The 72,089-nt window shown below is 35.4% G+C and overlaps 1 protein-coding gene across 1 annotated transcript; it reads left to right on the forward strand.

Moving 5' to 3' along the window:
- Positions 1-33,003: 33,003 nt before the first annotated feature.
- LOC120766919 (dopamine receptor 2) lies at positions 33,004-43,770 on the forward strand. The gene is made up of 3 exons (XM_040092664.1): positions 33,004-34,915; positions 38,407-38,488; positions 43,446-43,770. The coding sequence occupies exons 1-3, from the start codon at positions 33,144-33,146 to the stop codon at positions 43,533-43,535; spliced, it is 1,944 nt and encodes a 647-aa protein (XP_039948598.1). The 5' UTR covers positions 33,004-33,143; the 3' UTR covers positions 43,536-43,770.
- The last annotated feature ends 28,319 nt before the right edge of the window (positions 43,771-72,089 follow it).

Here is a 72,089-nt window from a genome sequence, read left to right on the forward strand (position 1 = left end):
TTCTTCTCAAACCAGTATTTTTCAAGTAAATTCCTCCATTTTTTCATATCCTTATCGTAGTATCGACGATATACACATATACACACTGCAACTGCGCAACGGGGCGTATAATTGCATCGCAAAGTTGATGCCTTGTCACTATTGTCTGATTATATGCGATTTCACACGCATACACACACACTTATAAGCAGCTGTGGAGCAGCGGAGTGACAGATGCATCCACAATCGTAAGCAGCCGAGTGCAGAGTTGCGTGCAAGCATGCAAAATTGATCGCCATCTTACACACTCGCAGCGAACTAAGGCGCAAATTATGCATCTCCACTGCCTTAAATTGGCATTTGGTTGCTTCGGTGCGGTGGCAGTGCATCAGCAGCTGGTGTTTGCCTTGTAAATGCCAGCAAATAGACTTACGAGTGCACAAGTTGCTTATGCGTGCCAATGTGGGTGGAGGGTGCAACCACCTATACATACATACGTACATATATTTATATACATATACATATGTTGGTTCATAGCGGGCTTTTGCTTGTTATTTCAACGCGTTAATACACAATGCAAGGCCCAAAGAAGCTGAGGGCTGCATTCTGGCACATTTGAACACCTCTGCACCTCTAGTGGCGTTATGGATGCATCTTCTGTTCATAAGTTATAGATGATAATATAGAGAGACATCAGTATTATACTTTTGCATATATATTCTTACGGCAAAGTACGCTTCAGTTTGTTTTGCATTTCCAATGTCAATTCACTGGTTAGTTTGTGATGACACTGATTATACTTTACTGCGATGTCAGTTTTCACTTGGAAAGTTTAGATGACTAGTTAATGGTTCTTTTTGGTTTGTCATTTATTATTGTGTTTTTAACTAACTTCAAAACGAAAAGTGCCTTCCATTTGACTCTCTGCGAATATAACGACTATTTCTTTTAAAGGAGAATTTATTTGGATTGGTACCATGTGAGTTGGACTACATTGAAAATTTATAATAAAGCGAGTATAAAGCAATCATCTCTCGCAAAATTTTTGTAATTGAACAAACGAACAGACAGAAATGTTCATAATAATTTGAAGGATATTTTCTTACAACTATGAACGAAAAACAGTAAGACATTCTTCATAATTTTAAAATTCTGAATTTATTCTTAAAAATCTCTGTCGCCCGTGTGATAGTAAATTCCCGTTGCCCTAAGACATTTATGCTAAAGCTTTCTCCAATCCTCGAAACAGTTCTTAAAGTCAATTTTGGGAATAGCATTCACATTTAAAGTCTTCAATTGACTCAAAACCATGTCCAGGGAGCGTACGTTTCAGTTTTCAGAAGTCACACGGAACTAAGTCAGCCGCATACGGTGGTTGCGACACGATATTGGTTGGAAATTTGATGAAAAACTCACAAAGAATCAATGTTGTGTGCGACGGTGCATTATCGTCTTTGCTAAAACCAAGAGTTGTGGACCTAAAATTCCGGCCTCTTTTTACGAAAAGTTTCAAGCAAACGACGCATAACTCTTTAATAGTATTTCTCGTTGACAGCTTGGCTAGTCGGAAGAAATTTGAAGTGCACCACACCCCGATAATCGAAGAAAATTGTCAGCACATCCTTGATTTTTAACCCACCTTGACGTGTTTTTTCGGCTTCAACGTATCTTTGCCACGATATTGGACCGAGTGATTATCTGTTTCCGGGTCGTAAGCATACAATCAAGACTCAACGCCAGTAATAATAAATTTCATGACATCCTTGTAGTCGGAAAGCATTGTTCCACGCACACTAACGTGACGCTACATTTGAAAAAAAAAATTGGGGTTTTTGAAACCAATAGAGCTTCTTTCACTTTATAATCTTTAAAAAGGGTTTTCACTGTTCCTTCCGATATTCCAACAATGCCAGTAAGATCTCTAACTGTTTATCTTTGTCTCGATTCTCAAGCACCAATTCCTTTATTTTATTGACGTGTTGATCAGCAGTTGATGTTGATGACCGTCGTGGACGTGGTTCGTCGGCAACGCGTTCTCGGCCCTCTTTGAATAATTAGTACCAATCAAAAACACTTACTCGCGACAAACAATTATCTTCCAAGGCCTTTTCAATATACGAAATCTGGAGATAATCTGCAGATCTTTCACATAAATGTATCTTTTAAACCAAAACAATATGATATTTAGGCTACTAAAAGAGGATAAATGCAGTTTGCAAGGCATTTTTCCAAGATGTAGACCGAAATAACCTCAGGTATCAAAGCGGAACATTAAACTTTTATCAAATTTGTTAAGGGGGCTAGATTCGATGAAGATTTGTCAACCGGAACGTTTCCCATTTTTACAAAAGGAGGGACTTGAATATTTCTTGCTAATAACTAGTTCAAAGGTATTTTTATACACTGGATCAAAACCATTTCTCAATCGGACAAGAGATGGTTTTTGACAAGTACTTACCGGTCTAGTAGCCTAGATATACAGCACTAGAACGCAAGAGAACAACGGTGTACCAAATACTTTGCAGACTGTTGAAAATGGGACAAGGCTGGCTTCCTAGCAAGCAAATTAACTTTGGAGTTTTCAGAACATCTTCTCTAACTCAAGACAGCACATGACTAGCCCTTTTATCGATCTCACTTTAAAAACAAACAAGTAAGGAAGGGCTAAGTTCGGGTGTCACCGAACATTTTATACTCTCGCATGATGAAGTAATAATCGGGATTTCATTATCAGTCATTTACATATTTTTCAAATACCGTATTTTTGTAAAGTTTTATTCCGCTATCATCATTGGTTCCTAATGTATATACTCGTATTATACAGAAAAGGCATCAGATGAAATTCAAAATAGCGTTATATTGGAAGAAGGCGTGGTTGTGAACCGACTTCACCCATATTTCGTACATGTCATCAGGGTGTTAAGAAAATATTATATACCGAATTTCATTGAAATCGGTTGAGTAGTTCCTGAGATATGGTTTTTGGTCCATAAGTGGGCGAGGCCACACCCATTTTCAATTTTTAAAAAACGCCTGGGTGCAGCTTCCTTCTGCAATTTCTTCCGTAAAATTTAGTGTTTCTGACGTTTTTTGTTAGTCCGTTAACGCACTTTTACTCCATAGAGTTTGGTTGACATAGCATAGTAGTTTCCGAGATATGTACAAAAAACTTAGTAAGGGGCGGGGCCACGCCCACTTTTCCAAAAAAAATACGTCTGCAATGCCTCTCCCTAATGCGATCCTTTGTGCCAAATATCACTTTAATATCTTTATTTATGGCTTAATTATGACACTTTATAGGATCACGGTTTTCGCCATTTTGTGGGCGTGGCAGTAGGCCGATTTTGCCCATCTTCGAACTTAACCTTTTTATGGAGCCAAAAAATACGTGTACCAAGTTTCATCATGATATCTCAATTTTTACTCAAGTTACAGCTTGCACGGACGGACGGACAGACGGACGGACGGACAGACAGACCTCCGGATTTCGACTCTACTCGTTATCCTGATCACTTTGGTATATATAACCCTATATCTGACTCTTTTAGTTTTAGGACTTACAAACAACCGTTATGTGAACAAAACTATAATACTCTCCTTAGCAACTTTGTTGCGAGAGTATAAAAACATTAACGTCAGCTCGATATGTACACTTTATAAAGTCTCCGACGTTTCCTTCTGGATGTTCTAAACGATATACATATATTTACTTAACATGCATACCTTGTTCAGGGCATAAAACAAATAAAATAGGCATCAACCTTTCCAAAATATTTTTTAATCCAGGGTTACTTAACAAATTCGGTTCAGTGTCAGCCTTGACTTTCATATGTGATAAATATTCATTTCAATTGAAGTGAAAAATGCCTCACATACGCCAAAGCAACTAATGCAGTCCTACGGGGAATGTCAAAAACAGACAGAAAGCAGCTGTCCATGAAAAAAAGTAACAGTCAGCCACACTCTCAAACTAGTGCATTTGCGACAATACATTAACTGAGAGCACTCACTCGAATGCCGATGTTGCTCGGCCCCGCCATTGCCTGCTGTTGATGGCGAGCAACGCAATTATTTATTCGTTTGCTGCTATTTGCAAAACGTGCTGGGCAAAACAACTCGCTCCCCATCACCCTTTTGGGCACGCTTGACGCGACATACGCTCGATGACGCCTCCACTACCGTTAAACGAGTATGACTGCTGTGTCAATGTCAATGCCGTCACCGGAGCTGCCCCCAAGGCATTGCGCATAGCAAATGACACACCGCAACACAGCGACGAGTTACGCAAAAAATACAAAAACAACATGCCACAATATTACAACAAGGTAGTGTGAGTGAAAATAGATGTGTGTGTGTGTGTGTATGTGTGTGTGTGTGGGCGCGCGTGTGGAGAATGAATGCACTAGGCCATATAATGGCGGGTCTAGCCATAAAATGTAGTGAACCCAGGACCTCACAGCGCGAACTCCGACGAGCGACGACAGCTTTCAGCTATTTGAGAGCAGATTTTTTCTTTGTTTGCGTTTGTGGCTGCTGTTATTATTACGAAATTATCTACAAAATGTGAAAGTGTGGTGACGAGGGCGGTCTACGGGGTTGTATATTTGTCAACACACACACCTACATATACACACATTTGGCATTGCAGCCATGTCTAGGCGCAGTTTATCTTATTGCCATCACTGTATTGGCTGCCACATTCACGCTACTGTTACCATCATCCCTGCCGTCGCCGCCGCCGCCACCACCATTGCCTGCGTTGTTTGCGAGCGCGTAGAAGCGTGTCAATGTGGCATTTAGTTATGCTTCGCAGCTCGTCAGCCTCGGGGAATGCCTGAAGGCTGACGACATTATGTGCACTAAGCATATTTAATGCTCCACACATACACACACCGTTATGTTTATATGTACATTCTCGAACAATTTGACAGTGTTTGCTCGCATCCAGACAACACGCGACAAATATATGTATATATGGCAGTAATCGTGATGTGACTGGAATTAATTTTGATGGGTGACAAGGAGTGCTGTCTCAGCTCCAGCTGATAATACCGCTATCACTTCAATTTTAGACAGCCGCGTATGTTTGCGATATGCTTAGAACAAATGAAGAGTGTTTCTTGGGATTTTAATATTATAGCCTTTTTATATTTGCTTTTTGTTGTTCTTTCGCAATATTTAAATAAAACTCATAAAAGTAGGGAAAAATCGCAAATTCCAGCGAGCATTTTGAATAAACGGTTCATTTTATTGTGAATAAAATGCTTGACCCCAATTCCGCCATGCTAGATATATTCTAATTTCATTTGAATTTATTTAGTATTAAAAGCACGATAGCCATAAGAGTGATGTATGAAAATAAAACAGTAATAACTTTGCTGACAAGTTAGGATTGTAAGAAACATAAAAGTTAAAATGAGATTTTGGTCAAAACTTGAGACGCCTTCTATCTAATAAATTATTTAAATAAAAGGAACACATTTAGTCGAACCGATACTTATTTTTTTTGTTGTTATAGTACATATTATGTTATAGAAAAATTTGTCGGTCTTACTAAAACATTTTAGACACCAAACCGATATATTCGGCATAAAGAAAGCCAGAGATGTGAAAATCCTTATATGTATGTACATATGTATATAGTGTGTAGAGACTGTATGGAGACCATGTCTGGAATGACTTCGTTTACTGTTAGCATCAAATTAAGAGAAACCAAATAAGTTTATAGAATTTTGTTAAAGTCTCTTACATATACGATACACATATGTGACAAAAAAGTACACGGAAATTGTAAATAAATCACAAATTGTTTAATTATTCATCAATATATATTTTGTCGTCTGAAATAAATCCCCATCAGATGTAATACAATTATGCCAATAATTTTTCCAGTCGTCAAAACACTTTTCATAAGCATTTTTTGGTATGGCCTTCAGCTCCTTCAGCGAATTTTGTTTTATCTCTTCGATCGACTGAAAGTGGGTTCCATTCCGATGAATGTTGATTTTTTTACGTGTCAAACTCATAAACCCATTGTCTTATCAGCAGTTATAATGCTCTCCATGTCCAAAGAGATCTGTTTACGGTACTCTTTTTGAAAAAAAAATCAGCTTTATCGGGACAAGCCGAGCAAGAACGTGTTTCATACCCAAAATATCTACCAAAATCATTCAAACGGACTGGCGAGAGATCCCGAACTCTTTTGTCATATCTCGTACACTTGCCTGATGATTTTCAAGCACGATATTATTCACTTTTTTTAATATTTTCATCAGTTGAACAGGTCGAAGGTCGTCCTGGCATGCCTTCAGGCTTTCTAAACTACAGATTGAGCAATATGTACACTATATGATCAAAATTGATCCGGATTGACAAAAGAAAACTCCATTTTTAACAATTCTTTATTATTGCCCACAAAAGATACTCCTTTCGAGACAGTACAAAAGTACCAAAGCTTACTTATTTTCCATACTCTTGTTACAAGACTTGGCGGGAATAGTCTCCAATGCATCATCGGTATCTGTGGTGCACTAAGGACAACCCCAATAATAGAATCTAATGCTATTCTATATGTTACACCTATAGCTGTTAGGTCCTTGGCGGCGAAGACTACAATTCGACTTAGGAAAGCTGGGTATATAAGTATCCCCAAGCTGAAACACTCTGAAATCTCTAATGCGTCGATTACATTCCCAACAATCTAGATAATTTCCTCACAGAACCTTCTCCTGGCGGTTTCTGCTTAACTCACGTAGCTACGAGGGACTTATGGGAGAGCCTTTCATGGATGGATCAAAGTTAAGATGGAAAGTTGGGGCGCAGTCTTCTGGCGGTAGCTCGCCATCAAATCTATTTTCAGTTTATCAGACTACTTTAGCGTTTTTCAATTGGATATGGCTGCCATCAAGGTAGCGGTAGATGCAGTGCTCCGAAGAGCAGCTTTCTTTAGAGAGATATGCGTGGACTTCGATAGCTGAGTCGCTATACTGGCTTTCTGGCTTTGAGTTCGCTGACTGTGCGTTCAAAACTAATCAAGAAGTGCATGACCTCATTAGAAATAACATCAAGGTTCATCCATATTATTCTATATTATAGCCAATCTCTCCAATAGGTTTACAGGCGGTGCTGCAAAATATTCTGTCAGACGTTCTTTACCAAAGCTGTATGGAGGAAGGCGAGGTGGAATCATTTCGTCACTTCGTCTTCTACTACCCGGCTTTTCAAAAACTGACATTGAAATATCTCGTTAAATACACCTTTAGCAAACATAGCGAAGCAGTTGGGATTGAAATTAACCGCCTTGAAAAATTTTTGGTAAGGTCGAAACCCTGTCTCGATTTAGAAGGAGCTGATGATCCACTTTTAAGAGTTTATGGCTAACGAAAAAAGGAATATATGTCCAAGTGAGATATATCGATTACAGATCAACTTTATAACCTAACCTAATAAGTTTCAGACAAACTTTTCGCGCCGTAAACAAACAGCTGCCAAAAACTCAAAATATTTCGGGTATAAGCCATCCTTTATATTGAGTAGTATGTGTATATGATATTCAGATATATAGGACCCTATATCTAACTCGATATTAGTATTTAAAAAAATACAGTTTATTTTACTTTGCGTGTTATTTTCCAAGAATATGAAAATGAAATAAATCGGTTTGACCAACATTTTCGGTTTTTGGAATTTTCCACCTCCAGGAAATTTAACACTTTTTTCCACACGCACTATACTTTTCACATATGATAAACGAGTTCCAAAAAGCAATAATTTGTAAAAAATACTATACTCATTCTGTAACTGAACTGTGATAATACTATTACAGTATTATACTAACTATTATTCCCGGTCATTTTCACTTTGCTTTTATTTGTCTGCTTTGACTGATCTTCGTTTCGTATTTTCACATGACTGCCATTGGTTTATACCGCAATAAGCGGGTTTGTTGTACAAATAACTTTCATACGTTACAAACACATACACACAAGCCACCATTTAACATACTTACTTGTACTATATCTGCGCGTCAGCACGGTGGAGGCACATCTGTTGCAGCAGACCATAGCGGCTGATAGCATGGAAACGGGCTTTATTTCTTCATAAGTGTGTGTGTGTAAGTCTTTTTCTGGGAATATGTAGTAGAGTGTACACTATCACACCGGAAGTTGACCACTTGTACGCGCTGGCTCTGCCGGCAACTGCACCAACCACACGCCAACAGCTTAGCACGACTCCGAAAATACGAGTATTCAACAGTATTTACTAACATTCACCAATACAAACAAACAAATAAAGAAATGAGCATAGCCAGCGACGGGCACCGCAACGGCGACAAACACGTTTACAAGCGTGCGAGCGTATAAATGTATGAATGACTGAATTAACGAAGCGCCAAACGATTCAGCGGATAAAAGCACAAACACCGATAAGTGGAGAGAACGAGCAGAGTGTGGCGGATTGCGGATGGTGGCTGATAGGTGGCAACTCTTGGTTGTTTGTAGGCCATGAGACCATGTGCAACATGTCATCAGGGAATAAATTACTGTCAATATAATTGTTGTAGTTGTGTTGTTGATACCTGTGTGGCATGAGAGAAAACAGATTTGCTTGTATGTGTGTGTGCATTTGTTTTTGTATCAGTTTACAACCTTGTATAGAGTAAAAGTATTTTGTATATCAACGTGTTTGCCTTCAACTGGGTCATTGGGCTTATGGCGCCTAACTGTATGCTTCAATTTCGATATTATTCAACGATTATGCACACATATATGTACATACATATGTATGTATATACTTTGTAGGTTACAAGCAAAATGAAGGCTTTTGATATATGTATATTGTAGATAACATATATGCAAATACATATTAGGGTATCCATTATTTCCCAAGTTGAAATGAAATTTCGGATTTTGTTCAAAATGTGGATCCAACATAAACAAGCACTTCATTTCATATAATATTTATTTTAAACCGTGTCTAAGTCATTTTACTTTTCCCCTATATCTTATTTGATAATTTTGGATCTTTTGCAATAAAGCTGTTGGCGCCAAAAATATTATAAATCCTACGACCTAAAACAAGCGATTTTCTGATATAAATTTTTTCGCTCTGTAAAAAAGTCCGAGTGATTTTGTTCATAAAGGCCTTAATTTAAAAGTTATACTTAGTTAAAGTAATGGATCAAATGTATTGTATTGATATAGTACACCACGTCGTATGAGCAACACATAATCTATAAGGCATTTGTACAATTACTCAGCTCATTTAAAGTATAACCTTAGCCGATCATAACGTTAAAAAAGTGTTTCAATGGGGACAAAATTTCCAAGCCTTTTAGAGTGTTAAATTTTGTATTAGAAATAGTCTTTTCACAATTTTTGGCTAACTTTTTTGAAGTAAAATATCAAAATTGTTTCAATAAAGGCGCTACAAAAGTTTGAATAAAACAAAAACGGTTAGGAATATCATTGAAATTCTCTATTCCTGTGAAAGCATATACATACATTCGTTGCCATTATGTATGGAATTTGATTGCTTTTGCAAGGCCACCCTGTGCACGCTTGCAGGCTTTCAGACGCTGAACCCAATTTTCGACGGTTTTCAAGCCTAAATTGGCCGAAACTGCTGCAATTTCATGTTCGATATTCGTTCAAATTTCATCAATCATCACTGATTTGTTGGCATAGATCATAGACTTGAAGTAGTCCCACAGGAAATAGTCTAACGGCGTCAAATCGCACGATCAAGGCGGCCAATTGACTGGGCCATTTCGTGAGATAACACGTTCATCAAACTTGGTTTTCAATAAATCAATTGTGATATTCGCAGTGTGGCTTGTGGCGCCGTCCAGCATATATTGTCCAAGTCCATATCAGGTTATCCTTGAGCGGTAGCGGTTCCCCTTCGCAGGAACGTATTCCCTTATTAATCATGGAAGAAATACGGCCCAATAACGCCGACGGCCCATAAACTCCACCAAACTGTACTGCATGGATTTTTTGGATCGTTGCGTGACCAACAACGCATATTTTGCGTATTGACGAAGCCAATTAGTCAAAAATGAGCCTCATCGCTAAAGATGATTTTTCGATGAAAATCCGGATCATTTTGAAGTTGTTGCCCGGCCCAATTCACGAACATACGGCGATTCTGGTGGTCAAGCGGCTTCAGTTCTTGCCTCAGTTTGATCTTTTAAGGAAGTAGGCCAAGATCTTTTAACAAAATTCCCCACAACGACGTCACAGAGATGCCCAATGCTGGAGAACGACGTAAGAGACTGATTTGGATCTTCCTCAATTGATGCGCTAGTGGCAGCAATATTCTCGATACGACGGGCGCTTCTTTGTCTCACTGGCACGGTAACATTTTGTACTGTGCCTGTGGATTCAAACCGAATTCCGGTAGTAAATTTTAAAAATTTCAACTCGTTGTTGGATCGTATACCTTGAAATGGCAAACCTTACCAAAGAAAAATGTCAAAAGAGCGGGAAAAAATAAAGAACTAAGCAGGAAAAATTTCAAAATTAAAATTTTTACGCTGGTTTATTTGTCTTAGAACAAAATCTAGGGGCGTTCGAAAAAAATTTCAAAAAATCTTAATAATCGTTAATAATGGGAGATATGTGATATAGTTGTACGATCTCTCCGATTCCGACAAATGATAAGTAGAATATCAAATTTCATACAGATATTTCAAAAACTGACGAACAAATTTTGTGATCTCTAAAAAATATTTATCTAAAAATTGCTGGATCGACGGTTGGATGGTTACATGCACAGTCGCTTAGGCAAAGTTGTTCAGCACAATCCGCAGAACATTTCCCGCAGACGCAAATTTTTCATTTCTTTCACTTCCTCCAAATCAACACGCTCTAGTGTATGTATATACATACTTGAACTAAGAACACTCCTGCACACCGTCAATTTTATTTAACACTATTTCCACTCTCAACCCGCACTCCGCTTTATAGCGAGCTCTCATCTATTTTCAAATGCAACTACATCGTTAGTTTGCCATTCAATCCGCTTGTTGATTATTTACAGTGTAATTGAATTAAATTTGTTTATTTATTTTCCCATTGCGCTGTTTGTTGTTGTATATTTTGTGTCTCCTTTGGCGTTAGTTCGATTTTCCGCCGCGCCACGTTTCGGTCTCTGCCTGTAGATGACACCTGATTTGCATATTCCGTTCGGCGACTACACCGCCCTTACCCTCGCACCGTTCGGAGCGCCATCGAACGCACGCGCAGGTTTCTGTAAGCTGTGAATCTTGTTGGTAAGTGATTTTGCAGCAATTTGTTGAGTGCCGCAATTTCCAGCAGACATTTGTATATTGCTCGCATATTGTTTGTCATAGTATTAGTCGCTCTACCAGTTGAGTGTGTTTCGATATCAATTAGAAGGCACGTAGCGTATTAATAGCTGTATTTCGTCATCGTCGTCGTTGTCTCTTAATTAATACAGCAATCAAGCAAACTGTTATTTTCACTTGATGTTAAATTGCACATGTTCAATTGATTTACACCTCATATTGTCTGCGGAATTAATATACGCCATTACTTTTAGTGTGGCGTATTAAAGAGGGCTCTTCTGACAATAGATAGAGATATAATTTTCTGTACTCTTTATATATTGCTAAAAAGCTTCAAACAGTTTACAGCCAGGGTTGCTTTGATGATGAACATAAGATTTGCACATTTCTAAGATGGCAAAAAATTTTAGGATTTTTCGGCTACTTATTCGGCCAAGGTATTTTGTATTAAAAATTGAATGCGGTACTCAAATCTGGAGGCATGCATTTCAGGTAAATTTCAAAGTTTAAAAGAACTCAAAAGATTCATGAAATAGCAGCTGATGAAGTGGAGGGCCTCAAAAAATTGGAACGATGAGCAATACCCAGGATTTCCAACTTCTTAGCAATCTGAAGCTAAAATTAAAAAAAACCTTTATTTCATGAATTGGCGACCGCCTGTCAAACAAAAAACAATTTTTATACTCTTGCAACCAGTTGCTACAAAGTATAATAATTTTTTTGTTCACCTAACGGTTGTACGTATCACCTAGAACTAAGCGAGACATATATAGGGTTTTATATATGTATATGAATGATCATGAGAACGAGAAAAGTAGAAGTTTGAGATAAATCAATGAAACTTGGTATGTATATTTAGTGTGTGCCACCTTCTGATCAAAAATTGTTAAAGTCCAATAAAAGCTGTTCAACCCTTAGGTACCGAATATTTAGACCCTGGTAACTATAGTTGACTTTTGTTCAAAAGTATATATAACTGAAATTAAAGTTTTGAAATTATCATGGTTTGACTGTATGTCAAAAATGGGTTGAATCGGACCAAAACTTCTCTTAGTCCCCATATACTTAATTTAAAGATTTTCGAACTTCCGGTTGACCTTTTACTGCAAATATCGATCAACACGTGTGTTATCCCAATGAAAACAAGATATTGTGTTTTATTCATAACAGTGTATCAGTAACTAGCCCCTATGTAACTAATATCACTATTTTCGAACATTCGGCTGACTTCACTTTATATGATTGATTTACACCCTAAACTATTTCCCTGGGTTTGAAACCTGGTAGCGAGTGAGTGGCTGGAAATGCTTTCTACGCCTGATAGCAGTTCCTTGGTTAGCGAAGAACAAACTTAAAAAATTGTGTGACAAGCAGAATTGAAATAATTTAAAAAAATTGGTGGCAGTTTTGGATATTTCTCAATCACATCACCTACAATTATTGGTTTGAAGTCACAAAAAGACTGTTAATGACATCAGATTAATTTAAGGTATGCTTCCAAAACATTAAAATAGTACTGTTCTGAAAGAAGTAATAACTAATTTGGTTTTTTATAGATCTGAAGAAATATGAATAAATAATATGATCATATGGTTTACTTACTTATACTTCTTTGAAATATTGTTTCATTATTTAAATACAGATATTATATGCTTTAGCTTAAACAACGACTAAATTCACTATTATATAATATAATATGTGGTTTCAGCGAAAAAAGTGGCTTTGAACTGGATAAGTGAATATTACCTAAGTCAAAGTCGATTGACATGTATTTAACCTAAGCATCAATCATCCTTAGTTGGCCTGACCAGGATAAGTTTTCAATTTTCCAAAGGCCGCAGCTCTTTTGTGGCACGCACAATTGTACTTGCAGTCAATCAGCACTTTCAATTTACTGAAAGTTCTAATACAGACGGCGTTGAATACATTTACTTGGAGAAATCACTTTTATAAATCAAAAATATATAATCTCCACAAAAATTACCTAACAATCTCATAAAAACTACTTTGTATTTAATCCGTAATCTTTTACTTGTCCCTGAATTTTTGCAAACTCATTAATTTGCCTGATTTTCGTTTAGCATTCCTAACCTTCCGATCATTTACAAACTCGCACCTCAACCACTTACATGCATCGCTTATACGCCACGCTGTACCTACCTACACGTGCCCAAATGTATCCACAGATGGCTCACATTCAAACTATTTCTCCTAAACAATTCTTGCATATCATAATGAAAATGAAAATGCTCAGCACACACTCTCTTTATGTGGCATTTAGTCGGAAACATGAGTGAACATGACACGGTTAGTATTTGACAACTCAATTTGATGGAGGTTATATATAAAATAGTGGCTTTTCCTTATAATAACATGTAATAAAGAGATTGATAAATTCCACATGATTTGCGTAAATAGCGTATGGAGATTAAATTACGAATAGACAACATAATACATCTATGTAAGTTCACTATATGGAAGATATAAAAAATAATAAGAAGCTAAGTGCGCTCAGCCGAAATTACAGTGACCCAAAAGTGACTAGCGGAATTGTCTATTATTCATAAGCATTCGCACGAATTTTCGATTATTCTGTTTAACTTTTTTTTGTAGCAAATGTGTTGTTCATGCTACAAAAAACTGCGGTTAGATGATGACGAGGCTAAATGATAATGTGTCTAGAAATCGGAAGATTTCAGCAAAAGAAAATTACTAGGAAGTTATTATGTGCGACCATCATATAAAATATGCCAGATTGGAAGCGATACTTCTGACCCGTAATGGCAGCGCTATCATTTAGCAAGCTTTCAATAAATGAATGTGCTCTTATTGCGAAGAACTCCATTAATATTGCTCTAAGCGTGAGAAAATAATGTCATTTAGGATATCGTTTTAATTTGGCACTGAAAAAAGTGAATTGCTTCAAATCATATACAAATTTATAAAAGCATAATACAGTAGATTTATAATAGAAGAAGTTATTTCAAAATTATTTGAGATAATGGTTGGCTATTTCAGCATTCAATCGCCTTCAACTCAGCTGCTTAAGGTTTATTTGAAATATTATGAATGGTGACTAATCTAATATAAAATATAGAAGTTATAGCAAACAGCTTAGGAATCTCACCAAAATGTACCTTATTGCTTTATAATTTATAAGAAGAAATAATGATTAGACAATTTTAGTATTTTAATAATTTCAGCAATATTATGAAGCACAAAACAGCAGCAAGTAATGATGTATGTGGAAGAAGACATTTAGTGCTATTAAAGGAGTAGAGAACTCATGTCACATTCTGACCACGTAAAAGACTTGCAGTTAAACAAATACCAGCCAAATTAATATACAAATTTTCCAAACTACATAAATATATATGTAGATAGAAAATATTTGAAGTTTTCCACTACGACCTATGGTCTATTTTACCGTCTGCTATATCAAATATGGTCACGAAGGTCCAGCACTCTGAACAATTTCAGGAACTTGCTGGGCGCGACTGAGGTGATGTGATGCCTGTCCACGTACTACAGGACCTTGAGCCTCTTTCTAAAATTTGCTGGGTAATCTAGAATCAAGTGTTCGGGAGTTTTCTTTTCCATATCGCCAAACCGGGTACTGGACTATGTATCTGATGGATAAGTGCTTCCCGAGCCTGCAGTGCCCAGCATAGAGCGCGATAAAGACACGAAACTTGTCTCGAGGGAGGTTTAGGGATATTAAACCTTGCAAAGTTGTACCGTCCCAGTGGTAGCTTCCTATACACTCTTTCACTACACAAAAAGCGATTTGACCTCATAAGCTGATATCGCTTTTAGTGCCGCTTGACTATAGCTGAGTATAGCGGTACGCTGGTTGCGATAGTTGCGATGGAGATTGCTTTATGCACACTGACTTATAGCAAGGACTTCTGCTTGAAAGATGCTCGGAAAAGGTGCCATTGGTAGGGATAGTTTGGTATGTGGTCCCGTAATGCCTGCTTCCATGCCTTCCGATGTTTTCGAGCCGTCAGTGTACCGCTGAATAGTGCTAACCCTAGCTGCGGTTGCTCAAGTACTCATTTACCCCTGAGCAGACGCAAGCGAGAACATATAGAAAGAGAACAACAAGACATTCAAGCTTCAATAAGGTATATTGGCGAGACATTTTGAGGTAAAATCCCAATTTGTGACTAGTTACTATTCACTAAACAGTCTCTAGAGTTAGTCTCAAAATATTGACTAAAACTTGAGGCCTGGTAATTCAAGTCTCAATAATTGTCTCTAACTCAAAATCTCAAATTTAGAGACTTTAGACAGTCTCACAGTACAGAATCACACGGTAAATCTAACAAAAATACCAAATCATTACCAGGAATTATGCAATATGCTTAATGTACATATCTTCGAAACCACTAAAGCCACAAGCTTGGAACACCTACCCACAGTCCGAAAATTGATGAAATCGGAGATAACCCCGCTCGCTCTCCATATAATGTTTCTATTGAAAACTACTTAAAGGGCGATAAATCAATAACTCATTACCCCAGAGACAATAAATTTTACCCCCAAGACGGTATGAGAGAGCTTTAAAGTGTTCGGAGTAAAAATTTGACAGCAAGGGTTGAATCGAGTCAATACTTGCCTTAGCTCCCATATTCTTAACACAAAGATTTTGGAACTTCCAGGTAACTTTATACCGCGTATATAGGCCAACTTGTGAGTTATTTCTATGAAAATAAGAGAGCGTGTTGAAAACTTGGCCTAACCCTATATAAATAACACATAATATCCGTGTGACTTTACTCCATATGATTGCTGATGGTACCTTAATAAACCTAAGGGAACATTTTATTAGTATCTGACATATAAATAGTATGCAGTACTGACACAAATAGATAAAATCTGGTCGATACCAACCCCAACTCCGCTATACTTACCACATATGTATAATGAATTTTGATGTTCTGTTTTGTGGATTATGGTGATTCGAGTTAGGGAAGTTGTGTAATTGCTTGGACTCCGATTCTCTGGTTGACGGCTTGCACCATAAGATATTTCGCTTTGTGTTCCTGTCCAGTTTGGTCTCCAAATGTCAATTAAAACTTAAATAAAAAAACTCCAAAAAACTTTTTTTTTTTTTGCTTAAATCTTTTTAAAATATAGTCTAAGAATATGTCCCCAAAGTTTTAGATGCTAGTAGGGAAATAGTGACCGAGCGTCTAGCAGATACATATATGAGCGATTGGGCAGAAAGCGAAAACTTTGACGCGCGATTTCTCGGTTTTTCATTTTTATGATTTTTCTTAATTGGCGGGCAGAGAAGAAAAAATACTAAACGTCGTACGGAATCGGGCCAAAGCTTATTATCTTTGGCATTAAATTATCTTCTCTTTAAACTAAAAAAAATTAAAAAACGTCAAGTTTGAACATATTTTTAAACAACATAAAGTAAAAATTTTTAAGTCAAAAACCACTTTTTTTCATATTTTAAAAACTTTATAAAATTTTTTTTTTAATTTTTTAGCTTAATTAGAAGACACATTATTAAAAAATATGAAGCTCCTTGAATTTTTTGTTTCCGATAGAAATTGCGACCTGCATCCTGCCCGCCGTCCGACAAATGCACATGCGAGATGCATCGGGCAATTGCTTCCCATAAGCAGTATATAAAATATTTCGTATCCAAAAATTTTGTTAATGATGCTTAAATATATAACTATAAACCCTAGAAATTTTGCTTTAATCACTTATTTTTTTCCTTGAAAAAAAAATCCTCAAAAAAATCAATTTTTGAAGCCTCTAAAGCAGGCTTACCCCTTAATGTATGTTTGGCATGTATTTATATACGATGTTCTAGCGATTTCTTTACATTGAAAACAACTTAACAACGAGTTTGCTTGAAGTTTTGTGTTTCCAATATAACGATTATGGCTATGGAATCGTGCAGAATGATTCAAAGTGTTTTTGAGAGCATGCTTAATGACGAGCACATGTATTCCTGTAAAAAAACATGAAGTTTATCAAAAACTTGACTGAAGGGAATCGTCCATCCACCGCTGTTAATTTAAACAACATTAAAAAAGTTAAAGAAGCAGTGTTGAAAATCACGGTGTTGGCATAAGAGTCGTAGCAAAATATCTCAACTTCTTTTATAAACTGACTTAACACAAGTTCGTTAATATTTTGAGTATAAAGCGTGACAATGTGACACTCCTTCCAAAAGATCGAAATATTATTACATTATTAAATTATCTTCATTTGTTTGATACAGTTCTTAGAAAATATGGTTAAATCACATCTTCAGTCCATTACTTTATACATGCTGAGACACTGCGAGGGTACTCCAATTCACACTATTTTCAAAAGAGACACAGTCTCACTTTGTGCCCTCAAATTTGCTACATAAATATATACACAAGTTGTTATTGCCTCATCATCCGCACAACATGAGCATTATCTGCGTAAATGAATTAACCCGAATCTCGATTAAATATTTAATTTAACTACTTCAATTTAATATTAAAAATTTAAGCGCTCGCCCGCTGCAAGCCTGAGGTGTGTGTGTTTCCCTTAAGTAAATGAGAAAAGCTTAAACGTAGACCTCGGTAAATATGTGCGGGACTATAGTGCACAACGCAAATAATATGCGAAAGCAACTCATATATATTTGTGAGCCTTTCTATATATATATTAACTTATGTATAGTGTGTGTGTGTGTGGTGGCGATTGCATTCTTATGTCCCTTTATTTCAACGACTTTTGTTTTACACAGCTTCCGTTGTGTGTTTATTGGTATTTTACGCTGCTGCCTCGGCCAGACTACCGAGGACATGTGCCTAGATTATTATTAATGGGTCAGTGAATGCCTACATGCACATAACTGTTTACACAAGCACACACACACACAGACAAACTCATAGTAGAGTCTATAGGATACGCTGGCGAGCAAGAACCTTTACTTGCTTATACTACATAAAATCTATATATATATTTGTGTAAATGTGCTTGCATTTGTATGTGTGCCCACGAAATTGCATTTTACTACATGCTGCAGTGTAAAGAAATTACAAACAACAACAACGACAAATGAAAATAAGAAAATGAAGCACGCGCAAGCAGCGCCAGCGGCAGGCAGGCAGGCTGCAAGACAAGCAAAGGGCGTTGAAATGGCAGCTGGTTGTTTGCAAAAGCAGCAGGCGGCGGTAAAAACAGCACTGACAACAACAACAAAAACAATAAATAACTCACATTTATTTTACTAAAGCTTCATGTTACTCGCCTGCACAATTTTGCCTGTGCAACACTGCTGCAACGCACACACACACACCTATGCACAGTGGGTGGGCTCTACAGGGCGTATGAGTGTTGGCGTTAACTGCGAGTAATGCTGCTTGTTGGCAGGTGGTGCAACAGGAGAAGAGAAGCGTTGCAATGCCAAAAGGCAAAATATCTATTAAAACAATATTTTAATAAGCTTACTACCCAGATATAAAACAAAATAACAACAACAACAGCGCACACATAAACATACATATGCAGCAAGTTGCCAGTGGTCGGTTGATCCGTGTGGTAGGTGCCAATCTTACGGCAGGTAGCACTTGGGGCGCTGCTTATGCGCTTAAGTAATATCAGTTAAGCCTGCCAAAGCTTGCCGTTACTTGCTGAGTAGTGATAAATATTTGCCGCTTTCACTCATATACATATGTATACAGCATACAACCATAAATGTTGCAAGCATATACGGGAGATTCCTGCAACAAAATTCAATTACTATATGCAGCTAAGAGTAGCGTGTTGATAAGCTTGTAATTTATGGCAATAACTTTTTTCGTTTTTCTGGCTAACCGCTCGTTTACCCCAAAAATATTTTGTGTAATCATATTTACCGATAAGCAGCGCTACAAAAAGCTTGTTTATGTCGTGGTGGGGGGAAACGAAATTCGATAGTCCAAAATGAAATATGAGGGCATGTGAAAGTGAAAATATTCTTGCTGAAGGACAGAATATTTTTTTTAGATAATATGTAAAAGAAATTGAAGCTGAAAGCAACGCTTAAGGATAACTACATCGGTTCATATTAAGGGGCTATATCCACTTGCAAGTCAGAAGACGCTTTTCTTTTTTTGTGGATTTTTTTTCTCAAGAGAAATGTTGAGAAGAATTACATACGTTTAATTTAAAGTAATTTAAAACCGGTCATGTAACCGACTTACAGGAAAAGCTTCGAAAAGAGTTGTTTTTGGTGAACAAGATTTTGCTTCTTAAAGTTAGCTCAACTCCAAAAACCCAAAAAAATTTGTATTATTACTATAAATGAATACTGGTAGTGTTCGAAGACGAAGACAAAAGCTAGGAGTGTCTGCAACATTTGCCAATGTCTGTTGGTCGAAAGTTTAATTATTTCTGAGCTACAAGTGTTTTATAAACAACAAAAAACTAATTTTTCGATTTTTACATTGGTTGTTTTATTTCAGCTAAGAACTTAGTTCAAATTTTGTTTTCGGAACGAATTTACGGACACGTTGAAAACATTGAGGAAAGTCTTTAGAAATCCATCTATGGTGCAACAAAAAACTTAATAAGATATAAGAGGTCAATGAGCGGGTCGAGAACACGTTAATGACAAACCGTGCTCTAGACGACTATCAACCTATACCGATTAAAGCCACGTCGGAAAAAATCAAAGACTTGTTGCTTAAAAATCATCGATTGACAATAAGATATCTCGTTGAGAGTGTTGTAATATCATTTTTGCTCAGCTCAAACCATTTTGAAAAATGTTTTGGGTCTCAAACGTGTCAAGTTTCGATTGGAGCCATCATCATATCATACTGCATTAGTTCTTCACGACTGTTTTGCAAAAAACTCGCCTCATTTCGTTTCGCAATCACCGTATTCGCCGAATTTGGCTCCGTTTTTTTAGTTTGGCTATTCTCCAAACTCAAAAGCCAATGCGTGAAATCCGTTTTGACTTGATTAAGGAGATAAAAACCGAATCGTAGAAGTTCTTGAAAACTATACCGGAAAAAGGCCTTACGATTGTTCAGAGGATTTGGGAAAATTGTTGACAAAAGTGCGTTTTATCAGACGGGGAAATTGATTTGGAAGAATAAATAATTAATTTAAATGTTATAAACAAATTCAGCTTATTTTTTTATCACAGTAGGCAAAAACTAAAAAGTTTTTGTTTTTAATTCACAAGTGAATATAGCCTCTGAAAGCAAGTGTATGGAATTTTTTCTAAAAAAAACAAAAACCTAAATTTTTCGTGCATTTTTTCAATAGATATCGTTGCAGTCGTATATTTCCAGTGCTACCAATCACACTGTCTCTTACGACATATATAGTGTTGAGAGGTGAGATTTTAATCCTTATTCAACCAAGAATAATTAAATTGGGGAATGTTGAAAAAAGTTACAGCTGTTCGAAAATTAGTGATAATAATATCGAAATTCGCTATATTTTGAAATTTTTGTATAAAAAAGGGAAGAATGCCACACAATCCACCAATGAAATTTGTGAAGTTTACGGAGACGATGTTGTATCAGTTTGTGTAGCACAACAATGGTTCGCTCGTTTTCGTTCTGGAAATTTCGAAAGATACACCTCGCTTTGGTCGACCTATCGTCGAAAAAGTCGATAAAATTATAGAAAGATTGACCAGAACGGTTATATATGCAGCCATGACATCGCAAAGGAACTTAACATTCATCATCAAACGGGCTTGAACCATTTAAAAAAGGTTGGCTACAAAAAGAAGCTCGATGTTTGGATATCGAAACTGATCAACAGAAAGGACTTCGTCTTCTATCAGGATAATGCTAGACCACACACATCTTTGATGACTTGGCAAAAACTGGGAGAGCTTGGCTGGGAAGTCTTGATGCATCCATCATATAGCCCTGACCTTGCATCATCAAACTACCATTTGTTTCGGTCAATGCAGAACTCCCTTAATGGAGTAAAGTTGATTTCAAGAGAAGTCTGTAAAAATTACTTGTCGCAGTTCTTCGTCGAGAAACCTGAAAATTTTTACGCGAAAATGGCAAAAAGTGGTCGATCAAAATGGTATTAAAGTTTGATTAGAAATACGAAACAACTTTTTCTCAATAGATTTAACTCTGAATAACTAATGAAGTAATATAACACAATTGAGGCACAAGATGTCGTAGAAAAATGTAGTCCATCATTTGTTTTATAAATATTTGTATCTCACAATGAATTCGATTGATTCGAAATATTTGGAAATATAATTGGATAAAAAACACTCATATTTTCATAGAACCAGATAAGCAGTTTATTTGACATTTCAATGAAAATCTGACCTAATGAACTAACCGATTTTTCTAAATTGATGCATTATGCACATCTTTCTCTAATTCTATGCACCGAATACTAGAGCTTACATTATCTGTGAAATATTTCGTATAATTAAGTGAATTTATCCCGCATTTATCCGTTTTTATGAAATATATCTTAATAAAAATGTAGTTGGCTTTAGTGTTTATTATCATTTATAATAAGAATACCAAATGCAAGTAATATTCTTCGGACCACTATAGCATACTGCTGCTATACATACTGATCGATCAAAATCAAGTTCTTTATTTGACGAAACTATGAAGGGTTTTTTGTTGCAAATGCCAATAAGAATATTTCCTTTTTGTTCAGATTTGCCTGCATTTGTTCATACAATTATTTATATATTCATATATACCAGTACATACGTACATATGTATATGAAGGGATTTTCATATTCTTTTGTGCCCATCTCAGCTCTTCTCTTATGCCTTTGTTAAAAGGGCGTTTAAACCAACAGAGTATTATCCGCCCACAACTACAACCACAATCTCACTTGCCCAACTATTTGACACTGATACGCCTCCTAAGCAATGAAATTGAACAAGTAAGTGCGCAGAAGAAACACGAAATTAATTTATTTTTAGTGCTGTGAACTGGAGTAGGTAGACACTGAGCTCAACAAACAACAAACATTTGCTACACAAAAATATCGCAAAAAGCTGAGAAAGCAAAAACAAAAAATAATAAAAACAAAATAACAGAAGATGTTGAAAAGAAATGCGAGAAAAGAAGTACGGCTATACTTAGAAGCCAAATTAAAGCGCAGAAAGTATAAATAGAATGGATGCAGGCCAAAGAAAAACTAGATTCCAGAAGTTCACAGCAAAGAAGTGAAAGCTCAACTATTTAAAGCAACTATGACGCTGCAGTGGGAAAGTGATATAAAATGGCTTAATAAAAATAAATGAATACGAGTTGAAATGAATGAAAATATATGTGTTAGTAAGAAAATGTATGTGTTAGAATGTAGAAGAAAATGCAAAAATTGTTGAGTTCAATTACGACTGAAAACTAGCATACTCAATGACAAGAAAAGATAGAAAACTAAAAGCTCGAGCTAGATGGCATGGAACCTTTTGATATGTTAAAATGAAGTCAAACGTTAAAGTTTTTTTTTTCAAATTACTTCTTTCGAATTTCTCAAGGTGATTACTTATGAGTTGAGTTTGCTCATATTTTTCTAAACAATGGACAACAGCATTTTCTTGATGGGATGAGTTGGGAAAGTATGCGTGCCTAATGATAAGCAATATACAATTGTTTAGTCGTTTTTAGCTGTGACACAAACCAAAACTTGAATGATGGCTGTATTTAGAGTTTTAATGCTAGACGTAAAATATGAGGAAAAAATAGCAAATTCGTATAAAAATTTTACGAATTTATGAATTTAGAATTTTCATTCGGAATCGTATATGGCATACAGTATATCCGGATGTGTTGGATTTTGTTTTGTTTTTTAAGGTGCCTTACAATTTCATAAAAAATTAAAAGGAGAAAATCTGAAATTTCACAAAAATAAATTGTTTATTTCTCTATATAGTTATTCTTACAATGTTCCAATAGCAGTTTCTGACCAAAATCTTTGTGGCACAAAACTGATCATAACTTCAGCTGTAATTGAAGTTTTTTTAAAAAACAATATGTCCAGAACTTTTTTTTTTTAATTTTCTACACGGAAAAGCCGGAATCAGTGCAGTATTTTATCCAAAATTTTTTAAGGATATTCCTAAAATATACATTCCTTTGGTTAGCTGTCATAGAAGGTACGCTTTTCAACTTCACAGGCATATTATCAGCTCAAAATCACAACTGCCTTAAGCAACTATGAAACGAGTGGCGAGTTCAGAATAAGGTTTTATTCCCTCCATTACATTTTACTTTCTTTAAAAAATTTGAGGCAATAATAAATTTGTAACAAAAATCAATATTTAGGAAGAATATGATCTGTGTAATATGGGAAAGAATTATCCTTCCAACCTCAGAACCTTTCTCCACGTCGACTTAAGAGCGGTCCCTATTATATCCGAGAACTAAGTTATACTTAGCGCACGTCTGTCCTGCTTATGTGAAAAGTGAAAATATACTTTTTTTTCTTTAAAACTGCATTTTAAAAACCGACCCGTTCTAAGCCCTTTCTTAGTTCCCAGAAATGTGAAAAATATTGCCACCTGTTTATTTTCACATACACATAAATCATTGTTTTGAGAACTCCACATACGCCACTTTAGCTGGCTTAGTGCTAACAGCGACAGTATATCTATGTCTCCAGCAGCTAACCGAGCATACGAAATATTGTTGTTATCCGCTATGTTTTGCTTGATATGTCATTTTCCGTTATTTACACTTCAGCCACTAATGGCATTCGAACGCGCAAAAGGACACAAAAGGATACTAACTTTTTAAGGCGAAAGAATATAAAAAATACAAGGGCTTTGTCAATTTTTCGACTGTCACAGTCTCCTTTTTGTTTGCTTACATTGCTTTGCTAGATTTCAGGTGCACTTCCACCGTGTCATCCTTAAACAAATGATGTTGTTGTGTTGTGTGCAGTCGATTTGGCTTGTTGGTTGCATAACTGATTGTTTATATGTACTTGGTGGCCATAAGATGGTGCTGTTGGTTGGTTAAACATACATATGTTACACTTTTGCAGTAAAATTTATTTCTAATGAAAGAAAAGAAAATAATATGTTGCGAGACATATGGAATATAATTTTGCGTCATTTTGCAAGTAACCTCCATATAAACTAGGTCATGTAAGATAGTTTTTAAAAACAAAAAATAATCGTTAGTAGCAGCATGCAACCCACTGAAAGCAAACGACATAATATCAAACATTAAAGGTAATAAGTTACACAAAATTTAAGTAAAAAATTCAATTTCCCAAGTTTTTGGGTTTTTCATTTTTATTTCGTACAAAAAAATTCTTTCACTGGTCTAAACATACTTTTTCTTGTGTCTCTATTCTAAACAATAAAACGGCTTTCAAATCATAAAATTTATGTACGATATTTTTTATCAAGGGCATTTCATAAAAACTTCGGGAAAATGGTGGTTCACGAAAATTTCGAAATATCACCGATTTTGAAAATTAGCAGTTCATAAGGAAGGGAACCAGACGAATAACTAGTGATGTAAATATATCGTCAAAATTCTTTTATTTTGTAAAAGTTATTGAAGGTTGAAATTTAGAGCATGACAAAATTTTAAAATTTTTTTCTCATAAACTACTAGAGATAAATCGATGAAATTTTGTGTAGTCAAAGAAAAATGGTCGTGCTATATCATAGATTTTTTTCACGATCCATCTGTTTAAATAATAATATTTGACATAATTTTTTGTTAAGCAATTGAAATTTTTCATGTGTTCTTCACGCTAAAAAAATCGAAAAGTATGTGACACAACGCAGAAAATGTTCACCTTTAATAATCTGCAAAAAACAAAAAAAACAAAAAACATTTTTGTTCATTCATATCATTCTAAAGATATTGAATTTTTTGTCTCCCTACCGCTCTTAAAACGTATGGTCGAAAGCTAACGAGCAGTTTGGGTTTGACCCAAAAAAATGTTTGATGAAGACGAAAGTTACTCTGAATAAAATAATTTCAAATCTAAAAGCAAAAAACACAAAAAAAAATGTTAATTTCGGCTGCACTGAAGCTAATATATCGTTCACAGGTGCATTTCTTTAAGTAACCATGTGTTCAGTTTAAATGGAAGCTTTAGTAATCCGATCTAAACAATTTTTTCGGAGATTATGTTATTACCTTAAACAGTAATCCATGTCAAATTTCGTGAAGATACCACGTCAAATGCGAAAATTTTCCAAACAAGCCCTTGATTCCGATCTTTCAGTTTGTGTGGCAGCTATATGCTATAGTTAACCGATCTGAACAATTACATTGTTGCCTTAGAAAATAACTTGTGCCAACTTTTGTGAAGATATATTGTCAAATGTGAATGTTTTCCATACAAAAACCTGATTCCGATCGTTCAGTTTGTATGGCAGCTATATGTTATAGTGGTCCGATATTGGCAGTTCCAACAAATCAGCAGCTTCTTGAAGAGAAATTAGAAAATTTCAAAACGATATCTTAAAAACTGAGAGACCAGTTCGTATATACACAGCCAGACGGACAGACAGGCAGACGGATATGGCTCAACATACTGATCATTTATATACATACTTTATAGGGTCTCCGATGCTTCCTTCTGGGTGTTACAAACTTCGTAACAAACTTAATATACCCTGTTCAGGGTATAAAAATATTGCAATAGATGAATGAACCCAATGAACGAAGGACTAGCCAAAACTTAGAATTCTGACGAAATCTCGAATTTCAAAAAAAAAAGTGTTTTTCTTATGAAAAAATTTACTCTTCAGACAAGCATAAAACTTGGAATTGTTATCAAAAATCGTTTTTCTTCGATGACACTACAGGACAAATCTGAATAACAAATTTGCGACTGATGTGCTAAGAGGTCTGTGGGGAGGTGACCTGATTACAAATTTAAGTTCAAACATGTTCCAGCACGTCCAGTTTTGCCTTTTTGGTTATGAGTGGTAACTCAACTCTACACCTCTTGATTAAAAATTAGCAAGAAACAGCCTCTAAGAGCCACAAAATGGGTGTAAACTGTGTGTGTTAGTACTAGACAAACATATCTAAAATCGTATGACAACTTCGAGTTGATTAGTCCAGCAATTTCGAAAAACATTTCGGCAAAAATGCATTTAAAGTTTTGGAAGCCAATTACACTATTTTAAAAACTTCTATGATTCTTATTTATTCTAAAAACTTTTTGGTGGATCAAACTCAACTTTTCGTAGAATCATATGTGTGGGAAAATATTGATTTTTCAAAAAAGTTTATTATTTTACGTAGATTTTATGGACGAATATATTTACGGCTACAGCTTTTAAAATCTTCAAAAATACACAAGGTACTAAAGACCTTCAACACTATGAGAGTTCTAATAGGCCATTGACCTATTAGCGTCTATACTAAAAGGTTGAGAGTCTTACCGGACGTTAGCTGCTGCAGAAGACGAGGTGGAAACATTTCATGATGAAGACTTAACCACTTACAGCTCAAATTTTAAAAATCCCACCGAACTGGTTGAAATAGAATTAAACGCAAATTTGTAAGCGCTACTCTTTTGCTGACTTATAAGATTGAACACATTAGATATACTTTTGTGAATTACTAAAAGACTGCAGATATTTAGTAGTCCAAGATCGAGCTCTGAAAGAGCATAAAATTTATGTGTTCGAAAATAAATATATACTACAATAGTTACAGATCAATTAACTGAATATTTGTAATTATCAATCGCACCAAATGGCCACTCAATATGAACAATTTTATACTTATTTATAATTTTTTTTTCAGATACATGATACAGATGTCGGTTGAATTATTTAATTATTATTATTATTATTTGATTAAAAGGCTAACAAGCAGTTATTCTTGTCATTTACCTTATTAAGGAGGTATTCTCATGTAATCACTTCGAAAAATCAATTTTTATTTATATTTTGACAGTAAAACCTATTTAAAACATGCTGTGAACAAGTAAGGAAGGGCTAAGTTCGAGTGTCACCGAACATTTTATACTCTCGCATGATAAAGTGATAATCGAGATTTCTTTATTCGTCATTTACATATTTTTCAAATACCGTATTTGTGTAAAGTTTTATTCCGCTATCATCATTGGTTCCTAATGTATATACTCGTATTATACAGAAAAGGCATCAGATGGAATTCAAAATAGCGTTATATTGGAAGAAGGCGTGGTTGTGAACCGATCACACATATTTCGTAAGAAAATATTATGTACCGAATTTCATTGAAATCGGTCTAGTAGTTCCTGAGATATGGTTTTTGGTTCATAAGTGGGCGACGCCACGACCATTTTAAATTTTTAAAAAAGCCTGGGTGCAGCTTCCTTCTGCCATTTTTTCCGTAAAATTTAGTGTTTCTGACGTTTTTGTTAGTCGGTTAACGCACTTTTAGTGATTTTCAACACAACCTTTGTATGGGACGTGGGCGTGGCTATTATCCGATTTTTTCCATTTTTGAACTGTATATGGAAATGCCTGAAGAAAACGACTCTGTAGAGTATGGTTGACATAGCTATAGTAGTTTCCGAGATATGTACAAAAAACTTAGTAGGGGGCGGGGCCACGCCCACTTTTTGAAAAAGATTACGTCCAAATATGCCCCGCTCTAATGCGATCCTTTGTGCCAAATTTCACTTTAATATCTTTATTTATGGCTAGGTTTAGATTTTCGCCATTTTGTGGGCGTGGCAGTATGCCGATTTTGCCCATCTTCGAACTTATCCTTCTTATGGAGCCAAGAAATACGTGTACCAAGTTTCATCATGATATCTCAATTTTTACTCAAGTTACAACTTGCACGGACGGACGGGCATCAGGATTTCAACTCTACTCGTCACCCTGATCACTTTGGTATATATAACCCTATATCTGACTCTTTTAGTTTTAGGACTTACAAACAACCGTTATGTGAACAAAACTCTAATACTCTCCTTAGCAACTTTGTTGCGAGAGTATAAAAATTCAGACCGAAATTCATAGTATTTGATAAGTTACAGCTCATAGTCGCCGACGTGTCGAAAGCGACTGTCTACCAGGCGCCATGACAAGTCTGCAGCTGCTACATTTCTATGCACATTTTTCTCTAATCATAATTTTCTGAAACTGTCATGGTCATAAAAAAAGTATTCAACCGGAAGATTTAAAATTTACATATGTTCTTCAACTTATTTATCGTCCCTACCAGAAGTGTTTAATTTCGAAAATATTTTCGTATTTTTTTAAACGATTTTTAACGAAAAAGACAAGATTTGCATGACTCTTTTTTTGAATTTCGACATTTTTTTTTTAAATGAAATTGACAGCCGCTATCACCATGACCAGTGAACTACTTTTTTTGTTGGGGACTACTTTGATTTAAAAAAAAAATATATTAAAAATGTAAAAAACGAAAAAAAATGTATTGTATGTACATTTCAAAATACATTAAAAAAATTAAAATTATTGAATTTTGTTGTCGCATAAAAAAAGTTTTCTTAAAAAGTGGTAAAATGTATGCGTTCACATGAGAGTACCCCCTTAAGAAAGGGTACTCAGTTGAGTACGTACCTGTAAATATAGAAAATTTATACTGGACTCATGTTGGCAGAGATAACAAAAGTACAATTTTAAGTAACTACTTTAAACAGATGAAATACCATTAACTTCTTCAAACAAAAAATTCAAAAATATCTCATCTTTATACAGAAAAATTATCATTTTCATCTTAAATATATTTTCAAGCTCTTTTTAATGAACTAATTTCTGTATTTCACCGTTGTTAAGCCTCGCGAACCAATCAAATGAGGATTATACTTAATATCACTCGGCAAACTTTAGACTTTGCAACGCCACAGACTGTAAGCTGTTTACACTAAGCTCAGCATTACTGAAAAGTTGTGCTAATAAAGATTTAATTTATAATTTATATAGAAAAGAAGCCGTATCCCACAAACTCGCATTTTAATTGAAGCTTGTGAAGCATAAAGCAGGGATTGCTTAGCATTAATCTGTGGAATGCAACAATTTTGCTGACTGGCTAATTTTACCGCAATATAATACGAACGCATATATACAAGTACATATATATGAACATATGGGTAGTAACAGGCACACTTATGTATGAGTGGGCACATAGTAAAACCTATATTTAGAAGCAGTCTCGTATGAAGCCACAGTGTAAGTAAATTAACATTGAGCACATTGCATGTGGCATGCAACATCGTTAATGTGGGCGGTTTGTAAGTGAGCGCTTTTAGATATTATATTGCACAATGCAAATTAACATGCTGCGCAATGATACTGTGATTATAACATACCTACTATGTAAATATGTTTATTGGCTTTGCTACGGCATGGCATTGCAGCAAATTGCGGCTGGTGAAGCTGGCTGCGGTGTGGCGTAGTAACGGTGTATAGTGTTGCCAGCACGTTTTGCTAATTAAGCGAATGCACTAAATGTACATATGTATGTTTGTACATATGTATGTATGATAATAAATGCGTGTATGTGCTTGAATGTTACCACATAACCCTCAATTGACTTCGCTGGCATGGCTGCACAATTAAAGCATATTTGCACATTGCTAAGCTGGAAATAACAGTGCCGGCGAGTAAATTGAAATCGTTATGACAATTCGGTAAATTGTCAAACAAATGTGTCACTTGCGAAACAGATACTGATGTATTGAGCATTTTTGTATTTCAATTTTTTTGTTTTTTTTTTTTGGAACGTAATTAAGTTATGGTTTTACATTTCCTTATTGCAATTCCTTGCGTTTTTTGACTTGGTGAGAAGATAGGGGTCCGATCTAGTTGATGGTTTTTCGATCCGGTGACAGCCAGGTTGTTTGATATATTTCCTTATGCTGGAATATAGTACTACAGATAACCATATTTTAGGCCCCAGCGAAGTCAATCACCCTTTTCCGATTTGGGGACGTTTCATCGTGGAGGTTCAATTTATCGACTGTTGTGCCAAAGATACCTACCTTGTCCACACTGGAGTTAAAGTCACCCGATTTGAATTCCAGGACGCGACGACAGAGTCTCACTCTCACCGCGATATCCACACCGAATTGGCCACTGTAGTAAATGCCACAAGGACCTACTCGCTTCCGTGCTTGTACCGTCCATCGGATTTCTTGGATAGCGGTGATGTTAGCCTTACACTGGTCACTGGTGAGGGATGTTTCGTCTTTTCGCTTTAGCTCGCCTTCAAACGGATGTTCTTAGGCTACCCACAGGATACTTGGTCTAAGACCAAAAGTCGTGAGCTGCTTGAGCCATATGAAAAAGAATCATTTCTGAGCACTCCCAATTGAATGGCGATCAGAGAACTTTCCTCACTTGCGTGAACTTCTACACATCCTCCAATACATCTTATTCAGGGAATAAAAATAAATAGGTTATTATACGGTTTTGTGTTTTTGAAGAATGAGAAAAAAAGATTGCGGGTTCCTGGACACGTTTGCGGTCATATGGAAGACGAAAAACATTACGTATTCTCGATTTTCACAAATGTTGTATTAACCAACAAAACTATTTCTTCATAAAATTAGAAATTATCGTGATTACGAAAAAGTTTGTAATCTTAAGTTAAAACTTAACCGGCCAAGTGCACACAGAAATGGCAAAATAATTGGAATCCTTTGAAGGAGCTGTATCACATACTATTTAGTTAATTTTAAGATATATCTAAAGTGTCGGAATATGATAAAAAATATTGCTTTCTGTTGTTTTCAAATTTTTCCTATAAAAAGAAAAAAAATTTATGACATTGCGTATAAGTAACATTTTGCAATCGTTTCCAACATGATTAATTCTCAGATGGAAGGTGGAATATTCATTCGCAGCGGGTGTCCGAAGTATGTTTTCCAGTGCAAAATCAACTCACAGCAATATGGTTATGCATTTTCAAGCGTTTCTAGCGACCCTAGCATAGTTTTTAACTGCCTTTTGTAGGGAAATTATAAACAGAAAAAGATCATTCAAAATTCGACGCTGATTTCCTATATTTCGATGCTCGATTTCTTGTACCAAAGACCTACAAAAATGTATCAAAAATAATATTTACAATAAAATACAGATAATTGTATCAAATCGAAGGGAAAAAAATTTCAAATGTTTGACATCAGCAGGCGACAGTCAAAATCGTTCCCTCCTATTTCTAAAATTCCAATGTAATCATAAACAATAAGTTCACTGTATGTCCTTTTCTTATTTACAAATAAAAAATTTATTTGACATTAGTAAAATGATTCAATTAAGCAATAAATAAGCTCAAACCCAAAAGAGATTGGTAATATTTATTTACCTACACCATGCAGCAGTTATTCATTTTGCAAGATAATAGCGCAAATTTGCAGATAATAGAGAAGTTAAAATCTGTTGCTGTTTATGCTATTTCTGTGCTCAAATTTATGAATGTCAAAGATTTATGTTGCATGTAATTTTCGACGACAAATTGTACCTGGCTGCCTGAAATATGAACTCAATTTATAAAAAAATAAAAACATAAAAACACAGCCAGGCAAGGATGTTGCAAATTACGCCCGACATTAGCGTTGCTGTTGTTGTTTGCAACCATTTAAGTAACACAGTGGCTCTTCTTCTTCTGCTTGTTGTGCGCACTTTTCCCTCACATTAATTTGCGCATTTGTCAACGTTGACATTAACCTAAATTGTTGCTATTGTATGCACATTGAATTACGATGTCAACAGACGGCAGTACTGCTCAATGTGCTATCCACTCAAAGTGAGCCGCAGCTAGCCCCATGAGTGGCAGCAAAGCCACTGAGCGAATGGAAATTGATGACAGAAGATGCGTGAAGGCTCTGTGATGATTTTGTGATGCGTTCGAGTGACAGGTTAGGTGGGGGAAAAAGGGATGGGTGATGATGCGTACAAAGGCTAAAGGACCGAACAAAAGTCACCAAATAAGGTGTTTGTTTGATTTAATTCTTTTTCGCGCTTTTTTCATTATTTATAGCTAATGATAGGGTGGTGCTTATTTTAATTTTATTACTAAATAATGCCAACGTAATGAAAGATATGAAAATAAAATGTTGATAATGATTTTAAGCTTTCAAAAACTCAAGTTTTAGAATCATACTGAACTTTTGGAACACCACAACCAACTTAATAATAATATAATTTGGAAATACAATATGTTAGGTACAAAAAAACAGTAACTTGACCACTAATTTTAAGAACTACCCTAATAATTATATAAGTACAGAAGATAAGGGAGAAGGCAACAAAACGACCGTTATCTGCCAAGTGTTTCCTGATATCCCTTTCACGACCAAATTTGCGGAACACATCTTAAAGCTCTCCAACAGACATCAAAACTTACAAGTATTTGAAAGATTAAACTATACTAATTTACTATACAAATTTAAGCACCACCCTAATTTAAGCATTTTAATACTGCACAAGCGAGAGCAAGAAGCAACGCGACCGTTATTTGTCAAGTGTTTTCCTCCCTTCCAATAGTCTGATTAATTACCTGGCGGCTGACAGGCTGAATGAGCCCCTTAAGAAGCGAAAAGCAGGAAGTGACCTAAAAGATTACAGTTCAAGATTCGCACAATTAAATTAAATTAAATTAAGACATTAAGCAAATTAAAACTCAGTTAGATGGCGTCTTTGTATTTACATATATTTAATTTCACCGCTCTCTTTTCTTCTCTTCTCAGGGTCATAGTCGCACAACTACTGGGACCAAATTAAAGCAACTGAGAATTCTTAAGAAACCTGCAAAGCTCAGCAAACAACTGTGATATGGCTGCATGCTAAGAACTACAATATACAGTTAGCGGCGCACACATACGCAACCAACTTGCGAATACACACTCACACACTTAGGCTTCAATACATTCGACCGCGAGCAAATTGCGCATGCGTCAATGGCGATAATAAGATATGTGCCCACGCAAGATGTCGCCAGCAGCATCGGTAGTACGAACACCACCACGATCACTACCACCAACCACAACAGCAACAACAATGACAGCAATAACAATAGCTACCTACCGTATGCACGGAATAGCAGCAGTAGAGTCGCCGCGCCGGCTGAACCAGCCGTCAACGTCAACAACTCACTCTACTACTGGGAGTTTGCTGCGGAAGAGTTGCCTGAGTTCTCACTGGTCGCACCAGAGTTAGAACCTTCCATACAACAACTCGCCGCTGCAGCCCAAGAACCCGCGTCATCCTCCTCGTACTCATATCAAGAAACGAATGCCCGCACGGACAATCACACGACTGAGGTGCAAGGCGAGCCACCGCCTTCTTTCTACACAAGTTTCAATATTTCCGATGATATCTTCGATTATTTTAATGGATTTCTCGAAAGCACCGAGCAGCAGCAGCAACAACAACCATTGTTGACCACCACCAGCACAGAGAGCGTAACGAACGCGATCAGCAATAGCGTGGCCACGGCGAACTTAACGCTCACCACGTACGTACAGACTGTTAGTAATGGCTCACGTGACCCAGCATTGGGTGAATTTCTCTGTCTACTACCCAATGAGCGTATTTCGTTGCTGTCATTTCTGTTTCTCTTCTCCTTCGCCACCGTGTTCGGCAATGCACTGGTGATACTGGCTGTGGTACGCGAACGCTATCTGCACACGGCCACGAATTACTTCATCACAAGTTTGGCGGTAGCCGATTGTCTGGTGGGCCTGGTTGTGATGCCCTTGTCGGCGCTGTACGAAGTGCTCGAGAATACGTGGTTTTTCGGCACCGACTTTTGTGATATCTGGCGCTCATTGGATGTGCTCTTCAGCACCGCTTCCATTTTGAATTTATGTGTGATATCATTGGATCGTTATTGGGCCATAACGGACCCATTCTCCTATCCGATGCGTATGACGGGAAGGCGCGCCGCCTTTCTGATATGCGCCGTGTGGGTGTGTTCGAGTACCATTAGTTTTCCAGCGATTGTGTGGTGGCGTGCGGCGCGCGACGGTGAGATGCCCGCTTATAAGTGCACGTTTACGGAGCATCTTGGCTATTTGGTCTTCTCATCGACGATTTCATTTTACCTGCCACTACTAGTTATGGTCTTCACCTATTGTCGCATCTATCGTGCTGCGGTCATACAGACACGTTCGCTGAAAATCGGCACCAAGCAAGTGCTGATGTCATCGGGTGAACTGCAATTAACCTTGCGCATACATCGCGGCGGCACGACACGTGAACCTTCGACAAGCGCGTCGCATCATCCGACAATTCATGGCTCGTTGGGTGGCGCACCGAGCGGCGATGGCTTGCAACATCATCGCCATCATTCACATCAACATTCGACGCTTCACAATCACAGCGCATCGGGCACGACGACTTCAACGCCCGAGGAGCCTGACGATGAACCACTATCGGCGTTGCATAATAATGGTCTGGCACGTCACAGGCATATGGGTAAAAATTTCTCCTTGTCGCGTAAGTTGGCGAAATTCGCCAAAGAGAAGAAAGCAGCCAAGACGTTGGGTATAGTGATGGGTGTGTTCATCGTGTGTTGGCTGCCGTTCTTCGTTGTTAATTTGCTATCCGGTTTATGTGTGGAGTGCATCGAACATGAAGAGATAGTGTCGGCAGTGGTCACATGGTTGGGCTGGATCAATTCATGCATGAATCCGGTGATATACGCTTGTTGGAGTCGAGACTTCAGGAGGTGAGTGATAACGTCTATATGCCAAATTTTTTTTGAATTTGATGAAGTTATTGGTAAACAAGAAAAGATTCCGATCGTTCAATTTGTATAGCAGCTATATGCTATAATAAGCCGATCTGAACAAATTTCCATTATTATCTTAGAAAATAATCTGTACCAAATTTAGTGAAGATACATTGTCAAATGTGAAAGTTTTCCATACATGAACTTGATTCCGATCGTTCAGTTTGTATGGCGGCTATATGTTATAGTGGTCCGATATCGGCAGTTTCGACAAATCAGCAGCTTCTTGAAGAGAAAATGACGTTTGCGAAATTTCAGAACGATATCTTAAAAACTGAGGGACTAGTTCGTATATATACAGACAGATAGACAGACGGGCTCAACAGCATCATCAGCTCAATATACTGATCATTTATACATATATATAATTTATAGGGTCTCCGACGCTTCCTTCTGGGTGTTACAAACTTCGTGACAAACTTAATATACCCTGTTCAGAGTATAAAAATTATTTAAACTATAAGTGTAACCTGAATCTCAACACCAGCTTCAATATACACCTTAAGATCAACATTAACTTAAGCTTTAACCACTATCTTAAGCTTAATCTTAATCTTAACCTTAACCTTACCTTTCAACTTAACCTTAACCTGAACTTAAACAATTACCTTAACATTAACGTTAACATTAACATTAACATTAACGTTAACGTTAACATTAACATTAACATTAACGTTAACATTAACATTAACGTTAACCTTAACCTTAACCTTAACCTTAACCTTAACCTTAACCTTAACCTTAACCTTTACCTTAACCTTTACCTTAACCTTAACCTTAACCTTAACCTTAACCTTAACCTTAACCTTAACCTTAACCTTAACCTTAACCTTAGCCTTAACCTTAACCTTAACCTTAACCTTAACCTTAACCTTAACCTTAACCTTAATCTTAACCTTAACCTTAACCTTAACCTTAACTTTAACCCAACCTCAATCTTAACCTTAACCTCAACCTTAATCTTAACCTTAACCTTAACCTTAACCTTAGCCTTAACCTTAACCTTAACCTTAACCTTAACCTTAACCTTAACCTTAACCTTAACCTTAACCTTAACCTTAACCTTAAACATTAACTTCAATTCAGCGGCAATTTTTTCCTTAGCCTTAACATAAATATTAAATTTAACCTTAACTTAAACCAAACACAGTAAATTTTAAACTTTTCTACAAATCGGAACTTAATCTGACGCAACTTTAACTCTAATCTTATAGTAAACCTTGTTGCCATTATTTTTAATGGTCAAGTAATCTTTAAAATGTAATGGCTTGACAAATCTTTAGTGCTTCCATATTAAGTTTGGTGTGGTAAATGCCAAAATTTTATCATTCCTTATCTTAAAGAGTATCCAAAATGTCAGGCAATCACGCTTACATAAAATAATTTGTACATACATATGTACACACTCATGTTTCGCCTCAGTTTCGGTAATTGCCACATTTTAACGTCGAGTCATTGCTGCAGCAAATGATGATGATAAAATGAATACACAGATTTACCGCATTCTTCGCTTGTAACACAATCCAATCTAATATTTACATGCATAATATATACAAACACACACAACCGTATTATATCTGTTTGCTTGCGAATATTAAGCCAACAAAATTATCGAACACTTACAAAGCAATTTTCTTAAACAATAGCCTTAATATGCCCTTGGGAAAAGCTCTTAACTCTGAAGCCACACTTTGGCAGTCAAACTGTTGGCTGATTTTTCGTGCACACAAGCAAACTTGTTTATTCTCCCTGCGATTTGTTTGTGAAAGGAGAAAATGATAATGTGGCACCTCAGCGTCTTTGTGTGGGCGTCTGTTTCGCAGATTGTGGATTTCTTGTCAATGGCTCGGTGGTGAAGAAGAGCAATATCGACATTAAAAGGATTTATTGATTGGCTTATCAATTAAGTGCTGATGATGCATTGTTGGTTAATATTTCTAGCAACTGTTGAATGTCAAATGCAGAGGCTCACTTATTGCACAAAGGGTAGCAGACCGAAAGGATATCCTCTTGAGTTTTACGTCTTCAGCTACTATATATATTTCACTTTACTGCTCCATAGTAGGTTTTTAGAAATTTCTAGAAATCTGACCTATTAGGTAGGATGGAGTCATGTGTAGAAGTTCACGCAAGTGAGAAAAGTTCTCTGATCGCCATTCACTTGGGAGTGGCCACACATGTTATAAGTTACTGGCATCATGCAGGAAGTGCAGGGAAATCAGCATGACAAAGACTCTGGTATACCCACTTTAGATCTCTTCGCCCTTATCTAGAACTCCGCTTATATATCTAGGAGCTTCGCAGTTCACGGGACTAGATGAAGTATCGAAAATAGGTTTAAGGTTTCCCCTAAACTTTGCCGAAAGTACTGGCATTCTGAGTGACGATTACTTCCGCTTGTATCAAACTGGACCTCTATCTGGCTTTACCGAGAACCAATAGGTCTATGTATAACATGAGAGTCAACCGATATATCCTAACCTAACATAATCTAAAAGTTTGATATTGACTAGCCTTAATTGCAAAAGTAAATTTATTAATGCCCTAAAAAGTTTTTTTGGAAGAATACTAAGAAGAAGCTATATCAAAGCAGAAGAATTTATGGCGAATTATACCACGGTATAAACCAGAATGCGATGAGTATTATTTTGATTTTTGACCAAGTTGGACTTTTTTTTGGTTTCGGATCATTTTTAGAGTAACAGTCGCTAGATTCTTGGACAGTTTTCACCAGAAACAGTGAGATCACTGGACATTGTTTATGCAAATGAGCTGACTTTAATTTGGACTCAGGTGGAAATTATAGCCGGTTGGCAAAATATCAGTTTACCGTTGCCTGCCGCTGAAAAAGTCTATACCATAAAGAACGAAACAAAATTGGGTCTTGAATGAACCCGAGTGTTCATTAAACTAGACAAACCACTTTTCTCAACTACAGTGACGTATCGTTCGATTCTCTTTAACTACTTGAGGCTTTTTCATAATTTTTAGTTTTGAGTTTGCAAGGAAGCCAACTAGTTGAAATAATCGAAGTGTCTTTTCAACAGAGACGCAATACTCGCTCAACCTCTTGGTGTAGCTTTGACCAACTACAAAACAAACCTACTAGCTGTAAATGCTTTTCAGACTGCATCGATATCAGCACCTTACCTTTCGGGTACATTTTAAGGTAGTTTAATGGGGACTTGACATCAATCAATGGAAGAAATTAACCTCGCTATATTTGAAGTTTGCACATTTTGAGCAAGAAATGAGTTGAGCAATCAGTATAGACCTTTTTTTCCAACTTCCAAGTCTTTTCGCAAATCTGTTAAGTGGATTTCTGTGCGACTCTAACGCGCCCAATTCAGCCACAATACTTAGAAATAATGCTGATTTACAAATTAGACGCATTTTATATGTATTTTCTTATTGCCCCTTTCTTTCAGAGCATTTGTGCGTCTGCTGTGCGTTTGCTGCCCGCGTGGAGTACGCCGCAAATACCAACCGACAATGCGTTCCAAATCGCAGGTAAGTTGGTGGTGTCCCAAAATGTGGCGCGCCGCCACGGCCGCTTTTGCGGTTTACTGCCTTTCTTGTGTTTTTTCTTTATTATTTACTCAATTTTTTTTTGTATAAATTTATGCGTTATTGTTGTTGTTTTTTACTGCTTTTGCAGTTATTCGCTTTAAAGCCGCTATAATTCGTTTATGTGCTATTTGTGTTTTTGTAAGATTTAACAGTTATTTTTGTAAACCGAAATAAAAATATGAAAACAAAACAAAACAGACAAACCAATAATAATTTGCGCAAACAACAAAAATAATTAAAACATAATACTCACTCAATATATATACACATATCTAGAGAAAAGTAGGAAACAAGAAATAAGTTTGCTTTAATAGAACCATCTACTCAACCAAGCGAAAATGATTTACAACACAATCAAAATGAATTATCGAATCCACAAAATCTACGACAATCCCACTGAAATTGCACCACGTCACAAAAACTTACTTACACATACATACATACACATGCATACAAAGCAAATAAATGAGTAAGTAATCAGCAAAATTCCGGCGTTGCTCAATCACTTTCGCCACACCGACCACTGCCAACGAGCTGAGTCGCTATCAAATCAAACACAGCAAGGAACCAGAGCGATTTCGCACAGCAACAATAATAATAAACAACAGCAACGAATTGAATTGAATTGAATAAATAACAACAAAAGCTTAGCGCAGCCCTGACGTCGACGTCTCACCCGAGCACTTGCGATTTCTTCCCTCCCACACCACTGCCTGTGTACCGATTTAAAGTTTCGATTTATTTTATCTTTATTTTTTCATTTTTGGTTGTTGTGTTTGTTTGTTGTTATGCTTTTCCTGCAATTTGGTGCTCACCGCGGCATTTCGGCTACGGGTCACCAAAATATGTAGGAGTAAATTGAAACTTTTTAATTGCACCAACTGCCGAGGAGCTTATAATTCATTACCAAGTTATTTGCAAAAACAAAAAAATAAATGAAAAATATAAAAACAGCTTAATATTTGCACCGAGCCGGGTTTTCGGCATAACTGTACTGTAATGGTGTGCCACCACAAATTATTGTGAAAGTAAACACACAAAACCACTGAAAAGAATATCTGCGTTCTCAATTACAGCAACACAAACGTTGTACACCTGAGTACCGAAATTCATTTTTAATTACGCAATTAAGAAATTTGTGTGTTGGAATTTGCTGCAAAAGTCAATTGGCGCTAAAAATGTATCAAGTTCTTTTTTCAAAAATTTTTTAGGATATACTGTCCCTTCTATTTTTACCTGTCATTATTTTACGTTCTTGCTGTAATTACTTGTGTAATTTGAGTAATCTATGAAGTCGATAGAAACCTCCAAACTTGAAAAATTTAATTCTTCAAATATTTCTTTAAAATTTTTATAAAAATAGCACACAATTTTTTCCCCTCGAATATTTGAATACGCTTGTCTAGCTCAGAATACCAAAAAGGTAAAGTCAGAGACAAGCAGGCTTTTTCAATTTTTTTCCTATATATGAACCTATATTTATATCAAATACTCAAACTAGATATATATTGTGACAAAAAAGTACCCGCAAATTGTAAATAAAACGCAAAATATTTAATTATTCATCAGTATTTATTCTGTCGCTTTCAAAGATGCAATATCCCCACCAGACACTTATGCCAACGACATTTCTAGTCTACGCAACACTTTTCACTTTTTGGGATGGCCTTCAGCGAATCTCGTTTTATCTCTTCGATCAACTGCAAACGGATTCCACGGGGAGGCAATTTCAGTTTATGAAACAAGAAAAAATTACACGAAGCCAAATCTAGTAAATACAGTGGTTGAACGATGGTGTTCATTGCGTTTTTAGCTTATAATCGTGTAAAATCTATAAATTGTTCATGCACAATTCCAGCCGTTTTGACAGATGTTCTCACGCAAATGTCTCAATGCGGCCAAATATAACTCCTTATTGACTATTTGTCTCTCCGGAACAAATTAGTGACGCACCAAGCCACGAATATCGAAAGAACAATGAGCATCACCTTGATTTTTGAGCGGTTTTGGCGTGGATTTTTCTTTTGGTTTTGGGTCGAGTTCCCCTCTATTCCAATGGTTGTTGGTTTGTTTGCATGTCAAACTCATAAGCCCATGTCTCATCGGAAGCTATAATGCTTTCCATGAATATGGGTTTAGAATTCGCACGATCAAGGATGTCCAATCAGATTTGTTTATGTTACTCTGCTGTTGTTCAGCTGTATCAGGATGAGTCGAGTAAGAAAGCGTTTCATACCCAAAATATCCACCAAAATCATTCGAACAGACTAGCGACAAATGTCGAGCTCTCTTGCCATGTCTGTCTCTAGCACTTGCCTGACGATTTTCAAACACCATATTCTTCACTTTTTATACTCTCGCAACAAAGTTGCTAAGGAGAGTATTATAGTTTTGTTCACATAACGGTTGTTTGTAAGTCCTAAAACTAAAAGCGTCAGATATAGGGTTATATATACCAAAGTGATCAGGGTGACGAATAGAATGGAAAACCGGATGTCTGTCTGTCCGTCTGTCCGTCCGTGCAAGCTGTAACTTCAGTAAAAATTGAGATATTATAATGAAACTTGGTACACGTATTTCTTGGCTCCATAAAAAGGTTAAGTTCGAAGATGGGCAAAATCGACCCACTGCCACGCCCACAAAATGGCGAAAACCGAAAACCTACAAAGTGCCATAACTAAGCCATAAAATGTTCGGTGACACCCGAACTTAGCTCTTCCTTACTTGTTTCAATATCATTTACCTTGGGAATTTAAATTACAATTCCCGAATGTTTTGTCACAATATATAATATATTATTATACTATTAAATAAGGGCAGATATATGTGACCTGGTCTACGAAAAGGGAGCTAACGTGCGAAAACTAGTTTTCTAGGAAAAGCTGTTAAAAATAATCGTCAGTTTCTCGTTATCTCATTAATTGTTCCTTTTTTTTGACACCTAAGCCCCCTTTCCGTAGACCAGGTCACATATGTATAAATTGTCTTATAAACAAAATTTACTGGTGGAGAAAAATTTATATTCTTGTATTTGACATTCACGTTCAGTAGACTCTGCCAAGCTCAGAACTCTAAATAAAAGGGTTTGTGAAGTTGTAATTGGAATACGAATAGAGAATCTTCAGGCGTTTTTGTGTCTTAGCTCGTTGGCCGGTATGGCCGCCAGTAGGCCGGTGCAAGCCTTTTGAATGGCCTCTACGTCTGCATAACGCTTTCCTTTCATAGGCAAATGAATTTTTCCTAAAAGGGAAAAAGTCGCACGGTGCCTTACCAGGTAAATACTGGGAGTTGTTAATGGTTGCAATGTGATTTTTGGTCAAATAATCGTTCTTCTAATGTTGGATTCTGAGCAATTTTTGGTCGTCAGTCAATTTGTGCGGAACAAACCGTGCACACACCTTTCGTAAGCTCAAATGCTCGGTCAAAATGCGATAAATCGATGTTTTCCATTACATTTCCATGAATTTCAATGATGATTTCGGCTGATTTTTGATGAATTCACGCACAGTTTCGACGGAATTTCCGGTGACAACGGATTTTGATTGGCCAACATATTGATCGTCATTTATATCCTCGTGACCACTTTGAAAACGTTGAAACCACTCGTGCACTCTGCTACGGGATAGGCAATCATCGCAATAAACTTGTTTCATCAATTGAAACGTTTCGGTAAAAGTTTTACCAATTTTGAAACCAAATTTAATGTTGGCTCTTTTTTCGAAGCTCATTTTCGCACCGATAACATAAAGATACTGACACTTAAAACGCAATAACTTCACTTTCAATCTATGAAATGTCATGATAACAGATTTTAACGTATTAGTCGACATATATATGACGCCACCAAGCGGCGCTAGCTTCAACAAGTCCTGTTTACTTTGGAACCCACCTTGTATATGTATATTGGGGCCTTTAGTTTTAGAGTCCACCCAATGAGGTTATACTACCACATTTTCTAAATACTAAATAGCTGGTATGAGCTACTGAAATTAAACTTTGATTTAACAGCTCTGGCCTTTATTAGTTGCCTGAATGTGGCGTTGCGGAAACTATAACGTACTCAGTTACCTGTGATCAATAGCCGGTTGTTTTGTCTAATAAAGTATTAGTGTACGTAGTGTTGCCTAAAGACCACGCGCCAGTTGCAATACACAGTAGGTGTTGAGCTATTATTATTATAATTTTGCTACAATAAACGTTTTACTTTTATTTTTTCGAATTTTGCAAATAACTTTTGGTCCAAGTACATTTATAATTCATGTTAATTATTCTCTTGTGAGCGCAGCGGGTCTGCCATGCTAATCTCCGCTTAGTTGCTATTATTTTTTGTGCGAAGCTAATAATAACCTAACACAGCATAAACTAAAACTTTTAGTGCAAGCAATTAAATCAGCGCTATGCAACAACAACGCCTGCTAAGCATGCGCCAGCAACAAAAACTATTTAAAACTTTGTTAAAATAGCAACAGCCAAACACCAAAGTCCCACAAGCAGCAGCCAAACTAGAAGAACAACTCGACAGAAACCTCGTTAAACAGCAACAACAAATTACAGCAAAAATACACGAAAACATTTACCAACACTTAAATCCGCTTGCCACTTTAAGTACTTAACCCACAATAAGCACGCCAACTACGCCCCAAACCCCGCCTCACACACACATATGTATACACGCAAGTGCCGACTGCATGTCAACAACAGCAAAAACATGCAAAATTTTGCAAAAACCCAAAACAAAACAGCACTAAATCCTCAAGCCACAAAACAATATTCTGTTATATGCAAACAAATTACAGCATCACACATAAACATAATAACCTAATATGCACACACCTCTATGGAAATTTGTAGTGCAGTGACAAAGCGAAATTTCGTCAATTATCTATTATTTTTGCAGAGATTTGCGACGCGCCGTTGCTATTCGACATGCTCACTGCATGGCATTCAACATGTGCGACACAACTCCTGCGAACAGACATATATCTAGTGTTAGTTGAATGGGTTCTGGTGCGACAAACGCCAAGGGGCCGTCATTAGAGGCATGCGAATGCTCAAATACAAATACAAGCTCAAACAAATCAGACAAAATGAAAAAATCATAAAACAGAAACAGAAACAGAAACAGAAGCAAAAACAGAGCGACGTGGCATAATGTGCAAATGAATGAATTAGCGGTGTAAAATGGCGGCAAACCAAGCAAGCGCCACTACCAATACAAAGACAAAAAACATTTGTTCAATTCACAACCTGTCGTACAGCATCGTAAAATCGTAAAATTATAAATTTTTACACTTGTTTTTTTTTATAATTTTACGATTTTACGATGCTTTACGACAGGTTGTGAATTGCTCAATTGTTAAATTTTGAACAAAAAAAAAATACAACTCGGCATCCGTTATATTGCTCATAACAATAAAGTTGTTGCAATTACAACAAACAAATTGTTACTACAACAAGGTATGTACGATTTCCCGGAAGTGCCGTTATGTAAACCCCGCTAATGCGTACATATGTAAACATATATGTATGTGTTTCTTTCACATCCGGTATCATAAGTAATCGTCCACCAATTCACCGTTCCACAATTGTACCGAAATCACGCAAATTGCCTCAGTCGGTATCAGCCGATCATATTTGTTGTAAATATGTTGGTTGTTTATATACATACATACGTAATCAGTTGAAAATTTTACCGTTATGAGTGTAGCATATTATGAAATTTTTATTCAGAATATTAACAATTTGTGGCATTCACGCCGAAACCGTTACTTATTCAATTATTTACTTAGTCTTATATATTTTAATTATGTCAATGTTCGCTGTTGTAAATATATATAACAATATGTATATATCTCATTTATTTTTGCGTTGATCTTATAGTTGGTTTTGTTGTTTCACTTGAAGCTTTTCTTGTTAATCACTATAATTGTTAATGTTTTTATCCATAAAGAATTAGATTTTCGGAGCGTGAAGTAGTAAGCGCCCTTCACTAAGCCACACACTCTAAGCAAGCAATTCATAAAGCGGGTTTATTCAAATTGTTGCGCCAAATAAAATGCGAGACACACTATGGATTGAAGCGTGTGTTTCTAATCTTACATATATATACATAATTCATTTTTACAGTTATCAGTTCGTTTTACTAGGCTCGTTCCAGAAATGTGGAAATTAATCAAAAATAGTGTTAATATTTAACAGCGGAAAGCTTTTCATTTGAAGCTTTCGAGTTTTCATCTTTTTTATTACATAAACTGATCTCCTTTTCAGCATTTAATAACAGCTCTATGACCCGCAACGAGATAAAGAATGATAATCGCATAGAAGAAACACTCTTCCAAAAAGCATGTTACAAGCATGTCTTCAACGATCTCTCGACCGTCTTTGAAGGCTTTGCATCACTCGTAGGCTAGTTTTTTTTGCCAAAACTAGATCAAGAATCTATAGTATAATGAAAATAACAATATATCGACATATCTTCAGTAATATCAATGTTACATAACTTAACGAAAAAGAAAAATAAATGTATATATTCGGTTTCATAAATCAGTTTATAGCAAACTTATATCGACTTCAAAAACTTTCTTATTTTAGTTAGCGAGGAAACATAAGCTCTATTGAAAATGTGTGTTTAATGTCCTATTAGCTTAAGGTATGGAGTGGATGTTTGACTAGGCCTTAAGAAGGCCAATTGTGAAATCACTGGGACTAGAAACACTTCACTCTACAATATCTTCTCCGAACCATCCTGTGTTCCTGATGCCATTCAGCAACATAAAATGTTGTAATTGTGCAACCTCCGGCATTGTCAAACAACGCTCGGACAATACATAGTTGCGATTCTTTTTCTACACAAAGCCTTCTAGGCAAAGGATGATATTCTATAGTCTCTTCCTCTTCCACCGCTTGACAGCTTTTACAACAGTCATTGTATGGTGTTGCAGTCTATTATTCTGGCTAGTTCATCTGCTTCACAGTTACCAGAAATATCAATATGTCTTGGAATTCATTGCGGGCTTATAGCGAAAAAGAAAATTAGATCCACGAAAGGATAACGGCATTCTTTTACTGTTTTAGATGGAATCCTAAGAGTCTTTAGTGATTCCAAAGACCCTTGACTATCTGTATATATAGATATGTTTGTCTCTTTGCCAGAACAAGAAGGCTCGTTTTACTTCCTGTGATCGCCGCTGTCAAGACACTGCAGTAGTCAGACGAATCTGATATATATTTTAGCTGAAAATACACAACTTCGAACTCAGCCGTATAGATACTTATACATGTGTTCCTGTCCACTTCACCACTATCGCACACTTCACTGGAAGAAAGGCAAAATTAGGGACCGAATTTAAGTTTATTTCTAATGCATTTCAAAAATCAAGATGTTGCGTAGAAACGGGAACATATTAAATATCTTAAAATGTCACTTATTACAGTCGCCTTACGAGAAGGATTCCCTCAGTCAAAGCGCTGATTTCGTTGCCAGTTGCATGCAGAAGAAGTTTGTGGAGAGTAAAGGAAAAATAACGGCTTTATACTCTCGCAACAATATTGCTAACGAGAGTATTATAGTTTTGTTCACATAACGGTTATTTGTAAGTCCTAAAACTAAAAGAGTCAGATATAGGGTTATATATACCAAAGTGATCAGGGCGACGAGTAGAGTCGAAATCCGGATGTCTGTCTGTCCGTCCGTCCGTCTGTCCGTCCGTCCGTCCATCCGTGCAAGCTAAGAATCCATAAGAAGGTTAAGTTCGAAGATGGGCAAAATCGGCCAACTGCCACACAAAATGGCGGAAAACCTATAAAGTGTCATAACTAAGCCATAAATAAAGATATTAAAGTGAAATTTGGCACAAAGGATTGCATTAGGGAGGGGCATATTTGGACGCAATTGTTTTGGAAAAGTGGGCGTGGCTCCGCCTCCTACTAAGTTTTTTGTACATATCTCGGAAACTACTATAGCTATGGCAACCAAAGTCTACAGAGTCGTTTTCTTCAGGCATTTCCATATACAGTTCAAAAATGGAAGAAATCCCATACAAAGGTTATGTTCAAAATCACTAAAAGTGCGTTAACCGACTAACAAAAAACGTCAGAAACACTAAATTTTACGGAAGAAGTGGCAGAGGGAAGCTGCACCCAGGCTTTGTTTTAAAATTAAAAATGGGCGTGGCGCCGCCCACTTATGGACCAAGAACCATATCTCAGGAGCTACTATACCGATTTCAATGAAATTCGGTATATAATATTTTCTTAACACCCTGATGACATGTACGAAATATGGGTGAAATCGGTTCGCAATCACGCCTTCTTCCAATATAAAGCTATTTTGAATTCCATCTGATGTCTTCTCTGTATAATACGAGTATAAACATTAGGAACCAATGATGATAGCGGATTAAAACTTTACAAAAATACGGTATTTGAAAAATATGTAAATGACGTATTATGAAATCTCGATTATCACTTTACCATGCGAGAGTATAAAATGTTCGGTGACACCCGAACTTAGCCCTTCCTTACTTGTTTTACTTTTCTTTATTGGCGTAGACACTGACGGTTATAGCCGAGTTTACAAAAGCGCGCCAGTCGTTCTTCCTTTTCACTATTTGACGCCAATTGGAGATTTCAGGTGTAGCTAGATCTTTTTCCACCTGGTCTTTCCAACGGAGTGGAGGTCTTTCTATTCCTCTGCTTCCCCTGGCGGGTACTGCGTCGAATACTCTAAGAGCTGGAGTGCTTTCATACATTCCAATTGCTGTAACTACTTTCTAGCGTCCCATTTGGTGTCCATGAGACCGTCCTATCTAAAATTAATCCCTACTGGCCTGCTTCTCCCTCTCTTATTATCTTGAACTCGTCAAGAATTCAAAAATTTTCGTCTCCAGTGTTGAACGACACATAATTTATGCTCTACTCTCCCAAAAAAAAATGCTAATAGTTATAGTTTAGAAAGAGCCATAATGCTTAGAATCTCCGCAAGTGCTTATGCGGTCAAATGGCACGAAGAAATCTACAACAAAAATCGAACAACACAAAACATTTTTAAGCATCAACCAGACCGAAGACAAACCATAGCTTCCGCTAGATTTGCATACAAAAAAAGCATAAAATCATAAATTCCCAGTTTGATCGCAATCACAAAAGTTCATCGAAATGTCATTGTGCAAGAATTAATATTTCGCCTAGCATTTAACAACAACAACAACATGCCCGCAGGCAAATGTTAACAAGCCATTTAGTCATTCACTGCCAAATTGTGCAGAATTCTGTGTGTATTTGTAAATAAATAACTGCATATGCTGGTTAAATCCCATAACTACACATTGTTGTTGTTGCTTGTTAACTCGTTTGCACATTTGCTTGGCACTTTTCATTTGTATTTGTATTTGCATTTGTGTTTGCGGCGAAACTTTCGAATTTCATGTTCTATGTCACTTTATCACTTTCGAACATAACTAAACAAAAGATAATGTTTGCATTCAAAAATGTGGCCACTGGTGCCCAAACTTGCACACAAGCACTTTTGCATGCCAACGAGTGGTCGTTGTTTTTGTTGTTGACCATGCAGTCGAGGAAGTTTAATTAATTCGATAAAAAACAAACTTTTTTGTCAGCGCCTCAAGGCAAATGCGCACCAAAATATTATTTCTTCTACTTCCACTACGCTGCGCACATGCATTTTTGTATGTATGTATATATGTATGTATATACGTTATATGTTCATATAAAATATATGTTATGCTGTGTATGTCATGTGACCATATTTCTAACTTTATTCGACCGCACCAAACTTGTACACACAGCCCATTAATCTGCACTCTGTGCTCCTTTCACTAGTTTTCACATATAAAATATATACATACATATGTGCAAATATACTTCGGGTGCATATTCGGTCACTTGTAATCTCCTGCTTAAACCTTAATCCTTTGTAGTTTGTCGTCGGTGGTTTTATTCACCACTTGGACGCTCACATCTTTATAAGCCAAGCTGACATGTTTTTACTCTAGTTTCCTTTTAAATAATTTTCGAAGATTAAAATTAGCTTAAAATAAGAAAGGAGAGATTAGTGGAAAATTGAGGTTGGAAAATAACATAAAAGTACTAATTAAAATATTTTAGAATTTATGATATAATTCTCATAAATAGAATGAAATGCACGATAAAGTTGTCCCAGCAGCCTAATAGCGCATCCTTTATAAGAAGAGTAGTCGGGTCATTATTTGCGATACATACATATATCCTATCTCATACTTTAAGCCAAGAAACGAACCATCTTTGTTTCACTGAAAGTTAAATTGTGACCATAGCTAAAAAAAATGTAAAACAACAAAACGCCTGGAATAGGTGGCATACACAACAGAGCCCTAAAGGAAGCCTTGACTACAAAACACATTTTTTTTGTAAAACTGTACAAGACGTGTATAATAGAAGAAGTATTTCTCGACCCCTGGTTCTACTCCCAAAACCTAAAAAGCCACTTGGAGAATCCTCATCCATCGTCTTTTGTGTATGCTCGACACGATTGGAAAAGTTTACAAAAGCATACTAAGAAACCGCTTGGAGTAAGCAATCCAAAAATCCGGTAAAAAAAATCCACTGTCGACGCACTACGAGAAGTCGTCGATACTGCGAAATGAGCAGTAAGTGCCAAAAGATGGAAAGGTGGCACAAAAAAGTATTGCGCTTTGATTAACTTAGATGTGAAGAATGCGTTCAACTCTGCAAAGTGGGAAAATATAATCGAAGCTCTATACGAAAGACGCGCCCTCCAGTATCTCGTACCTATTATAATGAGCTATTTTGAAAATTGTAGATTATTAATTGACACGGACGACGGCACTCAGAGCTACGCCATCTCGTGGGGAGTACCGCAAATGGTCATAGGGCATTTACCATGGAACTTGATATACGACAGGGTAATAAGAATACACCAACCAAAAAATGTGATAGCAATCGCATATATGGAAGACGTCATAGTGGTAGCAGGAGCAAAACATCTAGATGACCTCCGGCTACAACAATGAGTTTAAAGCTAGCTGAGCAGAAAACGGAAATCTTGCTCATAAGTACAAGGAAGGTGGAAGAAAGAGTATCATATCATATGGGAGTGTGAGATTACTACACAGCTGCAGCTGAAATTTTTGGGAGTAATATTGGACTCCAAGTTAAAATTTAGGGAATACTTGGCGTACATTCCGAATATATAATGCTCTATCGAGAATCATGGCCAACAGAGGCTGCGTGAGTTCCAGCCGTTGATTTTTAATAGCAAAAGCAAAGAGTTCCTTGATACTTGATATGCAGCTCCAATATGGATACAGGCGCTGTACATAAAGTCATAAGCAAGACTAATAAAATCAGTGCATAAACTTTCTGCAGTTCGAGTATTAAGTGCTTTCCGAACGATATCAAGCGGTGCTGCTGAAGTACTAGCTAGCGTGCTGCCTTTTGACATCCAGGGGAATGAGTTCGCGCGACTATATCAGCTATCAGAACCGTCGACATGGTGTGAAACAAGCAGAAAGAACCAAGAGCTCAAAAATATGACAGCAGCGGTGGCAAACCTCATCCGAAGGACGATGGAGCCACAGACTGGTTCAGACATTCATTCGTGGATACATGGGGACCTGAATTTCCACCTAACCCAAATACGAGTGACCATGGATGCTTTAGGAAGTATCTGTTCCAAATTACTCATGAACAGGTTGCGTAGAAGAATTTGAACACGTACTTTTTCGGTGCCCCGTGCAGGGTCCGCAGTTACATTGTCAAGCATCTCTTTCGACCTCTACTCGCTGTTGGTTCTACAATATGTAGATTCAGGTCTTTTGTGACGAGTCTATCATTAGCATGCTTAATATCCAAAGCATGCTTAATATCCACCAAATTAGCCAATTTACGAAAACATTAACCAAAACACTAACCAAAACTTTAACCAAAACTTTAACCAAAAATTTAACCAAAAATTTAACCAAAAGTTTAACCAAAACATTAACCGAAAGATTAGATGTGTAGAGTCGTTTATAGGAGCCAATAGGTTGAAATTGTACTTCGTAGTCAAGTAATTCAAAAGGTCAACTTTTCCAGCTGCTTCCCAACAGTAAGTAACGAATAATGAGGCTTAAGGGAGAAGCTTGCTTTAGAGGCTTCGAAAAATATTTTTTTTGGGAAGGAAAGAAATAATTGAATAAAGCGAAATTTCTAGGGCTTATAGTTATATATTTAAATCATCCGAAAATTGTTTGGATACGAAATCTTTGATATCTGTCTTTGGGAAGCAATTGCCCATGTACATTTGTCGGATGACGGGCAGGATGCAAGTTGCAATTTCTATCAGAAACAAAAAATTCAAAGAGATTCATATTTTTTAATAACTTATCTTTCAGTTAAAGAAAAGTAAGAAAATTCCAAATAAAAAGTAAAAAATTCTACAATTTTTAAAAAATTGGAAAAAAGTGATTTTTGACCAAAAAATATGTTCAAACTTGACATTTCTTAATTTTTTTTAGTTTAAATAGAAGATAATTTAATGTCAAAGATTATAAACTTTGCCCCAATTCCATACGACTTTTAGTTTTTTTTCTACCCTGCCCGTCAATTAAAAAAAAAATCGCAAAAATGAAAAACCGAGAAATCGCGCGTCAAAGTTTTTAGCTTTCTGCCCAAGCGCTCATATATCTGCTAGACGCTCGGTCACTATTTCCCTTCTAGCTTCGACAATATTTCGAATTCCCATCTTCAACTTTGGGGACATATTATTAGATATTTTTTAAAGAGATTTAAGCAAAAAAATAATTTTTTTTGAAGCTTTTGCTTATTTTCAGAATCAACATTTGTACTATATAGATATATTTATGCTCACTAAGAGATTATAACTAAAGATTATTTCACAAAAAACAACCAAAATATAACTTCTATTAATCCTCAGTAGTCTTGTAAAATCTTATTTGAAAATAGATTATTCTCTTAATTGCAAACACTTTTGAGTTCTTACCAAAAGTAGTTCAACTTTCAGCAATTTACCGAGCACCGTAACAGCTGCGACAACAATGTGCGGCATAGTTATACATATGTATATAGCTCATACATACGTTAGTACTTATGAGTTTATTGTAGTCTACTCTGCCAGCATTGTGTCCTTACATTTAGTGCTCCGCAAAACAGCTTAAAGCTCAGCAGATCGTTAGTTCCACATTCGAATGCAGTTAAAGTTTTGGCCGGCAACTTTGCCACAGCGGATTCACCAAACCTGCACTTGCCCTTTTCTTGTTATTGTTGTACTGCCAGTATTTTTTTTTTTTTAATGGAGTGCATTAGTAAATACAAAATGCGTCGACGGTTGCCACCAACCGCAGAGCTGCAACGGCCGGGCAAAGCCTAATGACACTCAGCCTGCAATTACGGTGGACTTAGCTGTACAGCTATGCTGTGTGCCCACCCATCGTGACTTTACCCTCGTGTGTAGTGTTCGTTAGAGCACTACAATACAATTATTTGTCGCTGCCTGTCCGCAATAAACTTTTAGTGGATTATGCAAAACTTTTGCAAGCTCCACTTACTACAGCCTCGATTTGTTACGAACTACTCTAGGCCGTTCTGCGGAGCGGTTGCACTGCGGTGGATATCTGTGTAAGATTTCATTACTGAGTCGTTTTTGTGATCCATCTTTAGTCATAGAACTTTTTTGTAGCGCAAATATTTTACATTACACTGTGTGGAAAAAGTTTGACAACAGAATTTGATTTATTACGAACAAATGGTGGGCGCGCTATAAATAGATATTTCTTACAGAAATTTTGAGATTATATCTCTTTCGAGATAGAGACTGACCACCAAATATTTTGTACAAGGAATGTACTTGTAATAAGGTTGTTATACTTTTCCATTTATATCCATTAAGTATTTTCCAAACAGTAACAAAACTAGGGTGTCTAGTATCTATTGAGCACCAAATGAATTCAAATGCATATAATTAATACTAAGCTATAATTTAGCGTCCATGCAAAATTAAAATTTCAGCAGAAACTTATTAGTATGCATAAACGCTTCTGCACTTTGCAGAAAATACTTTTCGTAGGAATTTCTTGGCATAACTGCTTTTAGTCAAATTTGAATTGTATGCTGCTTAAGCATTTTGTGGGCCGTACACCACGTGCCACAGTACACTTGGTAACCAACCGACTCGAATCTTTTTTTGAGCGAACGACAAATTGTGTGGTATCCAACGCGAACAAATATTTTCACAGTCAAATGGGCATGTATTATTGAATGTTTGCTGTTCCCACTAATGCCTATAGTTGCCTATACAGGTCACATGACGATCAGGCAATATTAGTTGAATTGAATTCTCCACATCATCCATAAATACTAGCACTGGATGGCACTTCATCGTCAAAAACTGAATTAAGTTCATCACTGCGCTGTTGCTGAGTTAATCCACGTCGAAAGTTGTAAAAAATAGTCGCTCGGAAGTTTTCGCGCTTTAATTCCACTTTTTGGTCGAAAAGAATATTTTAGGTTACTATAAATAACACAAATAGCGCTCGCACGTCTAAGTGTTTTGAGTATGTATAACAACAAAAATTTCAAACTTACCAAATACCGAAATATAAAGGGCAACCTTAACAAACATTAAATAAAAACTGATTGCATTTCAGATGGAAAATGCAGATTTATTCATTAGTATTTTTTATGTGATTTTTATTGTCATTGAACGAGCCATCATAAAATTCACCTCCGCTGTAAATACCTATAAAAGAAAAAATATAAATTTTATGGTATCCTCTTCAACACAAATACCTATGTATATATGTACCTCATATCTACATTACTACTACATGCAAGGCATACGCCTACAAAAACTTATCGAAACGTATTTAAGTAAGGCCATACATATATGGCCTAAATGTATATACTTTTTTTTAAAGTAGTTATATTACAGTAAACCATTTGTAAATAAAAAATATTGTTTCATATTACAATTGTTTTATCTTTACATTCTGTGTTAGTACCATGTCAAATTGTTTCCACATAAATGTTTTTCAAGTGATTGTAACGATTGCCACTTACTTGACCCCCATCAGGAAATTTAACTAGAGAATGTGTTATCTTTTCCCAGCTGTACTTCTATAGCAAACTGTTAGTTATTAACTACTTGATCTGGTATCACAATGGACCAAAACTGGTCCATGCTTGGCATTGGCCTACCAGATTAACCTAACCTAACCTTTAAATCGGATTAGAAACTTTTTAATAGCCTGGTCATATAATTCAAGTGGAATTTTTATGTAAAATTTTTAAACTAATCCTACTAACAAATATGGTAATATCTTGCAATAACTATATGTCCAACAATATAATCATAAAATTGTCGATTTGGCTTATAAATATAAAGATAAAACAATTACCAATGGCATCCGTTGTTGAGATGCATTTTAAGTTATTCCATTGAACTGGCATTCGTGGTGAACATCTGTCATATGTATTTAGTTTCGTTGACAATGAAATATTGCATGTGTGCTCCGCTGTGTATAAATGTGTAATCAGATGAGCAACTTGACCACTCAGCTGTTGACAACTGAGCAAGGTCATTAATTTTTCCAAACAAACTCAAATGGATTCATCGAGAAGTAATTGTGAGCTTTTGTAGCTGAAGTATTTTTGTGTATTTATTTTATTTTAAATTTTGCAACATATCTAACATTCCTAGAATTTTTTATATTCATTATTCATTTATGTTTTTCTCCATACTGATTTTCAACGCCCGTTGCGTGATTTATTGCTTCCAGTTAAATTCGAAGGGATCACATTGACTGATGAAACCCAAATTGCTGTCTGGTGATTTTTTCAGCTGAACTGCTTGTTTTACTAGTTTGCTTCATACGCATCATTCTAAGAAATCATTCTAATAAATTGCAAAAATGTCTGTATATATGCTTAAAAGAAAATTGTACAAAGCTCTTTATATGCTTTTCGAAAATCGCTTAACTTATACCGCTAGCTGGCATGTGTTTGTGCGCTACGGCAATGTTTGTTGAATTGGATTTTGTTTTGTTATTGTTAGGAAAAAAAGCACAAAAAGTATACATATTTAATAGCCACGAAATGATTTCAGCGCATATTACAGCGACGTGTCTGTACCACAAGTGACCTCTTGTCCTTTGGCGACATGGATCTTCAAACACTGCACTGACTAGCGTCGCACAAGGCAAGTTTTAAGGCCGACATTTATAATTTGATTTATTATCTGTGTGTCTAACATTAACATGTGCATATGTACATTGTATGCTTACAGCGGTGTCTGGCATATTTCCATATTTCATACCAAAAGGACCATATCATATACAAAATCATGAAAATGAAAGAATATTTCTTTTTCTCATTTTACAAGCGTTTTCGTATATGCTATAATCGGGAGGAAAATCAAATTTGTCTTAAGAGCATAAGATTTTTTTTTAATCAGAATAGGATATATTTAGTTCGCCACGCTGTTTGTAGCACCCAAAATGACACGTCAGAGGCCCTATAAAATGCACACCTCTCCGACTGCCTGTATATATATGTATGTGCCTTACTTTTCGAGATATCGATTTGAAATTTTGCACCTCACCAAGAATCTACTTATTTGTGGAACGGCCGATATCGTACCAAAATAGCATATAGCTACCATACAAACTGAACTATCCGAATGAAGTTCTTGTATGGAAAACTTATCATTTTATGAGATATCCTCACGAAATTCTACATGTCTAATAGTCTAAAGCAGTAGGTTAATTCCTGAAGAAATTGTTTAGATCGGACCACTATAGCGTGTAGCTGCCTCAACGAACGTAATGAAGTTTTTGTATGGAAAACTTTTTCATTTGACGAGATATCTTGCCGGAACTCGGCATGAATTATTGTCCAAAGCAGTAGACCAATCTAAGAAGAAACGATTTAGATCGAACTACTATAGCTTGTAGCTGCCTTAGAAACTGAACAAACGCAATGAATTGCTACTATAGAAAACTTTTTCATTTTACGAGACATCGTCACGAAATTTAGCATGAGTTATTTTCCAAAGCAACAGTGCAAACTCCGAGGAAATTGCTCAGATCAAGTCACTATAGCATTTAGTCATACGAACTGAGCGATCAAAATTCTTGTAAGGAACTTTTTGTATATGTGATTTTTGCCGAGAAATCGTACAAAAGAAAAACGAATTGTCAAATAAAGAAAAAGCTTCAGTAAAAAGTTCTTTTGTAAACCATTTTATTGGATTTGATTATTATATAATTTAATTAATAATTCCAAAGCAAATTAACACCTTGGTTTTTCTATTTGAATAATAATAATTTTGACAACCAGGTATATGTACACATAGATAAACAGGTGTTCTTAGAAAACCCATATATTTTAATTTGCTGACAAAGGCAATTTAATTTTCAGCTTTACTTTCAAAACACACATTTCAAAAAAACACTCTATACTCTTACACATACAAATGTGGCAAGTCCAATAGCGCAGAAACCCGTACTAACCGCATTAGACACCGCAAAACCACAAACAACTTAAAGCGATAAAGCTATTTTATAAGTTTAATGAATTTAATGAACAACATGAGCTAACAAACGAATACACAAGTAACAGTACTAATTGAATTAAACTAGTTTTTTTGGTACTGGCTTTGAACTAGTTGTAAAATGACTATAGTGAACGGCAGAAGCAGACAAATGAATAACCAAGTAACAGTTTTGATTGAATTGAACTAGTTTGTTTGATACTGGTTTTGAACTAGTTCGTTTGGTACTAGTTTTGAAATTGAAAAAAGCTTCATAAAGCTTGTACGCCTTATTTAGTAACAGTTAAATACATTTCAGACAGGCATTTATTTTAATCAATTTGTCATGTTAATTAACTCAATTTAAAGAATTCAGAATTAACAGCTTGAATGCTGTTAAGGAAAGAAATTCAAAACATATTGTAGAAAATGTTTTGAAGTATTTTTAGTTTTCTTTTATTTAATTTGTAATATCACAGGAATATTGTGTCGAAATTAAAAATCGATTTGGGCAAGATTGAGGAAGTTATGAGTTTTTCACACCTGCTGCTTTTGAAATTTCGTATACAATTTTTGCGCATAATTTACGAGCAGAGTAATTTTCAAATTGGAAAATCAATTTTAGCTTACAATAACAAATTGGCCAAGTTTTTCGCAGAAAATCGCGTTTTCTCTTCAAAATGTTCGGAAAAATTAAAAAATGAGCTCCAAAAATTCCATATAAAATATTTGAAAAAAGTAGGAACATGATTAGAATACTAACTTGTCACTATCTGGTGGCGACACACGCCCACAGGATGAGGCTGACAGAACGAGGAGACTGCAGGAAATGTCTAGAGTAGAGCACCAAGGAAACGATGGAGCATTTCTTGTGAACTTATCTCGCATTGCCAAAACTACGATGTTAGCATCTGCGGTCTTTACGGTATGATAAACATACAGGTATCTATACATAGTGAGGCCGCAGAGAAAAAATCCGCGTTAAGCGCAGGCATTCTAAATGATGAATACTCCTTTTGAACCTAGCAACTAAACTCTATCTGGTATCGGAAAGGACCAAACTGGTCTATGCGTGGCTTATTAGCTTACCAGCTTAACCTAAACTAAATTTAAAATAAAGCGCTTGTTTACATTTTTAGCTTTCGGGTAAAAATTAAGACTTCAGCTGGAGTTTACAAAACCAAAAACAATTTTTGAATTAACGGGCATGCGTATATATTCTTTATATAAATAAACCGCCCAGTTTCCTCTATTGTAAGCGAACTGTGTTTAATCAGAACAACGCTAGAAAGTTTGGTTGGCATTTGGATTTGGTTCTTATGCATCTGCCCGATCGCTCGTACCTGGCATTAGGTTAGTACTACCTTTTCCTGTCTATAGAGAATGCTTTTGCTGTTGAAAATTTGTCTCAAAAGAAGCTTTTGAAAATCGACTATCCTAGTTCTTTGTTAATATGGTAGTCTTTCTATGAGAGTTGCATTTTGTAATTATTTTCAAATTCTCAAAAAGTTACCAACCAAATTGGTGCATATTTAACCCAAACCAGATCATTCCAACTATGCTAAATAAAGTTTCAATTTAATGTGAAAACAATGGATTTTTTTTACAAGAACTACATACTACAAGTATATCGTCACCTATAATGCAAAACAACGTATCATCAGAAAAAAATTGAAAATCGTTATCAGATATAATAACCAATATATAACAAAACTCAAACTCTGTTTCAATATGAGTCAATGATAACCAATATATAACCACCTTATAACCGAAACTCAAATTTTGTGTCAATATGAGTGTATAGTAACCAATATATAATCATTTAATGAGCAAAACTCAAACTCTGTTTCAATATGAATCTATGATAACCAATATATAACCATTTCATAACTAAAACTCAAATTTCGTTTTCATATTAGCGGTTTCTATTATATCGTTTTACTTCGCCTCTAAACTTATGAAACGTGATTTTACGTTATTTTGCATTTTGGGTGACGATATATAGAGATATTACCCAAAGCGTCCATGCCACCAAGCACTGTGGTACTCAAAAAGCTTTTAACCAAATTTTCGATAGAAGATAATATCTAACTTTCGAATTTCTGGACACGTAAAGCCTATAGATTAAATATATCGATATTAAAATAATAACGAGTTCCTTCCTCAGCTTTAGTGAAAATTTTTTTTTTTTATTTTCATCAGATATCGACAAAATTTTTATTATAAAATTTCTACTTGTTCTTGTTATTAAAGGTAACTAATAACACCACTTCCAAAAACATTTTTATATTACACACACGCACATATGTATGTACACCCAATCGGCACTCTAAGCACAACTATACGTACTAACAGAACACATGTGAAGTCCACAAGCCCTGCAAATAATGCATATTAGTACATGATTAATACTGTAAATACACACAAACACACTAACAAATGTAAACACAAACCCTTACAAGTATTCGCTATTCTAATTGTACAACTGTTCACACACAAACAAACAAAGCACCAAAGCTAGTTCGATACCTACACAACCAAACATAAGAGCATTGAGCCACTAGTAAAAGCATAGACACCACCAAACGCACACACATACGCACACATTTGCATTATCATGTATTTTGTGTTGTTCGCCCCGCCCCCAAAGAAAATTAATATTCTCAAAAGTTACAATAAATAAATTGAATACTAAATTTATTCTTATTCTCCTCTCCTCGCACCCACCGATGCAGTGCAAAGTTGCTGCCGCCATGGTAGCCGCCTCAACACCCTTCAGCTACACTTCGGTGCAACAATTCGACGGCAACCGTTCGATCATGTGACGACAGCTCAGCAGCTGTAGCTCCTGTAGTGGGAGCAGCAGCTGCGGCCGCAATGCCATACATCATCATCACCTACACCCGCATCCGCATGCGCACCACCAATTGCAACAGCAGCAGCAACAACAACACTTGCAACGCAGCTGCACGCGCTGTCAAAGCTTCCACCGGCATCACCATCGCCAGCGACGACGCAGCTCAGTGCTGCGTGAGGATTTCACCAGTTTGCCCGGCTCGTGCCAGAGTGGCGCTAATGATTACGGCGCCGACCACGTGGACCTAAGCGGTGGCAAAGCCAACGGCGCTAATGGTAACGGCAGAAATGTACACATAACCAAGGCGATTGTGACGTTTTCACCACCAGTGGCGGCGGACTCCTTAAATGTGCCGTCTTCGCTGTCCGGCTCCATGCTAACCATCTCATCGGTGCCGACAACGCTCATGTTGGGCGCGTCAACAACACCAGCCGGCAGACACTCATTAAGCGCAGCCACCACACCGCTGGCCAATACGACAAACATCAGTCCGAGTAATGCCAAGCACTGCAGTTTTGCGCTCACGCCACTCCTGCCGCCGCCACCAGCGCCTAGACAATTATCGTTCCTCACAACGGCGCGCTTCCATGCGAATGCACAATGCGGCCCGACGGCGTCGGCAACAACGACGACCACAATGACGTCTACGGTTTCGGCCGATACACGACGATTGCCGTCGACCACCGTCTCGGCGCCGGCACTTATCGAAACGGCGGGCAATTGGCCGACGACGCCACTCACGCCGCTTACACCCGGTTTACATGCGCCGCAGCACATACACGGCAAGCATGCGACGCTGGAGGCGCGTCACAGCGCGGTCAGTCAATTCACCACTTTGGAGGACTTGGATGCGATTGTTGTGGACGAAACGCCGAGTGACATGATGCGGAAGCTGGCATGAGCAGCAAATGAGAGGTGTGTGAATGAGCGGTAAATGTCAAGTTGTATATGCGAACTTATTCTAAGAAGTATGGCAGAGGAAAAGAGAGAGAAAGAAAAACGAAGCTTCTGCAAATGCAACGCTGTGCCCCGCTCATGCACACTTCTCACGCACTCACAATCACAAAGGTAAATGTCAATCGTCGCTCATTAAAAGTGAAATTAAAATTTTAGTAATTACTTTTGTAAAAAAAACATTTGAACTTTCCTTTCCTATTACACTTAAGCTCTATTTATCTGTACTCATACTAATTGTAAGTAGTGTATTTTAAAAAAATAGTTAGCTAAATGCGTATTAAATGTTATAAACATATTATAAATAGCTCATCCACAAGCATTTAGTATATGATACTCGTATTGGACATCAATTACTGCATCCCATCAACTCCAAGCATTTCCATTGCACATGTACCTGTCACCCTACAAGAAAATACAAAAACAAAAGCAACCACAAACACATCATAAATTATTATAACTATTTCTATCTACTTTTACTCTTAAATATATTGCTTAGAAAATTTTAACCGAATAAGCAGATAATGATGAGATTAAATACGATGGAAACCCAAACAAATTTAACAAATTTCAAAGCTGTCGAGATCAACAACAACAGACGATCTGTAAATTTGATTTTTGATTTGAGGTTATGTGAGGTTAAAAAAGAACTAATTATTTTATAAAACACAGTTTCAATAAAAAAAACATTGAGTTAGGCCACCGCGAACCCAGAAAAATTTTGTTTCTTAGAGTTTACATCCACAAAGAAAACAAAAAACGGAAACTTCAAATTCAATGGAGAATGTTTATTATCTTTCGAATGAACATTCTTTGTCATTTATTTTTATACTCTCGCAACAATGTTGCTAAGGAGAGTATTATAGTTTTGTTCACATAACGGTTGTTTGTAAGTCCTAAAACTAAAAGAGTCAGATATAGGGTTATATATACCAAAGTGATCAGGGTGACGAGTAGAGTCGAAATCCGGATGTCTGTCTGTCCGTCCGTCCGTCCGTGCAAGCTGTAACTTGAGTAACAATTGAGATATCATGATGAAACTTGGTATACGTATTCCTTGGCTCCATAAGAAGGTTAAGTTCGAAGATGGGCAAAATCGGGCAACTGCCACGCCCACAAAATGGCGGAAACCGAAAACCTATAAAGTGTCATAACTAAGCCATAAATAAAGATATTAAAGTAAAATTTGGCACAAAAGATCGCATTAGGGAGAGGCATATTTGGACGTAACTTTTTTGGAAAAGTGGGCGTGGCCCTGCCCCCTACTAAGTTTTTTGTACGTATCTCAGAAACTACTATAGCTATGTCAACCAAACTCTACAGAGTCGTTTTCTTCAGGCATTTCCATATACAGTTCAAAAATGGAAGAAATCGGATAATAACCACGCCCACCTCCAATACAAAGGTTATGTTGAAAATCACTAAAAGTGCGTTAACGGACTAACAAAAAACGTTAGAAACACTAAATTTTACGGAAGAAATTGCAGAAGGAAGCTGCACCCAGGCTTTTTTTAAAAATTGAAAATGGGCGTGGCCTCGCCCACTTATGGACCAAAAACCATATCTCAGGAACTACTCCACCGATTTCAATGAAATTCGGTATATAATATTTTCTTAACACCCTGATAACATGTACGAAATATAGGTGAAATCGGTTCACAACCACGTCTTCTTCCAATATAACGCTATTTTGAATTCCATCTGATGCCTTCTCTGTATAATATATATGTACATTAGGAACCAATGATGATAGCGGAATAAAACTTTACACAAATACGGTATTTGAAAAATATGTAAATGACGGATAATGAAATCTCGATTATCACTTTATCATGCGAGAGTATAAAATGTTCGGTGACACCCGAACTTAGCCCTTCCTTACTTGTTTGAAGATTATTTCTTTCAAATGTTGGCCGCAGCTACGTCTCAGATGATCCATCCATTGAGTCCAATTTTCAAACACTCTCTCAAGCATTTCGACTAGTAACTGGCGAATGACTCACGTGAAGTTTTGCTCCAAGGCCTGAAGAGAAGCGGAATTGTCCGCATAGACTTTCGACTTAACATATTCTCACAGGAAAGAGTCTAACGATGTGATAACACACGATCTTGGTGGCCAATCGACCAAAACGTGAAATTATCTCTCACCAAAGTGTGTTCTCAATAAGTCCATTGATTGCGGCGATTTGTAGAAAGTGGCGCCGTCTTGTTTAAACCAAATCTCAGTGAGTTCACGAGCTTCAATTTCAAATTGCTCTTCGATTGTTCAGGCGTAAGTATTTCCATGATGAAAAGCCAAATAAAAATAATATGACGGATTGACGGGACTCAAGTGTGATCTGTCAAAAAAAAGGGTATAGAAAAAGTAGCTCTACTTGGATCTCCAATTAGAACATATTGAAAGCAAATATTTTTGAAAACATTATCCGCTAATTTGAAATTGATCCGGCCAACAGTTTCAGAGTTAAGAGAATATTTGTAAAAAAAAATTTAATTTTGCCTATTAAGTCTCAAAACTTTAAACGCGTTTTTTTCGAATCGTTGTTTTAAGAGCAAGTGAAGAAATTCCTCCGAAACGACTTTACCGATCGACTCGGCTCGGCTCAGCTCGGCAGTCCTACCTACGCCGAACCAAGAGACATGGCCGAAACTGGCATTAGCCGTCTCAACTTATTTGGGTTAGGTTCAAAGCGCTTTGTAGATCTGTAAGGCTCTTATGATCAATTATACAAGTATATGTTTTTGATACCACTGTGGACCGGTGTTCTAAGCTGTACAAGTTAGATCCCTCAAAGGATTGACTTCTTAACCTAATCTAACTAACAAGGTATGCGTGCATTTGTGGGATAATGGTCTGAGTAATAAGACTTTCTATAATTATTTCGATATTTAAGCCGCTTTGAAGCTTAAAATTTTTGACAAGAAACGGCCTTTCTTGGAAAGCCGCCATTTTGTCAATGATCAAAATTTGGAAGAGTTATGCGATCATTACGAGATGTCAACTATTGTGAAAATAATTTCTTTTGGTTTTTGAATTTGAGATAATTTCAAGCACAAAAATCTTTCTCATCGCCAAACACCTAGTTTGGAAGTTCCTTCTTAGGTCGGCTACGCATTTTTTTTTCAAAATAAAGCACTGATTTCTAAAGTTCATTATTTTTATATATTTCTTCTGCAAACATATCTCTGAAACAAAATCCACGAATCAATGCGTTTTTACTGAATTACAAGTAGATATAATACTTCAAAGCGAAGAAGTTCTCAAGACCGCATACCGAATCTTACACCAGCATAGTAACTGATTAAACCACGAAAGGTAGAGAAACTCTCTATTTGTTATTCCTCTCTCACTTATCTTCATTTTCATTTTGATTTGTTGTTAGAAGACTTTGATAATTTCCTTTTTATTATTATTATTTTAAAACATTAGCTTTCGATTCTGACGATATCGACCAACAATCAGACCGAGGCGAGGATAATTCACAACATTTTCTATATTCTACGTTAGCAAACTGAGTTGTCAAAGTTCCAACAACTCAATTTAAAGTTCCTTAATATATTTACAAACACACGCTTTTGCATAATCAAAAAAGGCGACGATAATTTAGAAACAACAAAAACCATTAATTATCGGTGTCAATTTTACAAAATACATATGTGAAGGCATGCAGGTAATTTCAGACACAAACAAAACGCCCCAAAGCATTTGTGGTTTGTGTGCAAATAAATGTCAGAATATTACTAAATTAATTGATTCGCCTGTCCAAACTGTCAGCATGCACTGCGATTACTTTCATAATGTAATTACTTTGACATATTGTAATCTGATTGCTTTTCAATAACTCACTGAGACTGTAAAATTTTAATGCAATTATTTGCACACTGCTGCGAAAATATTATCACGCACATAAAAAGGTAAAAGAAAATTATTTTATTTTGAAACAAATCGCATATATTGCCTCTTCAAGCGGCTTATTCAAATAAGCAGCTTTAATACAAGCTATATTCCTAAAAAGTTTTCACAAAAGCTGTCGATAAAATATGCTTAAGAAGCTTTCACCGTAGCTTTTGATAAAATAAACCTACGCAGCTTTCACATAGGTCCTTGATAAAATATGATTAAGATGCTTTCACATAAGCTTTCAATAAAATAAGCCTAAAAAGCTTTAGATAAAATATGCCTAACAAGCTTTCACATAAGCTCTCGATAAAGTGGGCCTAAGAAACTACTATATAAGCTTTCAATAAAATAAGCCTAAGGAACTATCACATAAGCTTTCGATAAAATATCACTAAAAAGCTTTCACAGAAGCTTTCACATAAGCTTTCGATAAAATATCCCTAAAAAAATTTCATAGAAGCTTTCGATCGAATACGCCTAAAAAGTTTTGAAATAAGCTTTATAGAAAATAAGCCTAAAAGGCTTTCACATAAGCTTTCGATAAAATAAGCAGCATGCTTTTACAATTCACTCCTTGATCTAAATTCTACTTTGCTCTTAATTATCTTGATTTCGGTGTATATACGAGTATGTAAGTGTTTTAAACCAATAAATCCAAACTTTCTACAAAGCAAATTGTCATCCATTAGCAAAGAGTTGGTTCAGAACGCTTATTTCTGGTTCACAAGTGGTTATAATGCCTTTAATACCAAAAGGTCAATAAACTCCTGACAAAACATGACTTTAGGAGACAAATGTGAGATGTCAACTAAAAATCCTCGACCAGCAAGCCTAAATGAATAAAATGGCTTGCTCCTCTTACTCAGCTCTCGTAGTGCAAAGAGACCTTATGCATATATAGTATATTTACATATATTTCAAAACAGAAACGTTGAGAGTAAGGAAGCTTCAAAAACAGTATTATATATCCTTTATACATATATTTGAAATATTAAAAATTATTTTTATAAGTTTGACCTCGACTCCTTCGTATTTGTGGCATACTTATCAGAGAGCTTTATTTATGCACTTCAATTGCATCTAAAACCTGTGCTTCTTAAATTTTCTTAATTTTTCAACAATTTTTCCAGACTCTCTAATTTGAACACAAACTCAGCACCTCTTAATATAACCTCAAATATTTAAAAAGACCACTTTGAAAACCATAAAATCCGAAATGTATACAGTTGATAATATATCTTCAACAAAATGCACCCTACACAAATTATTATTATAAAAGCCTGATAAATATTTATTACTCTACAGATTACCACTATAAGCCAGTGCACTCTCAATCTGTTGTTGTTGTATTACAAAAATTTTAAAACCTACAATTATCTAGACAGAAATTAACAACTGCTATTTTAGACACATTCCGACATTTGGGGGCAATGAATCAAACATTTATGACACCACTAAAAGTGCGTAGGCGACCACATAGCTATGCCGCAAACACAGAACACCAACTCACACACGCACATAGGGACACAGCAAAACCAAAATGTACAAACATTTCCATTAACGGTAACACCAACCCTTTCATAGCTCAACACATGCATATATTTGTATGGTAATGTTTATTTTAGACTGTGTAATCACACACATATGCATTCATAGTAAATATACATATGCATTTACTTCGATGTTAGATTTGCATACATGGCGCCGGTGGCGTATACGTAACATGTGTGGGCAATTAGTTTCAATTAAGTCGTACAAACTATTAAATAACTCAACTTTTGTATTGTATTCAAATATTTACGAAAGCACCAACAACAATAACAACTACTGAACCACTATAACGGTATTGTATACAAACATACATACATATTATATGTATATATGTAGGTGTGTGTGTAATAGAGCAAAGCAATTGTTTGCTCTTGTAGTGTACTTGTAGCATAAATAATAGGCTAAAAGTGAATTCAACACTAATTACAAGAAAATTGCGCGCATAGAGAACTGTTTGTTTTAAAATTTCGTTGCTGCGAAAGCAAACATTTATATGTATGTGTATATAAGCATATATATAGACAGCAAACATTTGCGTAAGGACACACATGTTTTTGTATGTGCGTGTGCGCGCATTTAATTAAGTTCTTTTAGTACTTAGGTATATATGTAAGCATTCGTGTGTGTGTATGTTAAGCATACTTATACATACACGTGTACTAATTAAATTTAGGCCACAATAATGCGATTTCACTTAATGCGCTGCATTAAATACGATTAATTGCGGTTAGTTTAAGTGTGACAAGCGCAAAAATGGCAAGAAATGCGCTTAAGTTAAATATAAAATTAAGCTAGTAAATAAATAATACTGTATTTTTGCTGTCAATTTGTAATCTAGCATATAAATTATATATACATATATAAGACGGAAATTGTTTAATTTGGATAATAATACGTATGGAAATAAATTTTCGTTGTAATTTTTTTTTGTGCAAAAGAATAATTATGTTGAAATTTAATTTAATTAAAAATGTAAAATTTAATAAAACTAATATTTTTAGTACTTAATTAAACGAACCCCGAAAAAAGAAATTTCTTTAATTCAACTCAATATGAGAGAATTTAATATCCACATTGTGATTAAATACAAAAAATTAATTATTTAACTTAAAACATATTTTTTTATAATTAAACTTAGTTTTGGTTTTTCATTAATTTAACTTAATAGCATTTAATTATACATAATTTTTTTCATTATATAAAAATTAAAATATTTTAAGTCAATTTAAAGCGCGAAATTTCAATATCTAATTTAAATTTTTATACTCAAACAAATTTATTTTCATTTAATTAAAAAATATACATATTTAAAATAAAAATTTCATAAAATTAATTAATTGAAAATTAATTTATACCATCAAAAACTTTAACTATAATTTAGTGTACTTTTTTGAAAAGTAAATTACAATTTCTTTAATTTAATTTAATAGAAAAAAATTAATAAAGCTAAGAAAATTAAGATTTAATTTTTTTCCAAAACTATTAAGGTAAAATTATTTAAGTTATTTTGATTCAGCTTAAGGGATGAAAAATTAATAGCTAATTAATAATTAAATATAATAAAAAAAATTAAATAAAGTTAAAATCAAAAAAAAATATATATACAAAACTAAATAAATTGATATATTTTCATTATTTAAAAATGTAAAAAATTACAAAACTTAATTTAGTTTGAATATATTTAATTACTTTATTTCAATTTAATAGGCGAAAATTTAATAGCTAACTAATAATTAAAAACAAAGAAAAATAAATTAAACCTAATTAAAACTTATTTTGAAAAATATAAACAAAATTAAATTAATTAATTAAACTGATATTTTCTACTATTTTAATAAAATATCAAATTCGAAAAACTTTAATTATTTTAATTAAATTATATGTAAAAAAAATTATACACAAAAATCGTTTTTTTTATTATTAAAACGAACAAATAATATTCAATCTGATACAAAAGTTAATATGTTTTTAACTATTTTTATGAAATAAAACAATCTAAGCTACTTTTATTAAATTTTATCTAGAAATTATAAAATTATAAAAAAATTAATATAATAATTGAAAAACAATGAAATAAAAATTTAAAAATTATAAAATAATATAATAATTATTATAAAATATAAATAAAATTAGATGTATGTATGTACATAATTACGTGCAAATTAGAAAAAAAAATAACAAAATATATAAAAAAATTATAATTATTATTGAAAAATTATATACAAAAAAATTACAAGTATGTTTTTTTCATTTCCTCATATTAGATGAAAACAAAAAATAATTAATTATAATTTTTGTAAATTTTTTTCTAAATTTTGTTCAAATCACAAATTTCAATTATTTCAAATCAAAAAGTATTTTAAATAAATACATCTTATCTACTTTCATTTAATGTAATGCGATAAATTAAAAAGAAATTGTTGAAAAGCAGAAAAATTTTAAAAGCAGATAAAATTATAATTTAAAAATGTGTAAATATAAATTACATATGCATAATTACGAGCAAATTATAAAAACAAATAAATTTAATTACATACAAAAAAATTATAATTATTATTTTTTATTTCCGCATTTTAAAATAAAAAAACAACAAATTATAATATTACTAATTATTTTTTAATTTTTATTAAAAAATGTAACTTATTTTAAATCAAAAACTATATTATTCAACATTTAAAATTTTTTTTTTAATTTATAAATAATTTTTTGAGTAATTAAAAAAAAGGTATATCATTTATTATTATTATTTCTAATTTTATAATTTTCTTAATAATTAAAACGAAAATAATTTCAGTTACTTAAAAATGTAATGTATAAATTTTTCTTCATTTTTAGTTAAAAACATTTTTAAATTGAAAAAAAATTATTACTTCGAAAAAAGAAAAATTTTTAATTTTCCTGAAATTTAATTAAAAATAAAAAATAAAAAAATGTCTAATTGCATATGAAATTTCAAGAAAATTGAAAAAATCAATATAAATAATTTTTGTTTTTAATGTTTTAAACTAAAGCGTGCTTCCAGCGGCTCATTGGAACTACGCTTTGGCATATTCAAGCAATAAGCTCAATGCACAGTTTGACTCCAGTGAGGCAAGTCTCAAAAACATATAAATATGCTGCCTCACCGGAATCACTCTCATTGCATGAAATAACTATATTTTTTAATTTTTTTCTTGTACTTAAAAAACGATTATAAGAAATTAGTGTCTAAGTAAATAAATATAAAACACTGTTAAATACTGCTAACTGTGGATATAATAAATACAATATAACACAAACGGCTAAGCACTTCGAAGAAGTCACATAAAATATTGCATATGTATAGACATTTAGTTAATAAATTATCGGGGGAAGAAGTTATACCCTTATTTGCTAAGTCATATTAGCGCCAAAACACACACACACATACCCAAATGAAAATGTACATAAAGGCTAAGAGATACATACACATACATATTAGCAACTCAGCAAGCACACAATGTAGACATTAAGTAGACAAGAATAAATAGCGAATTTACAAACGCACAAACAAGTATGCGCTGAAAGTGACAGCTGCAACAACAATAACACAAACAAGTATATGTATGTACATATGTATGCGCATAAGAAACGGCGAAAATTTCGAGGCGAGTAAGCACATGTCCCACGCAGATTTGTTGCGCAAACACAAACACGCACGCCAAGTAAAGCCAATGTACAGTTATCAAACGCGTGTGTGTTTGTGCTTACGCTGTTGTTGGCATTAATACTCAGCAACTCTGAGCGTGTAAAGTCTAATAAATCTAAGTTAAGGCGTCGTCACAGCAGGAAATGTGCATAGTGTAGCATACTTACAGGCGCGCAGACAACAGCGGACAAAGCAAGCAAAGCAGGAGCAACATTTACTACCATGTACATATGCATATTCATGGACAAAAGTCTGCGCCTGCCTTAATAACTCACTCACAGTTTCCGCTGCCTCACACACACATACACACATACATTAACACATATACATACATACATGTACAGAAACATATGCAAATAATACTCACTTAGATTCACATTTTCGCTGCCGCTTTTGCTACACTATGCACTTATCTCTTTCTTCTGCTGTGTTTGAGCTGCGCTACTTTATCAATTATATGTGTTTGTACGTGCACACACATACAATTTTAGTACATACATAAACATGCATATATAAATAAAATGAGTTGTATATAATAAACCCGCATAAATGTGTAGAAAGTTCAGCTATATCACATTACATTTCTAGTCTACTAAGCTTATGCTAAGTATTTAAGCATCCTCATAAGCAACTGCTTAAGTGTATAAGTATAAATGTAGCTGTACTTGTACTGTTAACTTACTAAGTGCATCATGATAATAATAAAAGACAAAAACCAAATCAAATGTATGTATGTATTTATGTAATAATATAAACTTATAATGGCACTTGCTCCTTAAGTGTAAATGATGTAAAATGTGAAATTTGTGAAAACAACAAAAAAAAACAACTACAAAATAACAAACACTGTAATCTTATAGACTCACTGACTAACTGACTCAACTGCGTTATTGAAAAAACAAATACTCTCTCCAGTGCAAATAAACTGAATTTATATTTGTAAAAAAAACACAATTGGTCTTTCATTTGGACACATATGGTTCGTGGTTGGTAAGTAACCAGAAAAAAATAATAAATTACAGCAATTAATTCTAAAGTGAATTTTTCTATCTATTGTACACTTGGTATCCATGGGAGATTAGTATCACATATGGGCGGAATCTGCGCATCGCCACACTTACAAATGATATACATACATAATACGAAACTGTAAATTTGTTCAGAGGACCACAGTAGCGAAGATCACCTGTGGACTAGAAAAAAGTAAAAGTAGGCGAGGGCACACCAATGCGGCCCTAAAATGTTCAATCTTCATATCTTCCAAGCCCCTGAGACTAAATCAATCAAACTTGCTGCAAAAGTAAAATTTAAGTGTACGACAACTCACTGAATAAATGGGCCACAAGCGTTAAACTACACAACTAGAAGGCAAGAACTACTTATGCTCGTGTGCAAAAATTAAACAAGGTCGTAGACCGCCTACATTTGGATGAAATCCTATATCACCAACCAAACCTCTCAACCAAATTTAGCGTGTGAGGATAACGAAAAATTCCAACTAATTATACGAGAAAATGGGCAATATCGGGTTGCAATCACGTCTACTTCCCATAAAACAAATTTTTCAATTTCATTTACATTCACTTTAGAGTATTCAAATCAAACACCAATGAAGTTTTCAGAATAAACCTTTGGCAAAATAACATAGTGCAAATAATAATGAATAATCTATTCTTTCAAAAGTAATGTTTTTCTAAAAAATAGTGACTCATCTTGCCTAAAATGGATGATATCAGGGCAATAAGTCTCCTATTTTAATATAAAGCTTTGCCAGTATTTTATTGGCTTTGATGCATGCATCCTTGCCCTACCTTACTCGTCTTTTTGTATGAATAGCTTCGCGAAACTGACTATTAATTGACGATTCTTAAGCACCAATTCCTTTATTTTATTGACGTGTTCATCATCAAATTATGTTGATGGCCGTCCTGAACATTTCGGTACCAGAAATTTGAATCCGCACACAAAATTTAATGGAACTTCTTTGTTGAATAGTTTCACTCATTGTAAAAATCGCCAAATCCACTTTATGTACTTTAGGAAGGCAAGCGTATACTAAACATTAATGTTTACTTTCATGTGAAATTTGGTACAGATCTCACTTGCAGTCAAACTAGCCTAAAAAAAATATTACGACGAAAAGTCTTACTATTTTTTGCCCACAGTATTTAATTTAATCTGGTGATTTTCATACAAATTTTTTGGTATTCATAATAATGAATATCTTACTTTTCGCTCCCGCAGAATTTGACAGATTTTAACACTTCGAACTAAGATTTACTAGAGGCTGAACCTTATATTTATACTCAGACCGTCATTCAGGTTTCTTAATTCCCGAAAATTCTATGTATATAATGCAGAAAATCAAAAATTATGTATTTTAGCCAAGAGAAACTCATTCGACACACTGCAATAAACAGCTCAGGATCTCATATTAGAAACTCTCTTCTGAGTGGTATGGTGAAAGCCCCAAATGAAGAACCAGCATTGAAATGCGGCAAGGCTTCGTTTGAAACTTATGATCGGGGAGTGTCCTTTTTCCAGTCTCCACCACCTTTTTATCATATTACTAATAACCCATTACATTTCAGCTCAGAAATAGCTTAAGTCTCCCTAAATACCACAATTATTGATTAATTGGTATATAACTATAACAAAAGGTTACTCCAAGCATAGAAACTCCAGCACAATTAATTGCATTACTCAACAATTACAAAGTCACAAAACTAATTACCAAAGCAATTCAATTCATGCAATCAATTTTATAGCCCAAATACATTTAACTCAACCCAGAGCAATGAAATTAATTGAAATGTTCGATCGAAAAGAAAATAACCGATAAATTGTTACAAAACACAAATAAAGAACACTAAAAAACAACAACAGTATGCGATAATGAAAGATAAAGTTAATGGTGGGAGTAAATGACGAATGACCAGCCACGAAAGTTCAAATTTGGCAACGCGAACGTTAACAACAGACAATAATAATAGTAATGCAGAGATTATGAGCTAATCATAGGAACAATAAATCACTGAATATATTCAATTACATGGGAAAGCGAGA

Source organism: Bactrocera tryoni, chromosome 1 (genome assembly GCF_016617805.1).
Source record: "Bactrocera tryoni isolate S06 chromosome 1, CSIRO_BtryS06_freeze2, whole genome shotgun sequence".
NCBI classification, from domain to species: Eukaryota; Metazoa; Arthropoda; class Insecta; order Diptera; family Tephritidae; genus Bactrocera; species Bactrocera tryoni.

Bases quoted from the DNA above. Each gene is read 5' to 3' on its own strand.
- LOC120766919 (XM_040092664.1), top strand. From the start codon at position 33,144: ATGGCGATAATAAGATATGTGCCCACGCAAGATGTCGCCAGCAGCATC. The intron at 34,916-38,406 runs GTGAGTGATAAC...CCTTTCTTTCAG, and splicing joins TGGAGTCGAGACTTCAGGAG to AGCATTTGTGCGTCTGCTGT. The intron at 38,489-43,445 runs GTAAGTTGGTGG...TTATTTTTGCAG, and splicing joins CAATGCGTTCCAAATCGCAG to AGATTTGCGACGCGCCGTTG.